General features: G+C 40.4%; 1 long non-coding RNA gene across 1 annotated transcript; it reads left to right on the forward strand.

The window, feature by feature from the left end:
* Positions 1-45829: 45829 nt before the first annotated feature.
* LOC116713845 (uncharacterized) lies at positions 45830-54082 on the forward strand. The gene is made up of 3 exons (XR_004337926.1): positions 45830-45977; positions 52552-52554; positions 54070-54082. It is a non-coding gene; the product is annotated as an uncharacterized LOC116713845 (long non-coding RNA).
* The last annotated feature ends 6866 nt before the right edge of the window (positions 54083-60948 follow it).

A 60948-nucleotide genomic window follows, 5' to 3' on the forward strand; every position in this document is an offset into this window, starting at 1 on the left:
TTTTTTGTGATAATAAAATTTGTTGTGAAGATCTTAAAACAATTAACATTTGTAAGGGAATAAATACTTCTCAGCCTAAAACAGACTATTTTCTTTCAATTTTCCAATCACAACAGAAACTTTCAGGACTCCAAAAAAAATGGTTGACTTAAGACAATGAGGAAACCGAACTTCACCCTTCATCTGTTTAAAGGACATTTTTAATAGTAAGATGTGCTTTGTCAGACTATTTAAATGATTGCTGCCACTGTACGATACAGAAATTTTGAAAGTGTCAAAACAGCAACAAACGCCAAAACATATGTGGCAACAACAAATAGAAAATCTAACATTCTTTCAACAAATGCTAAGTCAATAGTCTTTCCTGGATGAGTCATAATAACCTATATTGGACTACATCTTATCAGCTTAGTTGCTTTTAACAACATCCAGCTTTATTTTGTTCTAGCCCTCAGAAAAAGCACAATGCCATGCCCGAAGTGTCAAGCTTCCACAATTTAACAGTGCTGGGTGGAAAACCTTGTCTCTTTACTGATGAAATCTGACTCTAGTTGGTTTAACTGATCGCTGTATGTTTTACTGCAGTGCAGCTGCAGAAATAATAGAAGCAACTGTTGCTCCGTCACACCAAACACAGTGAACAGCAAGGTAGCATGAAAATCTGAACTGATTTAATTCCAAATCTTTACTCTTCTTGCTGAAAAGCAGAGGAGGCAGCGGGAGGCCGAATCCCATCAATGACACATCATCTGGTTTCTACATCCGACGACCACAAAAACACAGTAATAAAGCCCACCTCGGGACACGGTGTACCTGCCCACACGGAGGCACACGCATGTATCATGATGCATAAAAACAAACAAAAAGAAAGAGTAGGCTCCAGCATCCACACACACACACACACTGTTACAGTGACCGTGGGCTCAGCTGCAGTCCAGCTGTACTGTCATGTTGTGCCTGTTGATCGTCTGCAGCCGCCACTCCTGCTGAAGTTGCTGCTACCTCAAGTTTACTTTTGCTTACTTTCCTTCTAAACAGCTCTCCAAGAGGCTTTTACATCCAGGCTCAAGAAGAGTCTGCATGGCTGAGTCTCCTGTATTTTGAATTTTCATTCAGTCATTTGTGGTTTAAACCCATAGCGAACATGAACAAATGTCAGAATTTTCACTCACAAAAACCTTTTTTGCTCTCCTTGCCCACTTGACGTCAAAAGCTGGAGTTTGTGTTTTAGACATACAGAAGCGTCGTTCTGAAAATACTTTCATTTCTCATTGCAGATCACGTGTTTGCGACCTTCCAGGCTGCTGTTGCGACGTTCTACGTAATAAACTCTCACAATAAGCTGGAATCATGAAACTTGACCACCTTTCTTTCTTTATAGTCAAACTGTTCAGAAGCCGTCATAATGTTCGTTACGTCAAAATCTTGATTTTTTTTTTTTTTTTTATTCGTTTCAATGGTTTGAAGTGTCTGGAAAGAGCAAAACAATGCTAAAGACTATTTGTTTTAGTTGAGATGCAATGCTGGGAGTAAAATCTTACAAATGTGAAGTTCTCCTATAAGGGAGGAGAAACCTTTGGTAGTTGGCTAACTTAAACCATATATTGTTTCCATCCGCTTGACAGACTGAATGTTGGTTGCTCCTATAGAATCCTGATAAAATAAAGCTTAAGTGTTTGTAGTTGTAACATGACAGACAGTCATTTTCAAGGTGCCTTTTATATACAAGTTGGTGGGTAAAATTTTTTATTCTGTCCTTCAACAATATGGAGCAGTCCACATCCAGATACGTGAGACAGGCGTGTTCAGTTTCTGGTTTTTAGCATCAAAATGGAGGTAAATACAGAGCCAGTATCACAAATACCAGCACCGATACTGATACGTATTATTTAAGTAAGATATATTATCAAACTTCTGACCTTTATGTGTTTTTGTGAGTTTTCATTGTAATCGTTTTGTTAAGACCTAAGGCAGAATTTAGATCAGGTTTACAGGTGTCTTCAAAATACTTTGCCAACATACTTGTATGATAATCAGAAACGTGTAGAAAAATTAAACAAATGTTGTGCATTGTGTTCTAAATAAAGTGCAAACATGATAATTTGAGAGCAAATGAAAGCAAAAATCTTTTTCTACCTTAGCGTTGAGAAACTACATTACAAAAACAAAATAAAATTTCAAGAGGGAATCTGAAACTAAAGTTCCAATCTTATCATGCTAGCTATCGATCCGATGTTGATACTGACTTGGTATCGATAATATCGATATTTTGGACCTCTAGTGTGTTGAGCAGTGATTATTTCTCTCTGCATTGCTTCTGAAGTCTCTTAATGTTTTCTTTCAACTTCTGTTTTCATATTTTCATTCAAAACCTACTTTTGACCTACTTTTTGTTTTTCTTTACCAGCTCAGAGATGATCCAGAACAACAGTACGGCGCCAGACGAAACGTGAGCTCAAACCACCTGAACAGAGCTTGTCCTTCCCTCCACCTCCACCAGCACCAGCACCAGCACCACCACTCCGACCGTCGCTCAGAATCTCTGAAAACCTTTCAAGCCTTTTCCCCTCTTCTCTCTAACCTCAAGGCAATTTAGGGATGGCTTTTTAAATGATCCGCTCATTATCGGTAGTGGAGTCTCTTTTTTCCAGCCCCGTCTGCTGGCTCTCCCGCTTCCTGTCCCCACTCTCTCCTCTTTACTCTGTTTTTAAGAGGGCTTTTTCTGCTTTTCCTCCCCACCTCCTACTCCTCCCTTCAGAATGGCTTTTTGATCCATTTGTTTGTGCTCATCGAGTGGAATGTAGCAAAGTCCCTGAGAGCATTTTTTCCCCTCTTTTTTTTATTTTATTTATTTATTTAGAAAGCCATTGAGTTTAAGTTGATGTGGATGAGTGGGAGCTACCGCCGCCTCCCTCCCATCCGCGCGCACACACACACACATGCTCACCTGATGCTGGCCTTGATGACTACAATGTGTTTCATTACAGGAGAAGGAATGGAGAGATGCGTGGAGGCGGAATTCTGCCGGAATCACATGCCGTCTGTAGAGGAAACGGTAAAAGATTCACATCTGATGTGTTTATCATAGTAAACCATGAGAGAAAACATCAGATGTAAACGCTGCTATCTAAACTGCGGGACTCATTTGTCCTCTCGCGGGCTTGGCTGACCCTGTCGGCAGCTTTAAGTTATCCTCCTCTATCTGTTCAGCCTCTCCACCTTTAATACCCATTAAACCTCTCCATCTGGATATGCAGGAGGCCGAGTTCAGCCACCGACTTATTAGCTGAGTAACTGGAGGGAGTCGAGGACAGTCCGGAGGCTGGCCGCATGCATGCACGCACATGCAATTTCACAGCAATGCTTACACATGAGCTTATAGCGATGCGCCGCTAATTGAAGGGGTCTGCTCTGTTGACGAAAGCACTCAACTTATCGCTGATTAGGGAGGCGAACAGAGACGGAGGAGGAAAAAAAAAAAAAAAAACAGGCTTTGGGACGTATAAGACGACACAAGTGGCTTGTTGGGTTGAGCGTCCTTCTGATAAACGCCGGCAGTCTCTTGTGGCGGTGTTTACCCAGCCTATAACTGGGGAAGAGCCCACAATTAGCCACTGTAGCGCCGTACTGATTTAACACCTGCCTCCCTAAATAGTCACTTCTGTGCTTTTGTCTGCATATGACTGAGTCAGTTGGATAATCAGTGAGGCCGACTGCGGGTCTGTGAAGCATAAAATAAATAAATAAAAATCCTCATGCTTTAGTCACCACTTCAAACACTGTTTTGGTGGTTTTTTTCAGTATTTTAACACCTGAGATTTAGGAATACAATGGTGACTTCCTTGATGCTTGTGATATTAGTGGTAAAGCTTCATATTATCTTTGGAGCCTTGTATAAAAAAAAAATAAATCAAAGCAGCTCAAAAGTTGGACCAGCAAAAACAGGTCTAAAAGGAAAAGCCTTTTAGACCTTGAGAGAGTTGAAAGATTTTAAGCCTTTATGGAACTGACAGGGTCAAACCAACGAGTTTCTTCAGGGTAAATTTTAGTTTTAGGCTGATAAATGTTGCTGATTAGTCACTTCTGTTATCTGTAAACAGAAGTCTGTCCAATGCCTTCTAAATTACTCTACTCTTTATCTCCTAAAGATTTCAAAACAATGTAACATAACCAAAACACGCCCATCCCAACTCAATCATGTGGTTACATAATAGCGATTATATTTCTACTGTTTCTACTGTTCTTAGATTCTTATGGGTCCAAGAGACACAGCACCATTAAAAGTTTAGGTAAAAGTTTCCCACAGGGTTTCCCACAGTGTTTTATAAGCCTGGCGGGCCACCAGGCTTCACTTGTGCCCCCACCAGGCAAAGCACTGCTTATTTATTTAAGTCTTTTTAAAATGTTTGCATTTTTAGGATTTTATATTTGGTGTTCAGATATTACTCTTCCAATCTGTTAATAACACATAATTATCAAGTGATATTTTCAAAATTCCTGTCAACTTTAAACATTTTTTGACTCAAAAACACAACTGAATGACTGCCGAGCGCCCCACCCACCGGGCTTAGCAAGTTTTCTGGGGGAAACCTTGTTGCATCTGTTCTGGTTTGCCACTATAGACCTTATCGCTCTGTGGGACTCTCACCACTGTTTTCCCATGTTTCACTTCTTGTGGCTTCTAATTTTTACATTGGGAAAATACAAGAATAAATAAATAAATAAATAAGTGAATCAAGGGAAGTCAGATTATTTTACAGAAAATACAAGAAAAGTCTAGCCAACTTGTAAATGATACCACACGCTTATATTTTTTCCCAACTCTCAAATCAGTCGAACTTTCTTTAAATTTTGCGTACCCAACTCTCTGTCTGCCTTCTCACCTTTTTGTCTCCATTTTTCCATTATTCTCCCCACGCCCTTCTATAGCCCTCGCACTCCTAATCACCTCACTTTGGCCTATGTGATGGTGGTCGCCAGGGAAACAGCTCTAGCTTGACGACCCATGTTCCGGTGGGGCCGTTGGGGGCCAGTCAATGAGCCTCTCTTCCTGCCACAAGTGGTGCTGGCTGGATGGAGTGGGCCCTCGTGTCTGCTTTTGAAGGTCAATGAGGCCGCAGCCCGGCACTCTGCCACCGACTCCGAGCCCCCCAGAAAAGCAGCGCAAAAATTTGGCTTTTAAGCGAAAGTTTAATTCAACCACACGCAGACGTGACCGTGGTCAGACGCTCCGGGTCTTGATTCACCATCCTGCTGGAAACTGTAAATCATTCTTAAGTAGACGGTCAGTTAGATCACTCTTCCTCAAAAATGACTTATTTGACATTTTATTATTTTTACTGCACTTCCACATAAACTTCATTTTACTCTATTGGCATTTTATGAGATAGACCAGCATGAAGTAGCACGTAATTCTAAAGTGGAACTCAAAGGATCTCTGTGGCTTTTCATTTATTTTGTAAAAAAAAAAAAAAAAAAATGTGTGTTGGGTTCAGTACCTTTTACTTTGATACCCCAAAATAAAATTCAGTGCAAAAATCACCTTCAAAAGCCAAGTAATGGTAAAGCCAACCTGGGTGTAACATGATCTATCTATTACTAAAGATGTGATGAAGGCCTCAGAGGTTAGTTAGAGAATAGTGAATAAACAGCATTGTGACAACCAGTGAATAGAAACACAAGGGAGCCTCTAGTAATGAAGAAATTTACAGCAGGTTAGATTATAAAACAATGTAGGATGATGCTCAATTTATCATGTAAAAAAATAAAATAAAATGAGGCTAGCATCACATGACTACAAATCTTCAATACAGAGCTCAGGTGGGTGTGGACCGGGTATTTATTTGTGTATTTCACAAATCTGTCCTCTATGGCAGAGTGACCAGAACAAAGACGTTGTAAGAAACTCACAAGAAGCACGTTGGAAACAGTCTGACATGTGAGAGAAGATGCTTTGATGGGACTAAAACTAGAACAAACAACAATTCAACATTTTGTGTTAGTCTGTCACAGAATATCCCAACAAAACACACGGAGGTTCAAAGCTAACGTGAAAATGTGGAAAATGTTAATGGTGCATCAATACGTCTGATAGTGATATCCAATCTGCAGGCTATTATTTATCTCATAATAGGAGTACATCATAGAGCCACTGCTGTGTTTCATCACCTATATGTCTTTATTGGCTATGTTTGTGTTTCTTTTTGTGTGGCAGTCGAATAGAATCACTGGTTCTAAACAGCTGAATATGAATTAGCAGTTTAAGTTTTTGAATTAGTCGTATTCCTCCTTGCAGCCTTCCTCTGTGTCAGCCTACAGGGTGGTATGCACCTGTTCCAAACAATTTTCTGCTTTTTTTTTTTTTTTTTTTGCTTTAGGTGGGGGAGGTAAATCCAGCAGCCACTTGTGTGCCTCCTCAGGGGCAAATGTACATAGATTATGTCCTCACTAATCCTTCTGCGACAAAAAGGCATTTTGCTTCAATACAACAGTTGTGCAAAGGTTTCAGCAAATACACTCACTGTGACAAACACAGCTACACACACATGGTTGTATTTCCAGTCCTTATGTGCACAAGGACGGTGGTGCAATTAACCTTTTGCTGCTTCAGTCCTATTGCTCTGTTTAGTTGAATAGAACTGGAGTGTTCCCCGGTCTATACCCAAAACCTCTGATAGAGTGTATGTATATTAGAGTGAGAGGGATTTCTTAAATGCTGAGTTTTCAGGAAGAGGCTAAGCTCTTAGCTCTCTTATAAATCCCCTCTTTCTGTATGTAGGTGCTGTGTACGTTTGCATCCCCGATTCACCCTAAGTGCAGCATCGCTTCTAGCTGGTGAGTTTAGACTCTGCTCAGGGGTAGATCCTGGGTTCATCCTGCAGAGAGAGACTCTACTTCAGCTCAAGTCCGGCCTCTGGCGCTGGCACGCCATCATCTGTCAAGAGTCGGCTTGCCTCGAGTCCTCTTTTTGTCATCAGCTTCGGCGGACTGAGCCGAGTATGTGCTAAAACGTTTTGGAACCCCTCCGAAAAATTGGCTCGAATCAGAAGAGTCTGCTTGCTTCGTGTTGCGCCCTGCATGTGTAAATTCACACAGCGTGTGATTACCTGTGCGACTCTTCGCCGAAGCCCAGTCTGAACTGGAGCTTGGCCACGGCTAACCGGTGAGCCATTTGTCTGAAGTACATTTTGTGGCCTTTCGTGCCAGCTGATTTAAACAAGTGCCCAGCTGTCGTGATTAAAACGGAGCACTTTACTTGTTGCGTTCGCTGGCCCGATTCCCTGCGGCTCGGCGGTGCCAGCGAGCCTTGATAGGAACAAAGAGTGCCAACTGTTGACCTCGACAGAGAGAACAATTCAGACACATCCCATTTGTGTCAGTTTGGTCTGTAAAGGCTCTTCATGTACCTGTAAACTACACAACTACTTGTAACGGGTGATGTGGTGATGTACGAACACTGACTCCCTGGCCTCATCTCATTATTTGTCAATGTACTGAGAAGGAATATACAGTATTTAATAAATGCAGTGTACTGGAAGAGTATTGTAGTATTTAAACAACTTTAAATTTTGTGGTTTAACAACAATCTTTGGTGTGTTTTTTATTTTATTTTATTTTATTTTGCATGATTGACCAACAAAAAGTAGTGCATATTGTTGACTTGAAAGAAAAATTAAAATTTTTTTTCAACAACTAAAAATCTGGAAAGGGTGGTATGCATTTGTATTCAGCTTCCATTGTGTTCAGAAGACACCTGATTGTTAAATTGGGTCCACCTGTGTGTAATTTAACCTCAATCTGGAGTGTCGTTAGATCAGGGCTTCATGGGGCTAAAGACTCGGATCAAAATGAAACCAGTTCTCCCACTTCTTGCCTTTCCTCCAAGGGTGCGGACAGCGTAATTATGTCACTGTTGGCATGGCACCCTTGCTGATTGTTCAATGTCTTGATCAAGTAGCTACAACCCTAGCTTCAGTATACCAGAAGCTACAATGAATAAAGGTAGGCTAGTTTTTAAGTAAAATATAGATATATTAGCAGTGTTATGTTTTCACTGCTGACAGAAAAGTGTGCATGATTGGTTGAGAATATTAGTGAAAAAACATCATTAACCACCCCACGTTAGCTTTTTACCCTGTGCGTGGTCCCGGCAGGGTCACACTGACCCTGTGTGCGCTTTTACGAGATTCCAGTTGCGACTCTCAGACTTTATTGTCTTGTCTAAATTAGCTCTCTGAGTTAAAAAATGTATAATTGAAATATGTGGCAATGTTGAATTATAAAACTTGAGGCTTCAAGACACTTCTTGAAGTAGGTGGCAGCTTCATGAGAGCCGTGTTCACTCAGTCAACTTCACATGGCGATTGATTTACGTTTCCCTGTGTGTAAATCTCACGTGTGCACATGTACTGGATTTTCGCTGGTCTTGTCGTCTGCTTGTAAATAACCTTTGTAAATATGAGTGTTAAAATGTATTGTGCACATGCATGTTGGCGTGTAGGGGTGTGCACACGACTCTGCCATTGTACGATCGCCGCCTCTCCTGCCGCCTTCTCATGCTACAGCGTGGCTGTGCTAGTTTAGAGTCATGCAGCTTTCTGTTGTGCACTACGAACTCACACAGCTCTATTAATTAGCTGTTTGATGCTGTTAATTGGGCTCCCACTGCTGCACTAATTGATAACGCCATTGCCATTGACAACATGAAACACAAACAGAGACGAGTCTCTCGCAGACAGCCTGTTCAAGCTCCGCAGAGTGAGAGTGGGCCGGGGGAAAACCAGGAGGAAGTGATGGATGAGCATCGGCAACAAAAGGGTCGGAAAGAAGGGGGGAAAAAAGAGAGACAAAAGGAGATGAGATTGGAAAGAGGATGGAGCGAGATGTCAGAGAGTTTTCATGTTTTACAATGCAATTTCCCAGACTTATTCTACATATTGATTCCTGTTTTGATATTCAGGTTCCGTGGCTAACTCTCACAAACAAACATCCATCGGCTGAAAATGTAAATGCAATCTCATGTGTCAACACCTGGTAATAGCAATATCATCTTCCTGTTGCTCTGTGATCTGCATAGCGCCACACCCCTCACCTCTCTAATAACACTGTTCAGCTATTCATTGAAATGTCTGTTATCAAATATAGCATGTGTTTTTACCTGTCACTAGCTGAGATCCTGTCACTTCCTGCCTCCGAAAAAATCAAAAACAATATTATTTGAGGCACATTTTAATTCGCGTCGCAAAATGGGAATGGTTGCAACTGTCGTCAATTACTGTTTGACCTCTTTGGTACGGCAAAGGGTTGTAATTGTCTGTTTTTTTATTTACAAAGAAAGGCCCTGTGAAAATGTTACTTTTACTTATGCTACAGCAAGATTTCTGGTCAAACGGCTTATTTTTGTTTTTGTTTTTAACATCAGCTTATTGATAAAATAGATTTTTTTTTAAATTTGTTTTGGACAAATGTCTGGTAGCCTTTTACAGAACATCTCAATCTGAATGGAATAATATAAGTTGTATTTAAGTTTCTATAAAAATTCAGTCTATCCACAGAAACACAAGGTCCAATTATTTTACTTATTTGAATAGACATGCATCTTTAAAACTGTCATAGTTTCTAAGGCTATTTTATTATGCCCTATGTCTGTTAATTGAAGTACTGTGTCTTGTTTGGACCATCTGAACATAAAATATGAGGGATTTTGACCTCCAATCAGACCGAGTTCAGTCTGACTGACAACCTTTTAATAACCATTATTTATCAAAGGCACATGCATAAATTCAATGTATTAAACTGCAAGTAGAATAGAAAAAATATAAATATTTATCCATCCACTGTATGCTATTTCTTGTTAGGCAAAAGTTGGGGTACAACCTGGAGAGGATGCCAGTCCACCACAGGGCATCGCAGAGACACACAGGACAATCAACCATGCATGTTAGAGCAACCACTTATCTGAACAGTCATGTTTTTATGCTGTAGGAGGAACATGGAGTGTTCGGGAAAATTCATGCATGTAGAAGGAGAGCAAACAAAGTGCATGGAGAAAAAACCCGGGCTGGGATTCGACCCCAGGACCTTCTTCGTCATCTGTCATCAAAGTGAGTACAAAATGTAACCCATTTTGGGTATGGATTAATACATGGTATGGTATGAAATGTGCAGCGATTACTCTTTTTTTTTTTTTAATGAACCAAATAAAAAATGGCTAGGGGTGGCCTAGGCTGTAACAGTTGCGACAACTGGCACTCAATTAAAAACGTTAATCTATTTTCAAATTCTGTGTGAAAAGTACTCCAAATGTACACAAACATGGTTGGAACAGGCATATTTTCACATCCCAAACAGTTGGAAATGATCTCCGGCCTTGAAAATACCTGCAAATCAGGGAGAGAACGGGCTTGAAATGAACCCAGTCAGGTGGGAACAGACGCATGGTCAAACAAAATGTCACGAAAGACGGCGCCTTTATATCTGAAAAAAGGTCAGGTACGAAACAATTAAGGCTGCAGATGTGTGAAAGAGTCAATGGGTCAAAAGACCAGCAACCACTTTTAGGGGGAAAAAGAAAAAGGTGGGTTCAAATGGTTGGTATTAAAATATCCTGTGGTAACTGGATTATCTTGGTACCTAAAATTCGCATGACGGGACCAAAACTGCTATAGTATTAAACGGCAGAAAGGCAAATTGACCAGGACCAGTTCCTCCCTGACATCTGTCACAGAGTGATTGTAACAGGCTATCAGTCATGAAGATATCTCCCTCTGAAGTTGGTTTTCATAAAGCTTATTACACCACTCACTAACCTGTACAAATGAAAAATGAGCATGTTTTCCTTCTGATTTCACGACTTTCAGTAAGATGCAACCCGTTTGAGACCGTGAACTTAGAAGAAAAAAGGTTATTCCGGGGCCGTAAATAAGCTTTTCAGGGACTAGCTACTTCACAATCAGTGAGCGTTTCGTTGCAACTGCTCCTCATGCCTGCTGTCAATGTTGCTTTGAGGTATTTTTACAGTGGCCTAAATTTTCAGACCCAGAAGCTATGATCACATTTCATGCACAACAAAATAGCCCCTTTTTTGAGTTGTAGACTCACAGTCTTCTTCCCCTTTTGTACTTGTTTTCTTTCCTGCCTCTATTCAAGTGTGAGTGTACTTGTGCACATATCCAAGCGCTTGCATCTAGCGGTGAGAAGAGCAGTACCTTTAATGGTAGCAGTAGTAGCAAATTACAGACCAAGGCACACTATTACAATTATCCACATCTTTCAGGACAGGTGGACACACACCTGTTACCCACCTTATAGTAGTCGGTGCAGCAAGACTCCCGTCGGTGCACACACATATGTGCATGCACACGCATGCACGCAATCTTTGAGTGAGCTTTTTCCAACCATTTTCTGAAGAAAGTACTCTCACTCTGACGCTGGTATATGGCCTTCCTACTCTCTTGCTATTATATGTCTTTCCATTAGAGGCAATTACCACTCAGGCTACAGCGCTACGTCCAACATTCTCACACAGTTCTATCACTTATGGTCAAAGAGCTGCCTCTCTCATGTCAAGTATGCATTGTACACAAAGAAAAAACAAGTTACATGATACTTCTGGCAGAAATGAATTATAGATTATCCTGTTTTCTCACGATTTTTTCCCCCTTCTATCACATAGTACATGTTTTAACATTTTAATAAGGTTTTATCTTTAAAGATGTTCTAGCAAGTCCCTATTTAAATCAGGTCTAACTCATAACTCCTGAGAGACTCATAAACTAGCCGTGACCTGACAAAATGGCGTCTGAAAACATGAAAGACAACTTCCTGTATTTGGCCCCAGTGGCCAATCGTGACCTGCTGCCGTACATCAAACGGAGCTCAATAGGAAATGTCCCTGTGGAGACAATAACAACCTCGGTGACTTTGATTTACCCAGAGACCCCATGGTACAAACACTGCACGCAAGGCTGTGTGCAGAGGCCAGACGGTGTCCGAAAACTGCCAAGACCGGATGGAGGCTTTTATTATGAACTTCAGTCACTGCCCAAACTTCCTGCCAGGTGATTGAATATGTTTTTCCTTTTGGGTGTTTCTCTGCACAGCCTATTTTTAGCGTTAGATTAAGCTTGTCAAGGTTTATAATTTTCTTTTAAAAAATGCTTTACTCCTTTTGTGAATGCCAGTGCAATCCCTTTATATCAGTTTTCTTTCAATAATTCAAAGTATTACGAGCTTTTTGTTACGTGGCTGTCAGTGCAAGATAATTCCTGCAACCACCACCCAGCACTTCCCTTTCACGTGTAGGCAGAAGAACGTTAACAAGGGCTGGGTGAACAAAATAACACCGAGAAGAACAATGACAGGTCAGGGAGACTTATCTAATGTTAATGTTGAGAAAAGGATCTGTGGTCAACAATTCTCTTTCATGTTGAGTTTCATATTAACTTTTCGATTTTCTACTTTAGGGTGGCAGCTCTCACATTTATTTATTTTTGTTTTACTAATGGAGTACTCTATTGTAGATTCTCCAGATAATTGGATTCACAGTTCATTGCTGTACAAAAATAAAAAAAATTCTCATCATTAAACGTGACACAACATTTCTTACTTCAGGCCCATAAGGATAACCAAATTACATTTTATTTGGAATATGCCAGAGAACTGAGAGAGTTTTTTTTTTCTTTTCTATAAATTTCTATAAAGTTTCTATAAATTCCCTCAGTTTTTGGCAGCATTTTCTTTTCCACTGTAAGACTTGGGTCATCAATTTTGAAATGAATTTCTCCACTTCCAGTGGTCTGCAGGTTTGTCCTATTCCTCTTGACAGAACCAGAGATACTGAGTCTGGTTCAATATATTAACATAACATTCTGTCCTCATGATGCCTTGTATTTGATGCACCAGATTTTGTCACAGCAAAGATTCCCCACAATAAAAATGCTTCCAATTAATTTTTATGTGGATTTTTTTTTTTTTTTATTAAACCTGTGAAGTAAGTAAAGTTTACTTGCAAGCTTTTCCCTTCTATCCTGCGAATGTAACATTGATCATTAAGACCAAACACTTCATTTGGCTCTAAAGTTTTTTGTCCCCCCCCCCTAGATCCAAGTTTTTGTCTTGTTCTTCAAAGTAGCATTTGTTGAAACTGGCACCAGGATGCTCATTTGATGTTTAGTCCGTCAAACTTGGAATGTGACAAAATGTTGCAACATTTAACTGGATATAATTTAAAGATTATTATTTAACTTATTTGAAATGTCGAGTGTTCTCTGATTAGATTTACAATATCTTCACTTCTGTTTATTTCTATAGCATTAATCGCCCAATTCTACCTGAAGGCACTTTACAGCACAAACATGTGTAAATTATATCCACTTCATATGATCCTATCAACCCAATCTATTACAATATATCCCAATCGTATGGATAAAACATCCAAAGAGCCCTGTGTAAGAAATCCCAGCCAATTCCACTAGGTCACTCACATCCAGTTTAATACATAAACACATTATAAACATATAATATCAAAATAAAATTGAATACATAATTAAAAGCTTTGCTTAACCTTAATTTGAGACTATATTCTCAATTTCCACCTAATTCCATCGAGTAGATAGACATTTATTATTGTTATTTTATACTAAATAGTGATGTAAACATGATGGTTTAGTACTGTAATTACCTTGTCCTAATGTACAGCTAATGTTTTCCTCTCCGTGTTGCGTTTTCCTCCCCCCCCCCCAAAAAAGCAAAGTGTCTTCTGCAGTGCAGGGAACAGATTTGCATATCTGCCATGCACTTCTCTCCCAACAGGCAGAGAAGTGCTATCCTGACAGGCCTAATGAACTAGCCATTTAAGTGGTCAAATTATACACTCATCCCTTTTCATCGTCTGATATTCCTGCTTTGTACAGGTGATGGAAAGGCAACTTTCCCCATTCACTCCCCTTTAGAAACACCAATCTCGCCTAATCCTTGCTTCTCTCTCGTCCTCCCTTCCACCCCCACCCCTCGTCTCTCCTGCGTCTCTTCCATGACATTGGTGAAAAGTGTGAGCATTCATCGAGTCGAGGATAGAGAGAGAAAGAACGAGGCAGAAGGGAAAAGGCAGTGCTCCGAGGCCCTTTGTGGAAAGAAATCATGTCGGAATACGGAGCGGGGGCAAGAGAGAGAGAGAGAGGGAGGGGGGGGGGGAGGCTGTCACAGACCTCAATGGCAGCATTATGTAAATGGCTGACATCCCCTGATGTAAAGCTGAATAGAGACACATTAATGTCTTGTGTATATTTAAAAAGCCTGGGCCCAACTCCTCAGGATTGCGAGCGGCAGATCCCGTAATCATGTTGACGAAGTAATGGCAGAGAATTAGTTGTCCATTAAAAGTGTATTATGCACCACGCTGGCACATGAAATTACTCTCAAATAGTGGAATGGCTGAGGGGGAGTGACGAGAGCGAGCACGATAGAAGCGGAGGGGAGTGGGAGGGAGGACGTTGATGGATGGCCAGTGCGTGTCTGCGTGCGTGCCCGCTGCGAGCGCGAGCCCGTTCCGGCGAGCCTGCGCGTGTGAATTCTCCCCGCTCCGACTCGATGGAGGCAGGTGATTGACGTCTTTAGACTTTGAGAAATCAAAGCAGTGTGAGAGTGTGTGGATGGGCGCACAGCGGGACCTGAACGATTCTAATGAGGTTATAGAGGGCTGGGTGTCAAATACGCGCAAGCTCGCGCTCGCATTAACATATGCACGGCGCGCTCGGCACAAAAATATAAGATGTGTGACAAGTTAAACGCGCGAGAGAAGAGCTCGAATAAGGATAATGAGATAAAAGAAGGCTAATTAGGGAATAGATTAGGGTTCATTGTTTACCTGCCCGGCTTTGTTGCTCTCCTGAACCAGAGCTGACATTAATGAAGCGGTAAGAAGATGCAGATTTTGGGGCTTACAGAAGTTGGCATCACATACAGTAGGGTTGTGACGATACATCCAGCTCACAAGACGACACCACACACGATGGTGAGCTCCTCAGAATAGTACGAGAAAAGATTTTACCACTATTTCGTATTGTGTTGAAAATTCTAGTCCAGGTTTGATTATATTTGGGTTTTTATGCTTGTCTAACTCCAATGTGGCTCCGACGCCCAAACGATATTTTGAATCGATTTTTTTCTGTATTCACAAAGATATACAGTACAGACCAAAAGTTTGGACACAACTGTGGTTTAGTTTGGACACACCTTCTCATTGAATTCAATGAGAAAGTGTGTCCAAACTTTTGGTCTGTACTATATATATATATATATATATATATATGTCACAAAAATGTCACAAATCTTAAAGTGTGTTTAATAAATCCCAAGTCCTTATCAATTTCAAAACTATAGAGTATGTCCAGACTCCGCAGTAATTGCAGGTCATGTTAGAACTCTTTTACTGTGCCACATGCCCCAGAAAATATCATCTGACTCCTCATAACATTCTCTGATCAAATTTAAAAGATCACAAGAATGTTGAACTGTTTGGAATAAAAATACAAAGTAAGAAAGAAAAAGAACAGGAATGTGCACAATGCTGTTTGTGTAAGTGAGACTGTATTGTGAAATCAGTTGTATTTTTGAAGAAAAAAAGTTTCCAAATATTTAATCAAAGCTTCATATGCATGTCCAAATCTGGAAATTAAAAGCTAAACAAAATGTTGATATTAGTTCTGAATGGGAATATAGTTATATAAAAAGATCATGCAGTACCTCTCATGTTAATTTGAATTTGTTTTGAGCAGCGGATCGATAAAAGCCATGCTTGTAGAGTAATGACCAATAAGCATATTTTCTTAACTGACTAAACGCAACAGAGGAGCTCAAGAAATACTTCCTTTCTCACTTCAAGATAAAAATCTCAAACGTAGATAAATGTCTCTAAGCTTAAAACACACTTCCACACTCAGGGTGCTTACACTTGCCTCACCAGATGAAGTCATGCAGAAAGAAAATACCATGATAGCTCTTTGCGAGACAGACTTCACTTTGACAGGAAATGCTGAGGTGTTTTAATACCACAGAGATATTTGTCGCTACACCTACTAAAGCTAAAGGGAAGTGCCCCTCTGTACATGTACAGGTGGTGTCGTTTATCTCTGCTGTCATCTTTGTGTTGCAGTCTTCAAAGTCAGCTGTCATCTCTGTCATGCTGCGGCGTCCCTTTTGTCAGGCCTCGTGTGGTATCTGCAGACCGCAGTGCGAGGAACTCTACAAGTTGGAGTTTCTTCCAGCCCAGATTCCTCTACATTTGTTGAACTTGTCAAACAACACGAATATCACTTTTCTATTAGCTCTTGCTTGTGGCTTTATTCAGAAGCTCATGTCACAGACACAGAGGTTTTAGCTTTTTAGATACCAGCCAAATGCAGTGAAGTTAAAATAAACATCTAAGTGATGGTTTGGCGGCCCGCCTCCATATCTCCTCCCATCTTTCTTTTCTCCTCCATTCTTCTCTCATGTCTGAGGCGATAGAAATGTAATTCAGATGTCAAAACGCCCCATCTCACCCTCTTCCCCATCTCTCTGTCTTACTCTGTCCTTTTCTAGTCCGTCGTTCCCATTGTTCTCGTGGCTGCTCCTTTATTGAGCGAGACATCGCCGAGAGGGGGGAAGAAAAGGAAAAGATGACATGCTTTCTCAGCCCATAGCGGCACGTCCCCGGCTAGAGTGGCTTTTCATTTGAGCGATACAGGAGTGACAGCTTCCACTGTAGAGGGAACACCCCTGCGCCATAATGAGACTGACTGGGCTGCCAAAGACGTGTCTGTCTGCCTGTCAGTCAAAGCTGTCCATCAGCTCCCTCTGACACAAACCTGTCTTTCTGTGTGCACTGTACCTCTGTCTGGCCTTTTGTCTGTCCTGCTCCTGGCCTAGGACAAGACGACTTCTCCTTTCATGCTGTTTGTAGAAACAACTGACTTTATTGCAAATATTTCAGTCTAACTCTATTAGACAAATTTTGCACTTTCTCTGATGTAGAACTGTCTTCTGCCTGCCTTATAAGGTTTCGTCTTACTGAACGACATTATAACTACTTTGTCACCCAATATTACAGTATTTACAGTGCGCAAACTAAAGTACAACTCATTGATTTGTAACTCATTTGGATTTGTAAATTCCCTATCACCTAAGTATAACTAGGACTGCAAGTTCAATGTAACAGTAACAAAAACTGGCCATCCTTTTGTGGCTCTGGAGAAGACTTATGACCCTGTCCATGAAGGGATCCTACAGTGGAGCTGTAGAAGTGAGGATTCTTCTAAGGGCTACCAAGTTCTTGTATATAAAAGCAAGAGCTTTGTCCACATCTTTGACACAAAGTCTAGCTTGGAATCCACCAGGACTCACCATTGTCTCTAATGTTGTTTGTAGTGTTCATAAACAGGATCTCAAGACCTTGATACAAAGGAGGCTGTTTTGTTTGGGATTGTCGGTGTCATGATGTTTGCTTTCTGCAGATGATGTGGTTCTGTTGGTGTCTTCAAGCCATGATCACTCTACCGTAGTGATCATGGCCTCAACTCTTCTAACTCTGAGGCCATGATTCTCAACTGGAAAAGGGTGTTTTGCTCCATTCAGGTTAGTGGATTTTCTCTTCCTCAAACGAAGAGTCTATTGTTCTTGACTGATCGGAGGACTGAGCTGGAGGTCGATGGATGGACTGGGGGGTGCATCTGCAGTAATGCCAGTGCTGATCTGGTTTATCATGGTAAAGAAAGAGCTTAACCAAAAATCAAAGCTCTTAACACCCCATCAGCAGTTGAAGTTAGCTTCTTCCGTCATGTGGCCAGACTTAGCCGAAGTTAAAGGTTTCCATTCTCTGGGAGGAGCTCAGAGTAGAGCCACTGCACCTCAACATAAGAGTTAGATAAGGTGGTTTCAGGAAGGATGCCCCTCTTGGTGCCTTCTTTTGCAGGATTTTATGAGCACATACCAGTGGGAGAAGAACCCATGGCAAATCCACAATTTGCTGGAGGAACCGTATGTCCATTCTGACCTGGGAACGCCTTAGGATTGTTTGGAGAGATTCTCTGGGTGTAGGATTTTCTGAGTTTCACCCTCTTACCTGTTATTCCTGAAGAGCATGGATGGATGGATGGATATGAACTGAAGTGAACCACACTTTGAATGGTCGTAGATCTCAAAGGATGTTTTCACACCTGATAGTCCGGAAGGCAGGGTTCGATTGGGAACCAAAGTTACATTTGTTACATTTTCAGCTGGCACAGTTCGATTTCACACTGCACTGTCAAACAAACTAAGTCCTTGAAAAACCCATTTGCCCCCCTCACAAAATTGTATATTTCAAGAAACAAAATATGTAAAAAAAAAAAAAAACATTTGTGAGGAGAGGAGCAGTGTAAGAAGTGAAGAAAGCACCTCAATGTAAGATTGTGCAAACACTTCATGAATAACTTCAAGCCAAAAAATACTAATGAATTGAGTATTTAAACAGTTTAATTATAAAATAACTATGAAAAAAAGCATACTTCTTGACTTATGTAGAACTAAGGCGAGTAGGAGTTGTTTGCTTTATCATTTGACAAAGCATTGATCTGCTGATGCAGTGTACGTTATAAACAGTACTACCACAAAAATTAAAAGAGTTTTCACTTTTAAGGTAAAAAAAAAATGCAAGGTTGTCATACCAGGCTAACAGTAACCAACCACCATTCCTCCAGGGGAGGCCATAGGAGCACAGAAGAGAAAAGAGAGATAACCTTATGGGAGTGAGTACGCTCCCACTCCTTACCTCCCTCTGGCTCTGCCTCCTCTCCTCTAGCATCTTCCTTTAACATGAGAAATACATTCTGCTATAGATAGGGCTCCTATGTCTCCTGGTATTTGTCTGTCCATCATCTATCCATGTGTACATACATTCATTTGAGAAGGAATTTAGACACACACACACACAAAAAAATCAAATTTAGTTGCCCTGATCTCCAAAATATTGGTTTGCTGCAGTGAGCTACTGAAAAGACACAACCTCCACTGTCACTGTCAGTGTTTTTGGGAGGCCAAGCACAAGAGGATAGAGGTCAGAAGAAGAAAAAGCGCTTTCTCCTTTTGGGCTGTTATGTGTCTTCTTTGACTTGCTCCAAGAAAGAACACAACAAAAAGAGGGGAACCCAAACTTTTTGTCTGCTCTTCCCTCCTTCCGTCTCCCACCGCCACTCGCTCTTGTCCACTTGCTTACTTGTAGGTTCTTGTTAAATGGGCAACAAACTGCATCCTGGGTGAAAAGACAGAAGGACCACAGTGTGTAGATGTTTGTCCAACAGAGAGGGACAAAGAAACAAGGAGTTAGGACCACCTGAGTGCCACCCCCATCTGCCTGTCTCTCCTCTTTCCCCCCTTCCTCCCTGCCTTTCTGGCAGGAGGTCACCATTCAAGCCCAGTGCGGTGACAAAGATGTCCAGTATATAGAGTGGAGAAAAGAAGCCAGTGTCTCAGGGACGGCCTGGCTGCCTTGCTTTAGCCGTGGCGCCTGTATGAAAGGCGCAGATAGCACAAAATTACTGGAGCAAAATGAGCTCAGAGTATCAGAGTACATTATATTTCCAAGGTTAAGGCAAATTGTTAAATAAGTAAATGTAAAAGAGAGAGAGCAAAGTCACAGGAAAAAAATTTGTCAGTAGCAATACACTTCACCAAGTACATATTATCAAATGTCTTTGCCATGTTCTGTGTCTTTAATGCGGACAGTTAAGTTATCTGATGAGGTCAGTGTATCAATACTTGCATATGAAGTACCTAAGCCTTTGTTTAAAACGACTTCTTTTTCTTTTTAGTTATTTATTTATTTATTTATTTATTTACTTATAATAGATGAAAACTTGCTATTTGGCTAATTCTGGCGCATTTACAGAAATCTTTATTAATGTGCATTTTCCTCCCAAAAAATTATTTTATAAGTTTCAAATGTATCCAAACCAAGTCAGGTTTCTTAATTTAGGTTGTGAAGAACCTAGACATTAAATTACATTAATTTAGGTTTTAAACCATTTATCCTCCATTGTTTTAACTCCATACTTCCTTCCATTGACTGCGTCATCCCACTAAGTGTCACAAAGTTGAACATATTTTGAATTATTATGTTTTGGAACCTCAATTTCTACTCAGAATTTTACTGTAATGTCTACCATAAAGGAAGTCAGAGGTACCAAACAAATTTGAACACAAGATCTCTGGGGCCTCGCTTTTGATTTTAAGTAATTGCAGATTTAGTTAAAAGCAAAAATCAAAAACTGGGTTTTTTTTCCCCAAGTTGCTTCTCAGCAACATTAAAATCTTTACTGTAGTTAGCAGTTGTCAAACAAGCAACATGAAAACAACTCCGATGCAAATCGAACCAGATCTGCTTGTCCTCTCCCCTCCCTGCTGACAGTCATTTTGCTCCTTTTTCCGTTTCTTGTTTCCGTTCTTTGGAGGTTTGTTTTCATTCTCGGTTTCTCAGAACAAGTCTGAGTTTGGCCACACGGAGCGTTACGCGTACACTGGAAAGAAAGAGAGGGGAGACGGAGAGGGAACGAAGGGCCTGTGTCCCATTAATCTGCCGCATATGGTGGATCTGCAAATGACAGATCCCTAATGGTAAACATTGACGGATAGGGTTAGCTTGTTTCTATTGGCGAGCTGGATGGGTACACTTGTGATAAGTGCTCCATTGCCGAGGAGAGAGATGGTGTAAATGGGGCAGGAGAATACCACTAATAAAGCCCCCCACCCACCCACCTCTGCTCCTCAAGCTAGACCTTTTGTCCCACCTGCTATTCTGCTGCTGTGAAATTAGGTTTCAGCCCCCTCCCCTCTCTCATTCCTCCTTTCTTTATCCACCTCTTTTTCTTTTGGGTGAACGGCAATGTGAAGAGGTTCATTACTGCCGTGGCTAGATGCACTCAGGTATGGCTGGGTCTGTTCCCACTATAGACCCAGAGCTCTCTCTCTGTCTGGCCTCTCCGGCTCCCTGGAAAAGGGAAACATGGCACACAAAGGTCCTGTTAGCACTTCCTATGAAATCAGCAGTTTTCTCTCGAGGTACAACGCTCCAATTACCTAACACTTGGAGTATGCTGCTCTGCAACACACAACGCAGGCCCCCCATCCCCCATGCTTCAACGTGTGGGGGTGTGTGTGTGTGTCTTAGTGCTCACTGTCTTGGGTATTCTTAAAGGCTAGGTGGCTAATTAGTAGTGAAGACACTCTCCTCCTCCAGGTCCTTGTCCTTTTCTGCTCTTCCTCTTCTTGCTTCAAACGAGTGCATTTTATTTACCCCCCCCAACCAACCATGATGAACTCAGCTTCCTCTTATGCTTTGCTTTCATGCTATACACTACACCAGTGGCCCTTCCAGGATGGAGATGGCCATAGGGGACCTGAGAAGGGCCCTTTATGGATGGAGGATGCTATGTGGAGATCAGGGGGTGAATAGCTGCCCTCCACCAGGCTACAAGCTTGTTAGATGGCCTCCCCAAGCAAGCATGAACTCAAGATATTAGAGACTTGAAGTAAATTTCATGAGGAAACCATGTGGTCATCATTGTACTGTATAAAAACAGTTGCTTTGATTTTGTTAAATTTTAAGATCACCAGTATACAGCAGGTCTTCTTAGCTCAGCACAACCTCATGCATCGAGGCATTTTATTGGGATTTTATGTGTAAGATCATAACTGTGATTTTTGTGAGTTGAATTATGAAAAGTGTGGCATGCGTTTACTATTCAACCCCGGAGTCAATACTTTGTAGAACCTTTCACTGCAGTTACAGCTGCTACTATGTGGGGTATAATGTTTCCACATACTCATATCTTTTTTTTGTTTGTTTTGCCACATTCTAACTTTGGTTTTTAGATGTGGACTTTGACTGTGCCATTCTAACACTTGAAAGTGCTTTGATAATAACCAATCCTTTGTAGCTCCGGCTGTTTAGAGACTGTCCCAGTCTTAAGCCTTTTGCAGCCTATGACAGCTTTTCCTTCCTGAACTGTCAACAGATTCTCCCACCTGAGGTGTGGATCTCTGCAGCTCCTCCACAGTTACCATTGGCCTCTAGGCTGCTGCTCTGGTTAATGCACTCTTCGTCCGACCTATCAGTTCAGGTTGTGCCACACTGCTATTATTATATTTTATAAGATGATGCGTCAAAACAACCATCCACGAGATGATCAAAGCTAGAGATATTATTTTATAACCAAACTGCGATCTGAACTTCTTCAAAACCTTTTTCTCTGATCAGTCTGTTATGATTCTGGCTCTGGATGATGGTGTTTGTTCTCTAACAAACCTCTGAGGCCTTTACAGAAAAGCTGCATTTAACTGAAAGTACATAACAAACAAAACTTCTATAAACTAATTAACTTTAACTCCCTGTAAAAGTGACTTTTAAAGGCAGTTGGTTGCATTAAAGGAGCCTGAATGCAGTAAACACCTACTCAGATTTATATTTGGAGAAAAAAAGGAGAAAATAAACTGTCTCTCATTTCCCTTCTATTTCCCTATTTTTTGCTGTTCTGTGTTAGTTTGTCACATGAATTTCAAATTATACACCTTGTAGTGTTAAAACATCAAAATACGAATAACCTCTGAGGCCACGAATTGTTGTAAGGCGCTGTATTTTTCACTGCTGTCCGGTTTCTTAGTGGAAGCATTTAGCCAAACATAACCAGGAGGCCCATACAGTGAGAACCTGGGTGGTCTTAAACATCACCATGAGAGTTAAGTGCAGTGAAAGCAAAGCATAAGTGAATCAGGAAGAGAGGATAAGAGCGTCGCTTCAGTACAATAAGACAGGTGTGGAGAGGAGGGGGTCTGTAGAAGCGGAGGAAGGGGCAGAAGAAAAGAGCGAGAAGGACAGGCGCATAGTTCACAATTTAATATGCTAACTAATGAGATTACCCAACTTTGTTTTATTAAGTAAGTTTTAATAACATAGGTGTTAACTTATTTTTTGTTATTATTATTGACTTTCTTTTGGCTACAATAAACTGTTTAGTTTGCTTAAAGCCTAAGGAAAGTTTCTACATTCATTCTTTCAGCACTAACAAGCTGCGCTACTTCAGAACTAATTCAACCGTTTTCTGTTTCTTCGACTTCCTTTATTAAGTTTGCACAGGGGGAAAACACTTTTAGCAAAACTTAATATGCACATGTTTTTGAGCAAAATGCTTGTTCAAAATCACATTTTGAAAGTAAAGTTGCTTTTTGTGACTTTTTGATTTTTTCCGTATGATTAGCTATTGACTCAGTAATAAGTCAATAGCTTATTGACTTATTACTAGCTATTGACTCAGTAAATACCTTATTTACTGAGTCAATAAGCTCAGTAAATAACTTGACTTACTATTACTGAGTCAATAGTAATATTGACTCAGTAATTGACTTATTACTGACTTATTACTGAGTCAATATTACTATTGACTCATTATTATTGAGCTATTGACTCAGTAATAATGGTTCATACATAAAGCAGAACTAGTTATGCTGAAAATGCTCCAATTCGAGCATTTTTAATTTGAAATATGTTTGGGCATTGTTTAATTTTACTCTTGAACGGTCCTACAGTTTTACACTAAAAACGGAGGTAGTAAAACTTCTGGTTAGCAAAATCTGGTGCAATTCTGGTACAACTTAATTTATAAACTACCACAGAAATATATATTAACTACATAAAAGTATATTAGTGTTTTCACAATAAATTTACTTCATGTACTCTTCCTTTCCCTTCTAACTGTACCTAAATCGGAGTTTCTGTGAATATCAATTTTCTCAACTTTAATGTAACTTTATTTACGCCAATTCCTTCGTTTGTTTGACATAAACAAACGAATGAATTGTGGTGATAAGATTCTGAAGTTGATGCAATTTGCCCAGTACATTGGGGTCATTGACAAATGAAAGTAAAAAATAAAGATTTACAAAATATTTTTTCTGAATATATACTATTAATATTTGTGATCAATCATTTGAGCCAATCAGACACCTCACAGTACACCGTACATAACATCCAAACATTCAGATCCCTATGTTCATAAAGCAAAATATTACTACTTGTTCATTAAGTAACTTATTAATCAACTCTATACTACAATCCTATATCTTTGCAGTTTATTTTACATTATTAAAGCAGCACTTCAAATAGCATGATTATTATTATTATCATAATTTCCCTAAAACATAATACATTTTGTTTTGTTCTACTTTTGGCCTTGGAACATTGGTGGCTTCCTAAATTGTCGGACTCCTTTCATATGAAATCCACATTCGTCTCTAAACAGACTCTGTCCTTTCTCTGAATTTATCATCAGTCATCACAGGCTTGATCTATAACCAGATTACTTAGAACTATGACACACATGGCTTCTCTCTGTCTTTGTCTCTCTCTCTCTCACACATACACACACTCACTAAAATACAGGCATTATTACAAAAACATTACCAGTAATGGTGTTTGTGGAGACTTATCCCAACTCAGTTCCTGTCGTATCAGTAGATGGGATTAATGGATCCCTGAGTGCGATGCTTGAATTAAACTACACTCCCTCCATGCAAGGAGTGGGGATAAACACATCCGAGTATGGACCTTTGAACTTCCAACAATTCTGCCCATCTGCCACTCAGCTGCAGGAGCTTTAAGCCAAGAACGCTAGGATGCTTCACTCACCGTAATGATATTAGCAGCCCACAGCTACAAACCGATGATCTGGTTCGGAGGCTGACCTTTGGCCGAAAACAGAGATGAAGAAAGTTAGCTGACCTACAATCAATCTTTGGGGAACACGCTGTTTCTAATGTTTCTAAAAGATAGCTGGGCCTGTTAGTGGCTTTTACTTTTACTTAATTGTTTTTTAGGGAACTAAAAGTTGTAAAATAAGAAATTATTTTAAAAAATGATAAACTTGCTGCAGCATGCCTCCTTCTTATTATGTGATTAAGTCGTTAGATTCCTCTATAGAGCATGTCTAATAACACACTTGCATCATACAGTTTATAGCTACCGGTTTGATATGGTCACTTGCAAAGGTTCTACCCTGTTGCACGCACATTTTTTCACATAGTAACTTCAATGTACTGTAGCTCATTGGTATTTTGTGTGACAACAAACAAATACCATTATGAAGACCAACAAACACATGGAAAAATTATAAATACAGTTGTGGGGAGGTTAGGCTACATTGTAAAACTTTATCCAAACCTTGACCAAAGACAAACAGAGCCCCGCTCAGTCCATCATCCGAAACTGGAGAGTGAGGACACTAAACTAACAGACCAGACGAGGAAAGTATTGATCAGAGAAGCAGCCAGGAGGTCGATGATAACTGTGGAGGAGCTATAGAGACACACAGCTCAGGTGGGAGAAACTGTTAGCAGGACAAATATTGGTTGTGTAGTCCACAAATGCTTTTTCTGAAAGAATGGCAACATACGGACATAACAACCATGTCAAAGAAATTGCTATGGTTGGATTAGAGTTTAATTCCAGTTTTTGGCATTTTTGCAAAAACGTGCATTCATGGTGAAGTATGAATGCCAAAAACATCATATGCACAGTGAAAGATGGTGGTGGCAGCATTATGCTCTGCAGGTGATTGTCTCCAACAGGGACAGGGAAGCTGACCAAAGTTCAGAACATGGATGGAGCAAAAATATCCTTGAAGAAAATATCCTTGAAGAAAATATTGAGTTTGAGAAGTAGAACACATAATGCATGCCACACTTTTAAGTTTTTTATTTGAGGAAAAAAAAAAGTCTAGTTTTTCTTACACTTTCACACTATGCACTAATTTGCATTGGTCTGCCAGGTAAAATCTCAGTAAATTGATGTTTGTTACGGTAATTTGAGAAAATGGGAGGGAGGAGTTCAGGCAACAGTCATTTTTACAAAGTAAACTAGTCAAAGTACCAAATATCCAACAAGAAAATGGTGAACGTTGTCATGGATTGGACAGGAAGTGCTTTCAAAATCACCTCCTTCAGATACCTTCATCTCGGACACCGCTGTGTTACAACTTTATTATTAAAAACAAACAAAAAACAATTATAAAATCTTGACACACTTTGTGCTGGTATTTTTTTTTTTTTTTTGGCATCAAACTAGTTTATAAGTAAAAACTCTTACATTTGATTTTCATTTCTAACTTCATTCTTCTACTTAACAAGGGGCTTCCATTTAATTTGAAAATCTTTTAAACATGTAAGTTTTTTTTAAAAACATTTTAAGGTATCGCAAGGAGAAATAATAGCTGCAATTCAAGATATATGTATATATAAATATTTCAAAACGAGCTTTGTTAACATATGTCATTGTTCTTTTTCTTCCGTTTTCTGTGCTGTTTGCTTTGCTGCTGGTAAGTATGAAGAAACGACCTGCAGCTCCGGAATAATAATAATATTATTATTATTATTATTATTATTATTATTATCATTATCATTATCATTATATAATATAATAATAACATATATATACTGTATATATATATATATATATATATATATATATATATATATATATATATATATATATATATAAGGCGATTAAGGGCGAGAGGATTATTTTGAATGAGGTCAGTGTTGATATGAATTAAAACATCGTCTCCACTGGAGGCCTAGTCACTCAACCAGACAGTGCCGAGGAGGCTTATATCGGGAGAGGCGTTAAAATCCATTTTCTCATCACCCTTTCTCTCTCTCTTTCTCTGTCGTCGCTGCACAACCCGTTCTCCCTCCTCCCCTCCCTTCATCTCTTCCTCCTCCTCCTCCTCTTCCTCCTCCGAGAAAGACCGGGTCCTGAAAGACGCGCCGCATCATCGTGCCACTAAATATTTAAGCAAAAACACTGAAACTATATGAAAGATTAAGGGTGCATAAAAAATAATTAAGGATTATAGCAATGAAAAATGCATGCTCGGTGTAACCTAGGAGTTCATGATATGAACAATACAATATTAATGATCTGGAGTGAAGGACCGTGCAAGCAGTTCTGCAACCTCATTAGGAAGAATGCGGAGGAAAGAAAAAAAGAAAATCTGCGAGCTGCAGATAGCAGATACCCTGGCTGTTTACAGGTTCACAAAACAAACAGAGGTAATGAATCCGAGCAGTGTAATAACGGCTGTACATGCGCGAGTGCGTGGGTTTATAGATGATGCCTTGCGGGGGGAGGTGTGTGGGGGGGGAGGGGGGTAAATAAAGAAATCCAAAAAAATCCACGACAGTTAAAGCGCGCAGTGGACAATAGACGAATGCAGTTTTGCATATTTCTTTTTTTCACAGCATATAAAAAGAAAAAGAGGAAAATGTAGCAGATCTGTCACTACGCAAGCGTTTGTAAGAAAGGTCATTTCTAATGCAAGTCAAATAGCAGGGATATATTCAAGAGCGTAGAAATTAGAAAGCAGCAATACCTCAAATTACATTACCATGAACAGAGTCCATGTCTTTCACCGAATTACAGCGGCGTGAACTGCCTCATATATCTTTTATGTGCGTGGACATTTTTTACCCCCCCATTCCCTCCCCTCACCACCCGCCTTTCAGAATGAGTGCGCTCATTTCTCGCGGGGGACATGGATATTTTACCAGTGTTTTAATTATGGGAGCCCGAGGAGCTCCGGGGAGGGGGGTGCGGCGCGCTGATAAGGTTTCCCCACATCGTTGGTTTTCAACAATGACAGCTCTTTGACACATTTTCAGGTCATTCCGGGCTGAATGAAGTCCAAATGAAACCCATCGCCTATTGGAATGAGGTATCAATAATTGGCGCCGAAGAAGGCCGCGACTTTTCAGAGAGTTTGGCTGATGACCTCTGCTAAAAAAAAACAAAAAAACACTGCGGGATTAGGGGCCGTTCTAACAATGGGGGCAAAGTCATCGAGGCCGCGGATAATGCAAACATTTAACATATGTTGGAGTGAAAGTTTCAAAGTGTCAGATGCTCAGTGTGGTGACGATGCTGTTCCTGATGATAGACTGATTAAACAATTTCTTTGAATGTGGTCAATGAAACGACAGGGGGATGTTTTCCCGTGCATTTTTAAAAATGTATATTTTTTGAGTTAAAAATGGCCAGTTTACCAGGTAATATGCACTCAAAATTATAATGTAGGTAATTTATAAAATTTGCTCATTTAATTAAATTAGTTCAGTTCCTATTTTTAACACCTGTTTTGCTTAAATTGAATAAATTAATTAGAAAAATTTAACTTTGCTTTATGTTTTATTTTTTAAACAAAAATAAATATCTTGGTTCTGATAAAAAATAAAAATGATAAAAATGGCTGTTCAATAAATTCTTATTAGGATCATAGCATGTAGCCCTACTGTATATAAATGCTGTCAGTCTAAAATGATCTTCCTTACTGTAAGACCTGTAAGGTCATGCTAAATGCCAAACACACCCAATTAATAACAGATTTACAGATTCAGTCATTAGTGCACAGGAACTTATGAATGCAGAAAATCCTCTCTATCACAACCAGACTCCACTGGGTCCCAGACGGCAGTAATGGATCAAAAAAACTCATCTGGGTGCTTCTGCCTTGGAGCAGTATCTGCAGAGGTGAAAACAAGCACAATAGAGCATAGAAGTTGATCAGCCACTTTACTCCAGACTAAATATATTTTATTAACAAATTAAAATATACATTCTGCTGTAATTCTAATATGTCCACCTATTATTAGCTTTAGTGTACAGCTTTCTTTTTGCCAAACACTATGTTAGCTGTTGCTCACACCTCTGCTAAGATTACTTTTAAATAGTCATAACATTAATAAACTAAGTTTGCTAGCATGTTTGACCTTGGCAATAGCACCATTGCTAGCTACATTTGGGTTGGATACAAACCCAACAGTAGCTAGTGGTACTACTGTAGCTAGTATTACTAACTAGTACTGCTAGCTAGTACTGCTAGCTACAGTTGTACTGCTAGCAGTTGACCTTAAGCTTTCTCCACAACCAGTCTCATTTATTGTATTTATACACATCAGATTTATTGTATAGATAAATTAATTTAGACTACATTACAAACTCCCAAAATACATTTTCCAAATTCTGCTGGACACGACATAGCCTGCGATAAATTAGAATAGCTAAGATGTCCCTTCAACACTACTCTGGGTATTTTAAAAGCAGCTAAAGTTTTTGTTTGTTTTATAAGCAGATCTGTCTGTACAGAGTGTGGGATTCTTATTAAATGCTGTAATACCCGTGCCGTGCCAACAGGAGGTGATACAATTGACATTAACTATGTTAATATTCAGGAGAACAGCCGATGCATGGCTAAAGCAGTGTTAGGCTAAAGGTTTTCTCAAGGTATTCATGCCTTCGTCTTGTGATTACAGCTTAGTGGATTCAAAAAGGGAATAAACTGGAAAACATATGAGTTATGGTTCCTAGCACAGAAAGTCAGAGCGGTAAAGAGGATCTGTCTTTGATGGTTTTAATAATCTCCCTAGGGGAATATCTAAAGTTCAAATTTAACATTAGAGACATTTTTTTTTTTTGCAAAAGTCTTCATTTTCTACAAAGAACTTACATTTTCATTCATCTTTTTTGTTTACCCCTCCAGGGGGTCTTTCGTCTTTCGAGGACTCAAGGCCTCCAAACGTGGGTTGCGCTATCCCCTACGCCACCATGGCACGCCCCATTTTCATTCATGTTTAAGTAATATTTGTCGTTAAAATACATGAATTATTATCAACTATATTTACAAGCCAAAGTTTAATTAAAATGTAAATAATTTCAGGGGCTAATATTTATTACCGTCCGAAATTCATTAGTATACAGACCTCTCGTCATATCATAGGTTTCAAAATATATAAATATGATGAGGTCAAGCATTTTGGGTTATTACCTTGTACAATAAACTGAACCGCCTCCCACAAATTTTCTGTAACTAACTGAAAACATCCACAATTTTTAGTAGTTTTTTTTTTGTGTGCTAATGTTAGCTTTATTCAAACAGCTTACATATTAAGAAACTGCTTAGCAATCTATTAAAACAAATGGCACATTAGGATTTGTCCTTTTTGCAAACACGCACTGAAGTGCTGCTGTCAGTCCTTTTCTCCCCACATTAGCGCGGGTGAGCGCCCGCTGCCGATTATAGCCGCAGATTCTGCCGCTATTATGAATTCAAATGCATCCTCCCGTGATTGAAGGGAGCCATTACAATAAGTCACGGGCTGCTGCTGATAATGGCACAAGGCAAGCGCGGCCGTCAGCCGCGTCCTGACAGGATGTTGAACGGAGGTGAAAAGTTAACAAAATGATCAAATAGAGAACTCCCCACCCCAACCCTTTCACAAAGACAGACTTTCGTGCTCCCCTCAGGGACCATGACGTAAAATAATAATGCAGGGAGCTATGGGCCAAATTCAAAACCTCTGGGTTTAGAACAGATGCGCATTGATCACGGTGACGCATTCAGTAAGGTGTTGGCTCCATGTTGTAAAGTAGCTGCAGTGAGGGTCCGATCCCTCCGCTGCGGACACTGAGGGGCAGCAGCTCCCTAATCATCGGAGCCCCTCAACTCCTTGGCATGTTTTTGTTGCCAGGTGAACCGCAGTTGCACAGTAGCTTATAGGTTTTGGGGGTGAAACGCAGGAATGAGGACAAACATTTGGTTTCAAGTGTTGCTTTTTAATTGCTTGAACATGTTTTAGTCCACTGTGATTTAGCTGTTTAACTCTGTCATTTGAAAACAAATTAGAGATGATTGATTTCTTGGGGCCACACCGGAGCAGCAATCCCCCCCCCCCCCCCCCCCCCCTTGTTCCTCCCCACTCCATTCTACTTTTGTTTTAGCAGGGGGTGAAATCGGAAAGTCTATCTAAAGAATGCCTGTGCTCCCTGCTCCGTGTTGTTGTGGAGTATATTTATGCTAATGTGTGCAGTGTGCAGTGTGTGCGTGTGCGCCTCGCGGAGTCGTTCCGCGGCGAGAAATGATAGTCGCATTAACCCTTCAACTCTCATTTCATGGCTGCCTCGTTAAGAAGCTCGCCGATTTAATTACCAGCGATGGAGGCTGGGGAAGGTACAAGGCCCCGTGTCGCCGTGTAATTGGAAGCATTTCTCTTTACACCCAACTTAACATTTTCCACCCATCTCTAATTGTTGAGTACAATTCACGCTCATTAATACGGAGAATTATGTAATTTTCAAAGCAGGACTTGGGTGTGGATGTTGAACAAGAGAGCGATAATTCCTGCAGACTTATAGCCGCATTCAGGGAGCCCACACTACGCGCCCTGTGCTGCTGCATATGCGCAAAGCTATAATTAAAGCACTTTTGAATGGCTGCTCTTGTGCTTACATTACATTAGCGACGGTGACTCCAAGTGGCCTTACAATGTGGTTTTTTGTGGTATATTCTAGTCAGTTTAGTCATTTTTTTTTTTACAAATTAGCGTACATATAAGAGTAATGTGAACTGCATTTTAGGCTGTCAAATCACACAGAAACAACCGAGCTCTGAGATCAAACACGCTAAAGCTACGTTTGCAAAGTGAAAAGATCACTGAATGATCATAGACTGAATCAGATCTAATTTGCAGCAGAGTTTGGTCTTTCCAACAAGTATTCCAGAGTTTGTCTTTATTTAGTGGTCTTAGTCATCCATATTATTTGTTTTTCTTGATCATTATTATTATAGCGAGCTAGGTTTGTACTAACTTTAGCCCATTACAATAATTTGGAAGTGCTAACTTCACACATTTGCCATTTTCTACAGCAGTTTAAACGGCATGAACCCAAAGCTTTATGGGGCTCTTAGAAGAATTTGATTTGGGGGCCTTTCAGCATAGTCAGACTTTTACAGTTCAACTAATATTAATTTCAAATTAGCCACGTTTAGATGTTTTGTTTAACCAGTGGGTTTTCTTAAAATGGGCATTAGGGCACATTGCCAGGGCAGCACCTCGTCAAGTTGTGGCACAGCACATGTACATATATGTAAGTTTGTACACCATGACTGGATTATTATGATGGTGTTATTTCAGCCAAGGTTTCCAATTTATTATACATTAAAGTGGTAAATTGCTTTTTTTATGGGAACTGGATTACATAATTTAAATTGGGAAACTAAAATACTTTGATAAAACAAAGTTGATTACTTTAAACTGAACATATATTTATTTAACTTTAATTCTTCATGTGAAAATATGTAAAGATAAAACTAATATGAAGTTTCTGTAGTATTTACTCTGTAAAAATCAAGAGGAAGCCTGAGGGACTTGCCTGGTGTGCTTTTCATAAAAGAACCGCCACTGTGTATTATGCATTACACAAGCATTATTTACTGCAGCTGGAGTACAATATCAGCCACACAATGCTCCATGGTACTTAGCAACCAAATGCTTATTGCATGAATCTGATAGCATTTGAGTTTGAGTGTGTATTTCAAACTTACTTTAGGTCTTTTTAAAGTTCTGCAGCTCCAAAATTAATACCAGTCGAGTGACTGACGTGTTGCTCTTACAAAAACTGTACAATGTCACAATTTTGTTGTACATATTCACTTACCGTGTTTTCTGCACTATAAGGCGCACCACATTATAAGGCGCACCTTCAATGAATGGCCTATTTTAAAAACTTTTTTCATATATAAGGCACACCGCATTATAAGGCGCATAGAAAAGACGCTACAGTAGAAGCTGGGGTTACGTTATGCATCCATTAGATGGAACTGCGCTAAAGGGAATGTCAACAAAATAGTCAAATAGGTCAGTCAAAGTTAATCGATAGATTACAAACCAGCGTTCTGAAAACTCTGTTCATTCCCAAAATAAATAAACAGCTGTTTTATTATTTTCCCCGAGGTAAAGTAAGTGACATGGTATTTTCGTGACACAGTTTATCTTTTAACAACAGCAAGGTACAACATATACTGGAGGGGAACTTTTCCTCGATTCAATAAACACGTAAAAAACAGTCTGATACTGTTACGGTAAATCAAACGTTAGTGCAATCACAATATATATCCACTTCCGCACCATTGATTCGTTCATGTTAAATTCTCTCGCTGCTGCTCTATTCCCGTGTTCTACTGCGTGACTGATCGCCTTGAGCTTAAACTCTGCGTCGTAAGTGTGTCTCTTAATAGGAGCCATTTTGGGGTCTTTACACAAAACCCAGCGTGCACCGCGCGCTTCTTCTTCTACGGGGGAAAATGAAGTCGGCGGCTGCTTACCGTAGTTGCGAGACCTGTTGTGGCTCAATATTGGTCCATATATAAGGCGCACCGGATTATAAGGCGCACTCTCGGCTTTTGAGAAAATTGAAGGTTTTTAGGTGCGCCTTATAGTGCGGAAAATACGGTACTTATATATTGCAATAATTTCAAAGTAACAATAAAAAGTATTTTGCCCATGAATCTATTACTGCTATAGTCAGAGCCTCAACATAACAAATACTGCTCTAAACATAAAATGTATCCGTTATCAGACAAAACGTTAACAATCCAAGTGAACTAAGAGTTGGAAAATGTTTATACATCAACAGAAATCATACTAACTGTTTTTCAGGGTTAGCAAACATCAACTTGATCCGTCTATCCATTACCTATACCCACTTATCCTTGCAGAGTCGCAGAGGGGCTGGTGCCTATTTCGTCATTGGACAAGGGGGGGAGAGTGTGTGTGCATCCTAAACAGGTCATCATTCCATCACAGTCATCAATTATTAATTTTAGTTTGTATTTTTTTTTTTAATATTTCTTTTTTTCCTCCACAATAACCATAAATGACGTGATAATTCTCTGTTGTAAACCTGATGTGACAACAGTGATGCTTATAGGACCCCCTGCAGGCCGGGAGCCCCTGAACAGCTGCTTAGTTTGCCTAGTCTTAAGTCCGGCTGTAAGTTCAGCTCATAAATGAGCTTCTCTTACGTATTTGACTGGACATAATCTCTGTTCCACTCATTTCCGTTAATCAGTTTCACTCTATTTGGCTTTATCACGTCTGTTTTACTACCTTTTCTATCCTACATCCTGGACATCGAGTTTCTCCAGTTTTGCTCTCGCACGTCTTCTCTCTCCTGCTTTCATCACCACTCAGTAACCCACGACGACCGTTTGAATGGCAATATTTAATTGGCCGTACTTCATTTGCTCTTTAAAAAAAAAAAAAAAAAAACTGGCTCGCGTTGACGGCAAACAGCCACCGCGGCCTCCGTCTGGATTGAGAAATCAGGCACGGTGACAGTGGCAGCGAGGCGAGGGTCGACGCCTGTTGCAAATGAAGTCCTCAGCCACGAGACTCCATTAAACCGTCACAATGTGATACCAATCTGCAACTTTATTATTGCCGGGCCCATTCTCTCTCCCACTCCCCTTCTCCTCTTTCTGCTCCATCAGTGCTGCTTCCATGTTAGCCGCCGCCGCCACACTCCTGCATTATCAGAAAACACAGTCATTAAAAAGCATTTGACCTTTTTGCGGCGAGTCTCGAGAAATTATCTTTTCCCCGTTTGGTTCCTCTTTCTCTCTCTCTCCGTGTCCTCCTCCCCGGCTTGCCGGACGAATAAATCACTTCGCGGCAAATTGTAATGCAACTCCTTTCTTTTTTTTTGGCACTGAGCGGTGTTAGCTTGCCTCCGCCTCGACAGCGCCCGAGGAGATACAGCCGTAATTAAATGTTACATCTGCCAATTGTTTCATGGGGACAATGAGGGAGGGAGGGTATGACTGGCGAGCAAGCGACAGAGAAGAGCAGAAGACGAGTGGAGGTGAGACAATGCTCCACGCTGGACGGTTTGAAGAGAAGATTGCAGAGGCCAGGGACATGTGAGGAGAGGAGACACTCCAGCAAAAACAGACAGATAGGAAAAAAAAACACTATTCTTGGAGTGACTCTGTGTCAGCGTTGTGATGCATATTGATCTGATCTGATTTGTCTGTGTGTGTGTGAAGGCGTGTGCGAGTGTGTGCGAACCAGACAGTTTGGTGTTTGAAGTGTACCAGCGCATCCCAACGCTGTGAAACCCACCGCCTCAGACATCTTGGCTTCCCACAGACACCAGAAGTCTCTGTGGAAACAAGCAAAGTTTACACGCATTAGACTTTTATTTACCGTCTTAGGATGCATCGTTTGGGCCTGTGCCCCGGTCCTCCAAATGTGTATCTGCACACATGCACAACATTAAATTACAAACACTTAGCGCCGCCTCTCATCTGCAGAGCGAGGCTTTGTTTACCCCTGGCGAAATGAAAACTGAGACGGGAGGTGCTCTGGTTGTTCATATCACCCTGTGAGCAATTAGCAAACTGCACAGGGGGTGGAGGTAAAACACACACACACACATGCACTCACACGCCCTCATACAACACTGTCTCTTTAGTCGTTTGATTTCAGGCAACTGAGAGTGCATGTTTGCAGGAATATTTTTGTTAATGATTAGATCTATTCTATTCCACCAAGCAATACATTTGATTCTGAGGCCATAAAAGCTCATTTAGACACGAGTCAATGCTAGTTCTGCATGCAACCGTGGTTTAGATGCTATCTGCTATCATTTCATTTACTTTTGGGGTCTAACCGTCGAGTTTTGCATTGTTAGCTTATGTATCCCACAAACAACAGTAAAAATGGCACAGGTGTGAAAGTTCAAACTGTGATGTTTAAATAATCAATGTGTGGGAAAAAAAGGACTGTTTTCTGTTTGGGGACTAAAAATTCAAAGCGTAAAAACACACTATCAGATGGAAACACAAACTTTAGGCAGATGCCTAAAGTTTAAATGAGGTAGTCATAGTTTTAATGCTAAAACCAATTCTTTTCTATTCTATTCTATTCTATTCTATTCTATTCTATTCTATTCTAATAAACTTTTCCCACTTCAGTCATTTAGCTGTTGATTGATTTATTTAATAGACTCATGGTCCACATAGACATAAAAAACAAAGATGCATTACACAACAACAATAAAAGATTCTAGTCATTTAGAGTATATATAGTAATTTTAAGCTCAATTAAAATCACTATAATAGCAAATCTTTTACATTCATTTACTGCCTTCTGTTGCCTGACGCCAGGTTTGATTGAAATAACTGCAAACTTTGATTGCGAATAAATCAAAGATACATGATGGTGCTGAAGCATACTTTTACTGCAGGTGTTACTGTAAAGATTAATTGTGTTACTCTGTATTATTTATCTTATTTTGCATAAATTAGATTTCTCCTTATACTTTATGTGTCCTGTTACATTGCTCTAAGCTGTGCCACCATTCCTGAATCGACTAGAGCAGGCGAAACGGATAAATCTCGGGTTGTTTTCGTGGAATAAACCCACTCCTATATATGCCCCGGGGCAGAAATGCATTTCCATAACACCGATAAATTGGATTTAACGGCAATTCACGGCCAACAATGGGTGAGAGCTATAAATGCTGCTGTCTCTCTCACCCTACAGCAAGGCCCTACAAAGGCCGCCATGTGTGTTTAGGCGTAAGCACGTCGCCTTGTTGGTTAAGTGGTTTCGTCTCGGTTAAGGTATGAAATCGTCCTGACTGTAAGCACCTTCCCCTTCCGGCCGTGACGTGTTATCCATTTAGCTGAGGAGAATCTATGTTGTCGGGGGATATGGGGGTCCTTGTTTCTGCCCACACATGAATGCCAGCGCAGGCCGAACCTGAACAAGCGCCGCTGGGCAGATCCACACCGACCTGTTCCGCACCTGTGGATCAGGCCTACTAGTGCCACTTCTTTTTTTCTTTTTTTTCTATTCAGCTTTAGCCAAACATATTTGGATGCGCCGGCAATTATTAACCAATTTTTACGTTTACTTTCCATCTTTATGCCAGTTAAGAAAATGAATCTCTCCGAACTTTTGAAGTTTTTGAGGCATTCGCTTGAACAAAATCCGCCAAATTGCAGCTAAGTGAGGGTCGCAGCGCGGTTTAAACGGGATGGATCTCATTTTTTTTTTTTAAAAACCAGAGCTCAGAGGATGCGTTGTTTTTTTTTCTCTCTTTTATCCGAGGAGAAGTAAACAGAGAAATCAGCCAAACACACACGAACACACACCCACACACCCAAATACACACACCTCCCACCGACGGTGATAACAAACAGTGATTAGCATGTGAAAAACAACACAGACGGGGTGTAAGCAAGCAGATGCCTGTTTCTCTGTTAGCCATGTTGATTAGCCTACTGTCTTAATATCTTTGTTTTGCTGGATTTGTGTCTGCAGTGCCACTTCCTCCTCTGCCCCCCCCCCCCCCCCCGCTCAGCCGCCATCCCCCGAATCCGACACACCCGAGGCCACCCTGTAAAACACAAACTCCTTTCTAAAGCCGATTCCTGCGTCTTTTACCAGCAAAACAAATACACAATCAAACAACACTAAGCTAATTCCCTCCCTTGCTGAAGCTTATTCACAGACACACGCCCTCACACGCACACACACACACCTCGTCTGATTTCCTGGGGCCGTGGTACTGGCAGGGAGTGTGTTGTAGCACCAATAGAGCTCTGTGTTTGGGGTAATTGCTCTCTCTGTGTTAGTATGGAAATCTGCGAATGTGTGACAGGGCCAGATAGCTTCCTCCAATGTTGTTCTGATCCTGCCTCTAGGCCCGCAGCCAAACTATTTTATCTCTTAATGCATTAGAGTGATCTTCCAATTAGCCCACGCTCATAATACTCCCCCCATCATTCCTGGTGGCCGCCTGCTTTGGGCTGCGGGGAAGACGGGAAGGGAAGCGGTGAGCATGTAAGCGTGAGCGGGTTCGCTTGCGTAAACGCAGGGGGCTGGGGAGGTTTGGGGTGGGGCGGCGATGGATGGATGGTGGTCGGGCGGGGTTTGGCAACCAGAAAAAGTGAAGTGAAGAGGATGCGGTGTACGTGAGGGGCGGGTGGTGGGTGCTGGTGTGGTGATAGTTCTGCTTGAGAGGTGAAATGAGGTGCTTATTGTGCACGTTGTGGGGGTTGCACCGTTAGTCCGGGGCTCCTGTTGTAAAGTTTGCTGATAAGGGGAACCCGGCCCTTGAGCATCCATTCTCCTCGGTGTATTAGCGGCGCCTTATCAGAGGCCCAGATAAAAAACCGGCTTGCCATTTGCCTTCGGTGGAATTAAGCCCTCCTCCGCCTCTTCCTCCTCGTCTGCCTTGGCTAACCGGGTGGGCTGCGATTAACCTCGACACTGTCCAATATCCTCAGCAGACTCCCGCTTGCAGATTAGCCGCTATTAGTTATGACCAACTAAATTAACCACCGCCGCTTCCCCCCCCGAGAGAGAGACGAGGAAGAGAAGGAGTGGGAAGACGGAGGAGGAAGCGGGGATGGAGGGAGATTGAACGAGCGCGTGGAGACGCAGGCGTGGGGGCGGCTGATGGGAAGTGGGGTAAGAAGTGAATGATGGAGAAGGAGAGAGGCCAAGCGCTCTGAGGGCCGTTTCCGCTCGCTCTGAAGTGCCTCATTTTGCATCGCACACTGCAGGGCAGTGCATGTTTCAAGTCATGTTCTCGATTGGTGCAGTGATCTCACCGCGCTGAGAGGAAATATGAGCCCAACTCAAGCCCCCTTTCAGTCTGGGATGGATTCAGAAGTGGCAGTAGCCTGCGGCGCCGCGCTTTTGGGGTGCTCAAAATATAAACTTTTTTCTTTTTTTTTTACTACGCAAGTAATGTTTGCTTTTCTTTTTTATAAAGACCAGCAATTTGCAAATATTTAAAAATGATACCGTATTAGACACCAGTCACAATCACACTTCAGTTACAGTACATGCCCCACACATCCAGTCAGACAGTCCTGTCTACTGTCACCTTTTGTTTTTTTCCCCCCTACAGATTAAATATATTTTTTGAAACAATGCACTGTTTAAAAAACTTTTTCAAAGAACAATTACTCAAAAATATTTGAAAAACTATTTTTCATGCATACTTGAATATGTTTAAGTTGATGTATTCCTAACTATTAGTCCACTGCAACTTTAAAATATATTATTATTTCGTCTTATTTACGAAAACCACATGCACATTTAATGTGAATCTATACACACAGGCTCTGGCTGGAGCTTTCATTATCTCCGCAGGTATTTCACACATGCTGCGTCATTATTTTCATAATGTGATTTCACTTGATTCCACTTTAAATTATGGAAACTGTAACCACTGAGCCAGTGGACTGAGCCCAAACTTTCCCTTTACCTAAAATATCTCATATATAGCAGTCTCGAGCATTGAATGAAAACGCAGTTTTCTAAAAAAAAACTGGTCTGTGTCTTTCAATTTATCACATTCCACACTTTCAATGGAAACATCACTGGAATGCAATCTTATTTCTAATACAAATAGCATTTTAAGCTTTTTGGAAAAGTCTTAATAATGCTTAATACTGTGTGAAATTAATATATGAATTAAAAAAAGAATTCAACCTAAAAAAAAATCCTTCTAAAAATACACTTTTATGTTTTGCGTGAAGGGGAGATAAACACAGTATTAGGAAAATCAACATACACATAATGGACACACACTCACACACATACACACTCACTGTTGGAGCCGCTAAACTAGTTTAAAGCCACTTTATACATCAGTGAATAAATATTCTCACATCATATGAAAAGGATAATGTATAGACACAAGCAACCGCAAGGAAATAAAAAAAAGTTCTCAGTATTTTTAAAGGTAACTTAAATAAGTAGAAACAGATTAAATTCAACCCAATATGGATTAAAAAAAAATCTTTCTAGGTTTTCTTTTTTTTTTTTTGACAGATAAAGTTAACTGTACAGGCAAATATTTTGATTTTGATTGATTTGACAATTAATCATTAAATAAGACAACATCAAGGTATTGTATTTGCTTGTAATACATTTTTGACAGAGCAAAATTTAAGTTTAAAAACAACAACAACAACAACAAAAAAAACAGTTTAATCAAAACAAATTGTTTAGAACCGGAGCCATGGCGGCCGTAACGCAGCCTTTCTCATATGTAACGTTTGCAATGCAGCGGTGAATCTGGTTCACAGAGACTGCATGCTGACAGCCTGTCTTCCCCAAACACGTCCTCCTTCCTCCTCCTGCAGGCTCCTGGGTGACAGTTTTGTACTTAACTGTCACCCAGGAGCCTCTGGTGTTGGGATGATGCCATTGAAAATGCTCCTTGTAATTTTAATAGGGAGCTAGTAGACTTCAAAGGACTTGAGAACATGTCATGGTTGTTGCCCTTTACTGTGTTAGACAAAAAAAATAAGACAACCGGAGTGCAAAGCTGGGAGCCCACTCCCTCTTCTCCTCTTTCCCTCCACCAGCTCTGCCCCCCCCCACACCACCTTCGACCACAATAGAGGAACCTGGTTTATCTCCGTGTAAAATTAAGAGTGTGAAATTAGAACACGCCGAATTAACTAAGAAACCTTGCTTTTGTCACAAAAGGGCCGAAAATGCCTCAGGAAACACAGGACAGAAAGGGAGGAGGCAGGGACAAAAGGATAAAACGTTATTTCTAAATCATGACAGTCTCACTCATAATCACATTTCCCTGAGGTGGGTTGTACTCAGCTATCATCAGGACAGGCCCTAAAGCCTGACAGAACACAAACTTTAAGTATATTTAGAGGCCAAATTGCAGCCTCTGTATGTACAAATGGATTTTTTAAAAGTGTGGTTCTAAGCTAAAATCAAATTATGTCTGGGTCAAATTTTACTGCGTCCGTTTGGGTTTGGCCCTGAGTTGTGATAACAGAAGAACCAAGAAAGGAGGCTGGGAGGGCGACGTGGAGGATTACACTCTTACAGCTTGATTTATTTTTAATAAGCACAGTTTAAAAACAACACAATAGTAACTAAACCAAAAGAAAAAGGAGGGAAAAAAACTGGGAGATCAAAGGAAATGCATGAGCAGTAAATTCAAATGTGAAAGAGCAAAATTGATGATGGAGAGTATGGAAATATTGCCCCAAACAAAAGATTGGGGCAATAAAGAATGTAATTTTCAAAGACAATCTGATTGTGAGGAACATGCACCCCAGAAATGCACTGCAACAGCATAATGCTGCCACCACCATGTTTTACATTACTCTAAATGTTCCATTCAGAGTAATGTGCGGTATAAGATTTTGACACGGCTAGAGGCAAATGGGACTTCTTGTGGCTTCCCTTCAACAGTCTATTACTTCTTGACACTCCTCCACGACTTTACCTAAGAGTTTCAGAGTAAAGGGGGCCTAGTTTGTACATATTTGGACAACAAGCCTTTCAGTTTCATATTTGTAAAACAGTTTGAAACCATGTACACAGCCACTGTCACTATTTTGTGCTGGCATATAATGTAAAGCCCAAATACAAACCGAGTGGGACAAATTGCAAAGAATATTTTTGGGGTAAAAATATATATTTTTCATCAAAGTACAACAGAACGAACGTGTGTCTTTGCGCACAATGCACACTGACGCTCTGCTTTCACGTTGCTCTTCGCTGCTTGAAAATCAACTCGGGACAAACGCCCGAGATCCTGAAGCTAAATGACAACACGCCAACACCGGCTCTTCTGCTTGTTCACTCTCCAACTGCCTTGGCCCACAAGACAGGCCTCTGGCACTGCGAGTCAGCCAGCCAGGCCGCCCTCCGCTCGCCGTCCCTCTATCGCCTCCTCTCCTGCAGCCGGCGTTAACCAGCCAGACTCAATGTGGCTTTACTTACTCCCATAATGACTCCTCGCTCTGCCCCACTTCCACCTTAAGAGAATGAGTGATCAACACACCGGTAGCCATTTGCGAACTGTCAGTCAAACCCAGGAGTCTGCCATGCTATCAGTCCTCTAACCGTCACCAAGCCCTCTTCGCGTTCCTTGCCTTCCTCTAATACCAATTTAAATTGTTCAATGTTCCTTTTCTCCCACTGCCATTATTCAAAAAGATCATAATAGTTTTCCCTGTGCCCAAAGCACAAAAAATCAATTATTTCCCCACAAAGACTTGAAAGTACTTAGCGCGGGCCTGCGAGGGGAAAAGCTGTGGGTTATATCAAATTGAAACTGCACTCATTACACAGGCACACAATTAGTTACCTCTGGTCTGCCTGTCGCTCTTTAATTTCCGAAACGGCATATCTGTATTATAACAGAAACAAGCATGCAAATGCTATTGTTGGGGATTTAGAGAAATCAATAGGACGGCTGGCGAGAGGCGTTTGGTGGCGCTGTCACTCAAAATCTGCTGCCGGCGACTGATAAAGGTCTGAATTCAAATTAGCGCCAAAGCCGGCCACTGACATCAGAAGTGACATCCGAAATAAAAGGCACGGCTTCATGATATATGTAATTATTCTCCCCGCATTTGTGCCGGGGTTTTTTTTTTCTTCACTCTCCCTCCTCTTTTCTGCCATTCCTCATTCTCTCTTTCTGCTCATTGTGTGTACTTGTGTAACTGTGTTTTGCATAAAGGGATTAGGAGTGCCTTAATGAGAAACTGTAATTGTTTTTTTCAGCCTCACTCCATGGATACGTTCACGTGCGTATATCTCTGTGCATATACATCAGCAAGAGACGAGCTGGAAGTATATTGTGAACGAATGTGGCCTTTTCTTTTTCTCTCTTTCTCCTTTTTTTTTTTAACAGACAAATAAATATAGGATTGAAAAAAAATGTGCTTCTTTTCTTCCATATCAGAGACTTATTGTTCTGAGGGCAAAGAAAAGAAAAACCTGGGAGAAAGCCACGTTACGACACACACTTCCTACAATAATGAGCCAAGGAGTGATACCGAACAATAGAAACAAGCTCAGTCCCGGCTTTCAGGTTTTGCCAAATACCTAATTATGACTTTCGCTTAATTTTGAAGTTTAGCCAAAGTTTTTCTTTATTCTGCTTCTTACATTTCTGGAACTAATTTCATTGTGATCCTTTTTCCATCTGTCGTATTTTCTTTTTTTGCATTTTTGGTTTATTCTAGTCTGGTTCCTTGGGGTGAAGGAGTGGTCCACTGTTTATGAGGCATTATATTCATCACTTGCTACAGAATATGTCCTCTTGTGAAACCCTGGTTGAGTAACAGAGGGATCTGACAAACGCTGTACTGAGGAGGGTGATTACAGAATGAGAACCAGGTGTGTAACTGGAATAGCACTATCAAAAAAATGTAAGATAGAAGGGAACACCATTCCCTTCTATCTTCAAGGCATAATTAAAAGTTTTTGTTTAAGTTGTCAAAAGGATCTGCAGGCGATCTGACTTTATTTTACATTTGTGTCCCGTTATAATTGCAGGAGATTCAGCCGACTAAAATTTTGTACGATTATGTCGCAAAAAAAAAATGACCACAGGTGACTAAAATGCAACTATAACTGAAATATACACTTCAGTTGTGAGACTTTGACATTTAAAACGCAGTGTCAAAATTAAGACTATGAGCAACACGAAGCGAAGAGTTTCAAGGTGCTGTGTTTGTTTTATTAAACACCATGCTGACAGATTCCAATGTGGACTCTGAAACACCTTTGTCATGTTTGACAGACTTTATCCCGGAGGATTAGAAGGTCACCCCCGGCAACTTTCCAGCTGTTTAATCTGGTAAATCTCCTGTATTAATAAGCAATTAAACAGGTGTCCTTAATAAAGTGGCCGGTGAGCATGTCTTTATGTAAACAATCTGAACTGTGAGTGTGATGATGCAGAGAGGTGTCTTTTTCTTGCACAACTTGTGTTTACCATTACACTGGGTCATAAAAAAAAATGTTTTTTGGAAGTTGTCAATGTTTTTTCAACTGAATCAGGACTATTTTGCACCATTGAATCCAAAAATGACGTCCATTTTTCTCAATCAGGTCAGGTTTTTATTCTAATTTGGTTCAGAGAAATTCGATCTTCTGACTAAATCGATATTTTTTTTTGACATTGTCAATTCATTTCTGTTAATATTTCTCATCCAAAAAAGGCTTTAGGTAAAACAAAAAGTTTTCTATTAGAGTGTATTAATTAAGACTTGGATTTCTGTAAATTGAGTAATAAACACTGATAAGGGAAAGTACATGTAAATACAACATTACGTCTTCGTTGTGTAAAATTCTCCATCTCTTTTCTGTCCTGATTGAGTCTCTCCTCCTTCTCATCACTCATTGATCCCAGATTTTCGGGAAACTGGTCCATATGTGAGAACAAGTCATGCATTTTGATGCTCCTGTTGCAAGAAAGGAGCAACAAGACCTTTGTGTGCAAGAAAGGTCAACTTTCTTGCACACAGAAAGTTGACCTGACTGAGCAAAACCAAAGAGATGTTTGGATTCAGCACATCAAAAGTACCCTAAAACAGTTGAAAAACCCCAGACAGGTTTTTGGCTGTTGACCAGTGTAATCTAAGGAGCCCAACTCTAATGCACAAATAATAATAATAATCCAAGAAGTAAACAAGAAGGAATGGACTGAGCCCAGATCTAAGTAAATGATAAAGAAATGATCAAAATCAGAAACACAGATTAAACTAAAAGTCCAAACATGTCATGGCATTTTGATTTTAAAGCAAGATCCTTCCAGGAAGTTTAAGTATTTATGTTGTATAACTTATGGGGTGAGGTAAGGGTGTTTGGTGGGAGTGTCGTCTGTGACCCGTTTGGCAGGAAATATCATGTCTGTAGCTTTTAACCTGGCTCTACAGTGTGCCTGTCATCCGCCTCCATCCTTCCCACCCACCCCTCCCTTCTTCCCATATTGGGATGCTCACTTTAGAAGAGCAGAACCATCAGCCTTGTTTCTGCCTTGTCCCGAAACAAAGCCTTCTGCTCTGGGTTGGGCCCAAATGAAGTGGGGCAGAGTATGCAGGGAAAGGTGGGGTGGGGGGAGAGAATGTGCCCTTTGTTCCCCCCCCCCCCCGCCCTCTCTCCCCTTTTCTCCCTGTCTCCCCATATCCTGCCTCCCACCCCTGCTAGTTCTCTAACACTGAAGGGAGAGGGTTGGGATTGAGGGGGTTTGGCTGCTTCATTCAGCATCGGTTAAACGTTTTCTCAGCGGCACAATGCCGGGGCGGAGTAGGCAGGTGCAAGCCAATGAGAGCCGGCAAGGGAGGGAAAAGAGAGATGGAGAGGAAGAGAACAACAGGTTGACCTAGAACGGACTATAATAATGTAGCACCATTAACCCAGAGACCCCCACACTCTCTGTCTTTCTCGCTCTCTCACTGTTTCCTGCTCCCGCCTGTCGCTCACCAGCCCAGTGTACACAAACTAGCTGCCCTGGCACTTGTGATACCACCTAGAGATAAACACAAACAGGCCAGAACATACAGGCAGAACACACACAGTCACACCTCAGGGCCACAGCCTCACGCATTTTCACATAGATGGCTAGTCAAGTGCAAGTAAAACACATTCACACATGCGCACTCACCCCAACAACAGAGCAGCGCTATAATACATTAAATCGCACATGCTAAGATAAGCACTCATGTCATAATACGGGATCACACACGCACACGCGCACGCCTACGCACACGCAGGCTTTCACTAGACCCAACCAAGTGTGTGATGATCAGTGGGAAGGCTTCAAAACGGGGTGGGGGAGAGTGTGTGTGTCGGGCAGCCAAAGTATGTTTTTCTTCTGCCACGAAGGAGCAAGACTAACTCCTCAAAACCCTGGTGGAGTTTGTTTGTGTAGTCTGTGTGTTTCCATGTGTGCAAAGGGGAATGTGTTCAGTTGAGCTTTTCTGCTCGATGGATTCAGTCGTTAACACCGTGGAGAAATGGCGCTCCATGACCTTGAGAAAACAGATGCAAAAGAAAATAGTTTTCTTTTGCTGTTTGTGCTTCCACCTGTTTGATGGAATGTCTGCTTTAGAGGGAAAAAAAGAAACATTTTGGTAACACTTTATGTGAAGGGGTGTGCATAAGACTTACACGACACTGTCCTAAACATGACATAACAAATGTCATGAACATGAAGGAATCTTTATGGATGTTTGTGACTGCTGTCGTGAAGTGTCATTTGGTAAATAATAACACTTTTAATGCAAGTTTTATTGCAACTTTGCATTAAAATGCCATTTTTTGCCAAAAATAATGCCAAGTTGGCACTTTTTATGTATTTTTATGCACTTTTAATGCAAGTTTTTATGCAACTCTGCATTTAAACTGTGATTATTTACCGATTGACACTTCGTGACAAAAGTCATAAACGTTCATGAAGACTCCTTCATGTTCCTGACAGGTGTCATGTCAGTTTTATGCACACCCCCTCAAACAAAGTGATACCCACATTTCTAGCCTACAGCGTCACCTCTAGTGTGTCAAAACACAGAAAAAATATGTAACTCTAATAAATATGTTAAGATTGCTTTGTTAGGATCTCTAATAGTAAGATGGGAGAGAGACATTCATGTACAGTACGCATCATCTGATGACTGGCAGAGCGCATGAACTGATGGATTGGACTTTGTTCTTGCTATTTACCTGGCCTATAAAGTTTTTATGCTGCATTCGGATTTTCTGGAAAACCACTCATAGTGACGTCAGACGGTAACAATTTATCTATCGCCATTTTGTGGTTTCAAACACTAAAGGAACATGAAGATAAGAAAGTGTTATGCAGTGTTAAAATACAAACAGTCAGAAAGGCTCAGTTCATAGTTTATACCAGCAGCCTTCACCATCCTTCAATAGCAGCTGGAGAGAGCCACTTCTGACGTACGAAACTCTGTTAACAGGACATTGACGATGACTGCGCTCAACAAGGTTGTTCTTTATGAAAGAATAATACAAAGAAGGCAATTTATTGGCACAAGTTGTATAGGGGACACAGAAAATGTGTAGAAAATGGAGCTTAGGCCAGAAAATCTCATTTCCTGGCCTACATGCGAAACCCTTCGCACACCACGCCATGTCTTCCCGGCAGTGAAACATGGTGATGCTAGCATCATGCTGTGGGCGGCTTTTCATCAGCAGGAACAGGAATGTTGACTGGAGGAGATGGAAGGATAAGTGGAGCTAAATACTGGTGAATGGTGAAGGAAAATGCAAAGACTTGAGAGTGGAGCGAAGGTTTGCCTTTCTGCAGGATAACTAGTCTAAACATACACCAGATTTATAATAGAACCTGTTAGATTAAAGCATGTTCATGTGTTGTAGTGACCCACATCTTGGCAAGTCAAGGAAAACAATTGTTTTTGGTTGCTTCACAACTAATTTGACTGAGCTATTTTGCTTCACTCTCTTTGTTGGAATTTGTCCAAAGTCCAGAAATGATTGATTTATTCCAGATGACCATCTCGAACATCCTGCCTACTGTTGAACCCCAAAAACATGCAAAGCGGAATTAGGAGAGTTTTTGAGCCCCGTTTTAAAACTTGGAGATTTTATCATGTCTTGCTGTGGAAACTCGCACGTCATAACTGTTTTTTTTCTTCAAAACACTTTTTTCAATTTTTTCTTGCAATTGTTCAAACAAACTGGTGGCTAGTTTGGTAAGTTGTTGTCAAGCCGCGGTGATAAAACTCTGAGAGCGAGCGCTCGCGTTAAAGTTTTAAAGCGTTTGACCTCCGTTAGTTTTGCCATCATATTCAACAACATGGACTGGTAATCTCCTGAAAACTATGACCTCATTGCTGGTCTGTAGGTTTTCCTTCCCTGGATTCCCTTCTGGAGGTTTCTGACAGCAGCAGAGCCTGAACATCTGAACAGGAGCTGCAGCTGTGGCAACATTCTAACCTAAACTCTCCAAGTGTCTCCTTTCCCTTCTTGTTACGGCTAACAACATCTTCCTGCATGTACATTTATTTGGCCCATATGATCCCTTGATGTTACTCTACTGCATGTCTCACTATTGTCTGGTGCTTTTTGTAATGCGTTTTTCATGTCACTTGCTCCTAATGTAAGAGTTAATTAGTGTGTGCAGAATAATCTCTTATCCTAAATTCATAATCTATTTTTGTGTTTCATAAATCATTCTGTAAAATCCAAAGGATGAAACTCTAAGGGCAGTCATTACAATTTACTAAAATGGATCAGAGCACTATTATTGTTAATGAAACATTTCCATGATTTAAACAAGATACTAATACATTATAATGACCCCAAAGGTCGCTGAAAAACATCAATGTGATTGGCTTTTGTGAGCGTTTGAGCACACACTGACTCAAAGGATTCTTTGTGAGTGCAGTGTTTTATCTTTCATTTTTAGGTAGCTTGCTACTTACCTAGAAGTTAGGCAATATACAAACCTTTATTACCAAAAGTGACAGTTTTGTGTCATATCAGGGGAAGATTTTAACAGTGACAAAAGTGAAATCTGTCATATGTGAGTCATTTTGATTGACGGGTCTTTTTCAGAGTTGCGTATTGATACTTTGACAAAAGGGTTTTAACAGCAAGTCCTTTGACAAAGATCACCTATCAATGCTGCTCTTCTGCACCCTGCGTTACCTCTTTTTCATTTTACACCCGATTTTCCTCCTCAGACTCGCTTCTCTGTAGCTTATCCTCCCTCCAAAACACACCTACTGCTCCAGATTGCTCTTTCCTACCCATCTCCCATAGGTGATCAATGACCCTGTGAACACGAATCTTCCATTAAAGCTGGAGCAACAATGTCAGCATACACTTTCTAGTTTGCTGTCAAATCCATTTCTCTTCTTCCTTCATCTTTGCGGTTGTGTAGTATTTTTCTTTCTTTTTTTTTGCCTGTTTTACTTCTCCAAAGCCAGTGCTCCTTTACATCTCCTCCTATACCTCCAACTTGTCTTTTTTCCCTCCCAGTCACCCACTTGATTGTCATTTTGACAATTTGTTAAGGTTGTCACTTTGCTTTCTTGATGCTTTAATCTTCTGGGTGTGAAGATGTAGAGGCAGTGTAAATGAAACTACAAATAGAAATAGAAAACTTCAACAAAACAAATCAAAACTACAATCCTACACAAAGACAGCCATATCTAAGATCCATGCACTCAGATAGAGGAAGGTTTACTCATAGCTGAAACTCTGCATTGGTATTGCCAAGTCAGATTGTATGTTTCTCAAATCTGGTTTGACAACTACGCAACTTGTGCCATTCCACCTCAAAACTGTAAGATGCTTCTCCCCGCCCCCGTCCTCTGTTCTCTTTATTGCCTCCCATGAGGCGTAAAGTGATGACAGAGGCTGCACTCTGGGGACTGTTTATTTAATCTAGGATTCAATAATACACAGCTCAGTCATGAAAAGTGGATGTAAGCAGCCCATTAGCTGGCATGTAAACCCACCAACACGGAGCCACTACAGCCTTAAGAGATTTTACTGGTTCCAGTTACTCTTTTATGTTTGGCTATAAGGAAAAATAAGGCAGTTGTGGGTTTCATCCTGTATTTTAGAGTCTGCAAGCCTCCCTAAACTCTGAACACCTCTCAGGAAATTTGGGCCCACTTGTGTTTATAGTGATCCAGAAAAAAAAAGTCTTTGGGGTTTCTTAGCAGAAGATTGGTAACTTAGGGTATTGGCTTCCTCCATAAAAGTGGATAAATGAAGGCCTCTGTTTCCAGTAGAACTGAGGACTGACTGGGTCGCTCTCTGACTTTAATGTGATTCTTCTTAAGTCACATCTTTGCTTTGTTGGGAATGTGTTTTGGGTCTTTCCAAGCATTTTGTACCCTAGCTGCTGACGATTGGTTAAAAGTCCAATATTTTAAAAGACTACGTCCCTTTTATATTTGATCTTCGGTGCTTAAGTAAAAGGACTGTAAGACTTTGGGAAAGCTCTTTTATTTTGCCAAATCTCTCTTGAGTCAAGTTGCTGCCAACATCCTCAATCTTGGTCTGACCCTATCATAAAGTACCTTTTCTAACGTCTTCTCTGAATAATTGTTGTTAGCAACATTAAGACACTGAAAGATTTGGATCCATAATATCAATGTACTCAGAATAGTGATCTTGGTGATTGTGGTCTGAATTGGCTTCAGATTACAAATAAGCTACTCATGCATCGTTCTTTATCCTCTCACCATGCTCCAGACCTAACGGCCATTTTATATTTACTTCATTATTATCACCAGAAGTTCTCAGTTTCCAGTCAGACATCTTGCTGATGAACTTGTGCCTCATTTCAGCCTAAAACAGATGTACTAAATTGCAAACGGTATCCAGTTGCAGCTTTGTTATACTCTCAAGTAAAAAAATAAACAAGTTTTATGACTAGATATTCTACACTGGAATATACAATCAATCTGTGTGAGTTGATATTGATCAATTCGATCACATGAGCTATATATTAGTGCTAGTTAGAAGACAACTACCTGACCAATAACAATATGGGAGAAAAACAATGTAGATGGACATTGTGTATGGTGTGTTTGTGTCAAACAAGTCAAATTCTTTGAGTTGGGTTTATCCATTTGTCTAAATAAACAACATCCTCTCCCTGATCCAGATAAGCAACATTCGGAATCCTCAAAGAAAACCCTTCAGAAAAACCCTTGTTCTGGAATGCCCTTTAGTCCGTCTCCAGCAGAGGCATTTGTAAGGTAGCGACTCTTGTTTTGATGCAAAATCTCAAACATCACAAATTCATGGACCAATGGGTCTATCGCCAGACTCTTATCTCTGCCATTCAGTCGGTTTTGTCAAAGAACGGGAAGAAAGAGACACATTTCTGTATGTCACACGTCTCACTTTGTTCAGAACATGTCCAAACACAAAGTTACATCTCCACATCTGACAAAATAAATAATAATAATAATAATAATTTGCCAAAATTGAGTGGGTATTCCCCATTTTCTCGTCCCCATTCTACCAGAAATACAATGACTTGTTCCCTTTTGTCAATCCAAAGTGGGGAGTTTTAAGGTTTACAGAGGCGTTTAGAGGATTATCTGGGTGCCTCCAAACATTCCTGTGTAATTAGACACCACCACTGTCAGTCATGCAGAAGCAAAAAGCTGATTGGCTGCGTGTCAAATAAACTGCTGCCTTTGGGAATGTCCCCAGCGGAGTGTCAATAGTTCGTCTTTGAGCCCTCGAGTTAACTTACCTCATTTGCTTTATTCAAAGTTACGAAGAGGGAGGGGGGAAGCCCTGGGGGTGAATGAGTCTGATTGTGAAAGAGTAGACAGACGTGGAAGTAAAGAGGACAAGGCCAATCAGGGACGAAAAATTTCAAAACAGTTCAGATGAGCTACTGTCAGGGGGGGAAAAAAAGGCAAATATTTCTGGCGTCATCTGAATTTGACTGATTTGTTTGGAAGTGGGAGCTAAGAGAAGAGAGACAAAAATAAAAGCAGACCTTAATAGATTCATTTATTTACACAGCTGGGAAACAAAGACAGTGAAAAGCGAAGGAAAATGAGAACAAGGTTAAAAGAAAAGGAAGACCAACCCATGGGGAGAGGTTGGATTGATCATTTTGAAGGTCAATGTAGATCTTCTGATCCACGTCATATATGATCAGCAGCAATCAAAAGCCAATCTAAAAACAATACAAAGGGAAGAAAACCAGCACTGCAGAAACACAGTCCTGCAGTGTCTGGCGCTGACCTTATGAGAACAAGGACACGGCTCTTCTTACACTTTTGATTTCTTTCTGCTCAGGCTCTAAAAGTCACGGTGTTTAACATTTGTTCTTGATGTCAAAAAAAGAGAGAAAAGAATCATATTATTCTGACAAACATTTCTTACGGCGGTGTGAATTTTGACTTTTGTGTCTTATAGACAAGGGCAAGAGTAAAAGGTGAAGGGATAAAGTACATAACTAAAACCGTCACTTAAGAGACAAAAAACAAAACAGTTTTCTTAACCTTGGCCACAACTCAACCACAATCTCTCCCTCCCCTTGATCTGTCTGGCTATTGTTTATAACAGACAAAAGATAAACGGAACATCAATTTTAGCTTACTTTAGACGTCCAGAGCAGCATTTCACATTAACGCCAACACACATGAACAAGGGAGAGGGTGTTGCGTGCAGGAGAGAAGGCATAGCCCAACTTTATGAGTTTTACTATTGTCGCTGTAGAATAAATTAGTTTCAGTGTCAAGAAACTCTCAATTGGAGATCTGACTTCTTCTGTCATACAATATTGATGTGACAGAAGCCTGCTTTGCTAAGCTATGTTTTTCCAAATAGGAAAAACAAGAGAACACGGTTACAATAAAATTAGTTACTCACCCAAATATACCCATATCTGCAGATCAGTAACTCAAAAATGTCATTCATCTGCACTTGTAAAAAACAAGGCTTGATGGGGCCACAAGTTCATCTTGCCACCTTCAGTAAGGAGCAAGGCGAGGAAGGTCACTAGACACTAACTACGCGACAGCCCAATGTTTGATTCAAGAAGAAAGATTGTGTCCTACCATCATCATCAATTTGTATAAAATTTGCTCATTTCCATTGAGCCTTTAATTAAAACTATTTAGTCTTGTCAGATGGGGCCCTTTCCTCTTTGAAAAGGTCCCGGGAACGTTGTAAAACATAAAAATAGTCAAAATTTTCTTTAAACAGGAGCAGTTATAGGTTATAGTTATACTCCAAAATCCAGAGCAAAATGACACATACGTTGCCATTTTGATATTCATTTTGTTTAATTAATATCCCACTTATCTTCCCTTCATTCTCCTGTATGCCCAGACTGTTTGGTCCTCAGTTCATTTCCTGCTCGATTTGCTGAGAAAAAGCTTTTATTATCTCTCTGGTAAGCATGTCTCCAGGAAACCCTCAGAAATGCACAGATGCAAACATACCTGCTGAACAGCACTGAGAAATACCTTGCTTATGTAAAGACTTTAGGCAGAATTAATAAGGGAACATGATGTCAAAGTGTGTTAAATATATCAGTGCTAAGTCTTGGAGAGCTTAGAGCAAATAGAAACAGTTAATTTGTCTAAAGTTAACAGATATGAGTGTAAATTAAAAGCTAACTGTGCTGTTTTGACTCTAAGGTTGGGGTAATTCCAAGCGTTTAGCTTTCATGAACTTAAATAATATGCACAGTCCTTCAATGCAGATTATATAGAGTAGGTCCAGACCTACTGGGCTTGTTTTTAGTAACCTTTTTTCTGAGCATAAATGCTGCTATATCGAACCATTTCTCCCATACAGTTTATCAAGATAAAAACCATTTCAATAGCTGAAAGGCATGCAGTCTCTCTCTCTCTGTTATATTCATTGTAAAATTGTTCCAAAGGTTTACCGAGTGAATGCAATAAGAGTAAACATGAGGCTTAATTCTGCCTAGGTGGATGGCTGCATCTCCATGGCTCTTTCTATTACAATCTGTTGAAACATTTTGAAATCCACACATTAGTTTTCTTCCCTCTTGGCAATCATGCACGACTTTCTGTTGTCACAAAGTTCACTTTTGTAAGCAAAGGATATTGTTATAATGTGAACATTTAGGCATGACTAATTTTCTTCCGTAATAAGAAGAAACAGATCTATAGCTGCAACGCAAAGGCGGCTCTCTGCTCTTCATGGTTATGGTTAGTTTGAAAAGGATAAAAGAAAACAAAACAAGCACTTATATTTCAGAAAACGTTCTTTGGCGCTGATGGTATTTAAGATGCTATTAACCTAAATTTTTCTTGGCTGATCGTCTTTTATAGGGTTCTGTTCTGTGTCCTTCATGTTAGTGTTCCAGCTTTCCCCTGTTTGAGTTATAGATTTTTATTTTTAGTTCAGTTCCTTCAGGGTTCTCTGTTTGTTGGTTTTCTTCCCCAATGATTAGACTCACCTGACTTCCTAGTTTCACTCTCCACTTTTCCTCAGTATCTAAGCTCCCATTCTGTTTCACTCACATTTTTCCTTTCCTCTTTATAACCAACTTAAAATAGTCCTTAAAACTGTTGAAATAGTGTCCTGGATCTTGATGCTATGAGTAAAATGACCTAAAACATCCCAGGATATCCCAGAACCAGGAAGTGAGAATATCCGGCTTGTTTGCTGTAAAGCAAACCAAAAGTAAATCTATATGAAGATTTATTTTTGGCATATTTGCTGCCCCATAACTTTAAATCTTTACAATGATTTTACTCAAGCTTTTATTTTAGCAGTAAGCATTCTTTAGAGCTAAACTTTGATTCATCAGGACAAACTTTTTTCCTCACTGGACAGAATGCAAAGCGTGGAGAAGTAAGTACTGTATGTCAGTGCATTAAAAGTAGATTTATAAACCCCAAATATGTACGTATATGCAGTGCGTATATTTAAATAGATGCATATTTCTTTTATTTTAACCAGATATTGAATTGACTTTTCATTTGAAGATACTTATCTGGTTGATTGCACCTGACATTCTCATCCAGCTTGATAATTACAGTGGAGAGCAATAGACGGGTAGCGAGAGAAAAGATCACTGATTGAAAGACAGAGGAGCGATGGGGATGAGTCATAAGAAGCTGATTATTAGAACAGTGGCTAAGATGTTCGACGTACCAAAGGTCATTAAGATACGGCGGCATTAAGATGAGAGAATACTCAGAATGATGAGCAGTCAGCAGAAGAAAGACATGTAAAATGGCATGTGTGTGTGTGGTGGTTTTGAGATTGTCTGCTCCCATGGTGTACGTTCAAAATAAATTTTTCTCACATTCACATTACTTTCTAGGGTTTTTTTTTCTCTCCTTTTATTCTGTCACATTCCCTCCTAAATCTCCTTATGAAATCTACTCTTGCCGCAGATAATTACGATGAACAACTTCATGATTCTGCCGCTCCGTCTGCTCCCCAGATAAGGCGTGGTTGAGCAGCGTCCGCGTTGCCGCCGGCCTCTATCTTATCTCGATCGTCACAGAACAACCGCCTTCTGCCCATTTCTGCCCTAATCTCCTACGTAAACAATACTGATATTTCACCACAATCTGCCAATGAAAAGAAGAGGGAGGAGGAGTGGAAGAAAAGGAAGAGGATGGATTGATCGAAGACGGGAGGGGAAAGGAACCGGGGCAGGCTAGGCAGAGAGGAAGGGTGCAAGTCGGATGATATCATTTTACTTTATAAAAGCTCATCTCTTCACTGATTGATAAAAACTAGTCTCCACTTTGGTTTGCTAGTGTATTAAGTTATATTTGAAAGAGGAGAGGTCAATGCCCTGACCCCATTTTCTATATTTGGGCTGTGAATTTTCCACCATATTCAGTAGGTGATGAAGTCGATGATAATGTCAACATTAATAGTTTTGTTCTCTTTGTTCTCGTTTCCTCTCAGTAAATAAACAGAGTCAAGACGAAGGAAGACAGGTGTGGGGAAAACAACAACAACAACAAAAACAGCTAGGAGCAGAAGACATGCACAAAGTAGGCTGGCGTGATTGTTTCAGATCTCTCAGTTTGCATGTCGACATGGATCCAACAAAAACAAACAAAATGGGTGGCAAAAGAAAAATAAAAAGTTTCTTTTTTGTCTGTATGTGGGTGCCTGGTACAAGCGCAATGAAAAGATGTGTGTTTTTGCAAAACTTCCATGTTATCTTGCCACAACCTCTCTTCTCAGAGTGAGGAAAAATGGTCAGATTTAAGTATGAGATCACACTGCTGCAGTAAACAACGTTTTTTAAAGAATCTCTTTATGGTCATTTTTGCTTCTGTCGGATTGTAGCTGTGGCTGCAGTGTAGCTTGCCACCATTAATTACCGTGTGAAGGCGTGGGTGTGTGTGTGTGCGTGTGTGGGGGTGTGTGCGTGTGTGTGTGTGTGAATGGGTGAATATAGTGTAAAGTCCTTTGAAGTCCTCTAGAGTTGATAAAGTGCAGGCCAGCTACCACTTACCATGATTTGTAAGTTTTTGAACTTTAAGCTTCATTTGTATTCATGTTTTTATCATCTCTTTGTTTTTCTTGCTTAAAACTCGTCTTTCGTTCGCTATTCTACTTGTTTACTACAGGAACTTGTTGGGAGGTGTGCATCCCACTACATGTGGTGTAAACGTAACACCAAAAGAATGTCATATTCACAGTCAAACGTGGCTGCCAAAGTGTAACTGTTTGGGTCTGCGTTGCTGAATCAGGAACAGACTGACTTGTTGCAGCTGATAGAACCATGCAATCTGCTTTCTACTGGAAAATCCTGAAGAAGAACATAAAAAAAAAAGAGAAAACCTTCCAATGTGGCTGAATTAAAATCATTTTGCAACCAACATTGAGACAAAGTTCCTCCACTACAATGTTAAAATCTCACTACTGGAAAAACAGGAAGCCAGTTATTGCTAAGTGTGACCCATGTAATAAAGAAGCTGGCTGCCTTCAAGTACTAGGGCAGCTTTGTTCTACAAAATTGACTTAAGACAGAAACCTAAATGACTTTATTAAATCAAGGCTGCACCTAACATTAAAGTAGACAGGCCACTAAAATGTGATTGTCAAACATTTTATTTTGAAAAATTAGAATCTGTAAGGGAGCAAATACTTTTTAACGACAGATTAAAATGGAGCCGAATTCCAAAAGACGCAGTGAATTAGACAGATAAACAACAGTCTACCGCTTTACTAGCTAAAGTTGGAGAAGAAATAAAATGCCTTAAAAGTGCGCCGACTGACCGAGTCCTGACATACACCTACAACATCTTTGATTGGCATTTCCCTCAACGAGACTCTACAGCGGTCCTGTTGTGAAAACAGTATTGTTTGCTTTTAGTGACCTCAGCCTATACCTCCGCTAAAAACACTGTGCTTACTCAAAAGTGTCTTGGCATTTAAATAGTTTTAACTGACCCGCAAGTCCACAGGACTGCAGTGATCTGAGTGCTCAGGCTTTTAAGAGCTCCGCGGAGCAGCACACGCCGACAGCACAACAAAGTGTACGTACAGTATATATTTAGATTTGTAATTCAAATCCCACACTCAGCCGGCTTTCTTCCCCGAAGGCATAACCAAACGAGGACAGACGCTAAGGCACATCAAGTGCAAGCATAAGAGAAAGCTGTGTCGAGGAAATTAAAGACAACTTTTGCTATGACTAAAATTCCTTCCGTTATTGTTTGTGTGTGACATGGGTCATGTGTATCTTGTTATTTCTGCCTCCATTAAAGTAGAAAAAGCAGCTTTTGATTGCGAGCAGCCGAATCTCAGCCTCTGTGGGTCGTCCCATCACCTCCTCACCCCTTCCCTGCACCCCGAGCAGCGATGGGACATGATAACCCCCGTAGGACTGAGGAGAATTAGAGATGAAAGTTGATTTAATCTAAGCTGTACACTCACATACACTTCTACAGCCCAGGTTCTGCGCGTGTGCGTGCGTGCGGGCGTGTGTGTGAGTGTGTGTCATCAAAACATGGCAACTCAGTCCCTAAATCAGCTAGGACATTTCCATTGTCAACACTAACAGCATTGCTGAGGCCATCTGTTTTCTATGGGAAACCGTCCAACAAGCAGCTTTACAACCTGTTCATTCATATAAACATGTTGTGTCTTCTTCAGAAAAATAACATGAGCGCAGAAACCGACGCTGTAAAACACACAGTGTTTATCAAAAACCTTATACATGAAGGTAAAATCCACCTTTTAATTTAACCGTGTTTATTTTATCCTACGGAACATTTTTACTCCGACCAATGGTCCCTCAGATGGATGCCTCTTAAGCTAATATTCAGTAAAAATTTTCATATTTAAACAGTTTTACAACAGAAAATAAAAAAAAAGGAAAACAAAGTTTTTTGGGTTTTACTCCCATTTAAAATTTTCCAAGTTTCAGGTTTAAATTTTGAGCAGAATTGTTGAAGGTTTTTTAGAAACCGCCTCCCAACATCGCACAGGATTTAAAGTCTCATCTTTGCCATGTAAAGAAAACATTTTTGAGTCATTAGATCTTTCACACACACCACTGTCAATACCTCTTAATAAGCAATGTTGCTATAGAGTTCATTCATAGTTTTATGTTGTATTGTTCACAGTTATAAGCATGTTATAAGAGCACTCCATGTCCAAAGGCTCCAATCGGCATACAGACAGCGATGAGAGACACTTCTGGACCTCTTGTATTCCATGTTGCTCCCATCTGACAAAAGCAGATGGTTCCAGTTAAAGTTTTAGAATAGTTTAGAATGCTACAAATATTTTGATTTATGATAGTAATTGGTGGTCACAAACCATCACTCTCAACAAGATTTATTGTTGTGTTTTAAGATGCTTGGCAGATAATCAGGGACAAAGAAGAAAAAACTATTACAACATATAACATAAGGAACCAAAGGTAGTCCTACAATAGTAGATTGTTTGAAAGTTAAATAAATTCTATTCATAGACACTAAAAATGATTGGACATGTTTTGGTCATACTCGCAACTGAAATACAATAATCAGATTTAGGTTTTAATTTGTCCAGATTGCAAATCCTTGTGTAAGCCGTTTTAAAAGTGAGAATATCAATTAATCTAATAGAGCAAGAACCTACAGTTTTTATTTTTAGTTTGTAATAATATGTCAAAGCACGTAATATTTATAAATAAAAAACTTTCAAAAAGGATTTTTAAAAATAATTTGTATTTATGTAATTGCAAAGATGTTTGCTTTAAACAATCTCAGATTCCAAATGACCAATGCTTTGATCAGTGATGTTTTTTGAAGCAAAATAAAGAAATAAATAAAATATTGAAACTCTCACGACAACAGCTTGTTTGCCGTTCCCCTGAGGGATAAATGTGTGTTTTTGCAGCTCCTCCGCACAATAAACACGACATTTGATTATCGAGCATTCTGTTTCTTAATTTAACAGACAAACAGGTTCTTATTTGTGACGTCTTTCTTTCACAGAAGTTGCAGGGAGTCAGGAAAGGAAAACGTCGCCTGTTGTCAGATTTGTAAAGGATGAAACCCGCTGGAGCCCATGTGAACCTGGTTGGGGGTGGATTTCAGCGTGTGCTGCTGGAGAAGCCTATTTGTTGCGGAAAGGATTATGGTGACCGATCTAGTACCAAACAAGATTAATGGCAGCGGATCATGTTTGATTGGGAAGCTACAAAACAGCCCTGGCGTCTGTGGGGCAAGTTGCTGCACTGCTTGTGCAACAGTCAATTAAGACAATAGGGGTTGAAAATACGGCTTCTGTCCAAGAATCTGATACCGAACTGCCTGGGTCACCGAGAGAGGTCGGAGACGACAGAATATAGCCGCTCTGAAGTATTCTGCCTTTAATTTTGAGATTGAGCCAGAGAGTCATGTCTTTTTATAGAGTCTGACATAAACACACACACACACACGCATACAGAGGTATCTCTAATCCAACTTAAGACAGTCAGACACCCTCGGTGCATCACTCTCCCGTTCATTTCATAGATCTGTCATTGTCCCCGGACAAAAGCACCTCACCGGGATGACTAAGCTGCGCTCGGCTCGCTGTCCTGGCTGACTCAGGCTGCCATGTCGATTGTCTTTCAGATGTGACTCAACAATCACTGGAGCGAGCTGTGATTGGAATGGAGACAAGTCACACAAAGAGGGGAGACGGGGGCAGCGATAAACAGAAACAAAGGGTGGAGGGGACGGAAGAATTCCTTTTATTCCCAGCTCATTAAAACTTCTCAAAAAAATCAAAAAGATGACGCGAGGCAGAGATGTGTTTATATCACCCTGTGTGTGGGCGTGCGTGTGGGCGTGCATGTGTGTTTGTTTGTAACACCTTGTGGGGACCATTTTCCTGACACATACTACGTTGTGGGGACCGAAGCCTGGTCCCCACAAGGGGACACGCTGTTTTTGGCTCAGGAGTTAGATATAGGACTAAAGTGTGAATTGAGTTTTGGTTAGGGTTAGGGTTAGGTATGAAATGGTTTGGGTTAGGATAAGGATAAGGTTTAGGCTGTAGAAATGAATGGAAGTCAATGGAAAGTCCCCACAAAGACAATCACACAAACATGTGTGTGTGTGTATTCATATATGAGTCCTTTCTTGTTTTTCCTGGAGCACTGACGGTGAAGTCCCAGAAGCTGACACATAGGACGGTCCACCTCAGCCTGGCACTGAAACGCTTACCTCGTCTGGGCCACTAGGCACTCAGAGTCCCTCTCGACAAACGTCCATCTCCAGACAGCGGCGCTGCTGTGGGAGGCTGAGACCAAAGTGGTTTTGGGAGTTGGGGTGTGGGCTGACATGCTGTCATGGAAGAATAAAATACACACACACACACACACATGCATATTCGCCCCTGCCGAGCGCGCAATATCAATATGATGATAAGTGGGAGACATTTCACAACCATTTCTCCCATTATCCCATTTTTCTCAGCTACCAGGAAACTTGGAGCCCACAGTGTTCTGACAAATTGTCTTTGACAGCCAGAAACTAGCATAGCTAAGCAAAATCTGACATGTCTGTGTAATGCATGCACAGACAGGAAAATGAAGTGAGACCCATGAACACCTAGAAATGCTCATATAGACCCATGGAGAAAAATATTGTGGATATTAGTTACCTTAATTTAACATAGTAGCTGCAAACTTACACTGGATAAAAATTTTTTTCTTTTTTTCCTAATAAAGTCCGAACATTACATAAATTTTAATTATCATTAAATTACTATTAAAAATGACAAAGCACCGATGATTCCATTTAAGCTTTGGATTCATTCACATCTCATTTAGTTTGTTGGCAGACTTGTAAATGCTTCCATATGACAAAGAAAAAAAAATTCACAAGAAATCAGCCAAGATATCAGGAAGAACATGAAAGAAGTCCCTGAAGTCTGGTTCATCCTTCAGGTTAAATGTCCCTGAAGGCATCACGTTTATTTATGAAGTAATTACATGCAATTATAAACACCATTAGACAGATTCCGTTTTCCAGACAAATGTGTGTGTTGAGGCCAATTGAAAGCAAATAAAAACAAAACCTTCTGAAGAGAAGTTGGTAATTACCCACAGAAAATTAACCTTGTTACTGACAGGAGCTGGAATACCATTCAGGGAGGAAGAAGCCATTTCTTAAAAAAAATAAAATAAAAAAGACAGCTTACAGCTTGCAAATCAAAACCTGGCAACTCGTTTATTTTTATGTCTGATGCAACTAACTTGTAAGTGTTTGGTCATAAGCATTTCAGTACATT

The sequence above is a fragment of the Xiphophorus hellerii genome, chromosome 22 (genome assembly GCF_003331165.1).
Source record: "Xiphophorus hellerii strain 12219 chromosome 22, Xiphophorus_hellerii-4.1, whole genome shotgun sequence".
Classification (NCBI taxonomy): Eukaryota; Metazoa; Chordata; class Actinopteri; order Cyprinodontiformes; family Poeciliidae; genus Xiphophorus; species Xiphophorus hellerii.